The sequence below is a fragment of the Dendrobates tinctorius genome, unplaced genomic scaffold (genome assembly GCF_039654945.1).
Source record: "Dendrobates tinctorius isolate UK_male_01 unplaced genomic scaffold, ASM3965494v1 ptg000157l, whole genome shotgun sequence".
Taxonomy (NCBI): domain Eukaryota; kingdom Metazoa; phylum Chordata; class Amphibia; order Anura; family Dendrobatidae; genus Dendrobates; species Dendrobates tinctorius.
This window is the reverse complement of record NW_027361824.1, coordinates 15,158,529-15,230,617: the sequence shown is the minus strand read 5'-3', so window position 1 is coordinate 15,230,617 and position 72,089 is coordinate 15,158,529.

The following is a 72,089-nucleotide window of genomic DNA, read 5'->3' as shown; positions in this document are numbered from 1 at the left end:
GGTGCACAGACCACCGGCAGGCCGGCACAGCCCCCCGGCAGGCCGGTACCGACCCCGGGCAGTCCACACAGCCCCCCGGCAGGCCGGCAGAGACCCCCGGAAGGCCCGAAATGACGGCGCATCATGATGCGCACACACCGCGCATCATGATGACGTCAGGCGGTCAATCAACTTTGAACTTCCGATTCCGATGCCGAATTCTGATATTGAAAAAATATCGGAAGTCGGTATCGGAATTCCGATACAGCAAGTATCGGCCGATACCCGATACTTGCGGTATCGGAATGCTCAACACTACCCAAAAGGTAATTGGAGTAGACACAAACAAGATAGCCGGAGACAAGTTTCAACAGAACTATCCAAGGGAGCCATACTTCACAGGTGATGGTTCAAAACTGGGCCACCTTGTGACAGCAATTCTTTGACAAATCATGAGACACATGCAAGTCACGAGACAGTTTTAAGGCTCTGATTTTTCTGTATATAAAACCTCCACGTTGCAGTCAAGCCGAAAGCAAATGGCGATGTCACAGATGACTTGCATGGAAGGTCAATGGCAAGTGCGCTAACTGCATTATTAAATCCCACACATTTGGAGACATGCCTCTCTGTGTTGCAGGTCATATTGCGAAACTGAGGGAGAACTCTATATAGAATGTTTCAATATGTCAATGCGATTTAAGTGTCCGCCATGTAGCCCTCGGCTTAGGGTTTTGACAACAAAATCACAGCTTAATACCCCCTTTGTGCGGGGTGTTTCTGTTTTTCAGAGCATGTGTTCAACTCTTCAGAGTGTTTCAGGGTTTTTCCCTACTATCTTCTCACTTTTTTTCCTCAACCTTGGATCCCCTTTTTCAAATGTGAACATTTTTTCGAGGGTGTGCTAAAAATTTAACCTAAAGATTTATCTTTATTTCAAATGGGCTTTGAAGAAGCAAGAAAAATAGAGTGCCAAAACCCTAAATACAGTTTACTCTGGAATAATCGGGGTTAATACTTTACATTTCGAAGAAGAAAGCTATAATTTACTTCCTCACCTGTAATTACCCGCTCAGGCCATTGAATGTCACATCTGGCAGTTGTTTAACGCCAGCCCGTCTGGACCCGGATACCAATATTCCTGAATAATCCTAATAGGGACGAGGGTGAGCGGATTCTAGTGATGATTTATTTACCACAATCCATACGAACCATTTATCAACGTGTCCTGACTGTATATTCCGGGCAGCAACAGACAGCGCTACCCCCTACACAAATAAAGAAAACTGATTTGTAGAAAATCCTTGGACCCACATGTGAGGGTTTGAAAAATAAACGTAAAGTGTACACGGCAGAAAGTTACCACGGATCTTGGAACTTCTGTTAATATCAATGTGTTGTGCCTAAATGATACATTTCTTAGGAAATATAAGTTCTTATTTTAAAAAAAAATTTTAACCACCGTTTTTAGTTGCTAGTTACAGTAATTTCTGGAAAATATGGATGATGATATAGCTGCCATTATAGCACCCTCAATAATGCATCACATGAACCCGAATTAAAGAACTGGTAGAGGACCTACTTAGTTACCAAGTCTTAAAGGTTAGTACCGTAAAACCCTGCAAAAAAGTGTTGACTTTGCCAAAAGAAATCCCCAAGTAGCTGAGTTGTCTCATCTAGTAGGAGATTTGGCTTTAACCTCAGAAGTGTGACACAAAAAGGATAGGCAAGAGAGTAATTCTACAAGGTTAGTGGAGTGTAAGAAGTACAGGTAATAGGCACAGATCCCAAAAGCCAGGAACAGTCAAAATGAAGTCCAAATGGAGTCAAGAACCACCAAAGACCTCATTTGTAAGGCAAGGCTCAAGTGACAAAAATAGTTTAGAAGAATAAAAAAATTGGCACTACCCGAATATCCAACAGATATGAATCCACAGCTGTGTCGGGAAATCCTGATTCCTCCGTGAATGTCACTGCGTACTACTATTGGGTGGTGCTCTACCCCCATAGATGGGAAAAACAACTTTTGTAGAAAATCAGAGAAGAAAAAATGGATGGCACTCGCCACACGTAGGTATAATCTTTATTGGTGGAAATCCATAAACATAGCGCACACCAGGAAGCAGGGAGTAATTGAGACTGTCGAGCTCGTTACATTACGTTTCTACGGGCCTTTCATGGCGTCATCACACTATTTATAAGAACAATGAGTTACAAACGCCAAAGTAACCTCAAATTGACAACCAAACAAATAAATATAAAATGATTAAAAACAAGTTAAAAGCAACTACCGGGGCAAAATATATCTGCATAAAACAGCTAAGCCAATTTCTTTCATGAAATCCTAATGGACCCTGGGTACCTGTCCAGATAATCCATGTAGCTCTTTTTGTAGGAGTGCTTTATGTATTCATATCGGTACAGTTTTTAGCCCAGCAAATCTCATAACAGAGTTGTTGCTTTGATGGTTCTCACGTATATGGTGGATTAACTTTCACTTTGTCGCCGCTACACCTAGTTGAATGGAGCGACTCTGTTCAATGAACCCAAAGACTCGTTTACACAACCGTATTTTTGGTCCAAGTTCTCCTCCTGGAAAAAACAGGCAGCATTCGGACCAATGTTATTCAATGGGGCTGTGCAGATGAGTAAAATTTTTACGCAGATCAAATCTGCTTGTGAAAAAACAATCGCAGCCATTTCTTCCGTAAATCTGACGAGACTCACCCATTCAAGTTCATGGGTGCATAAAAAAATACAGATGCCACAGTTTAACGACTGATTTTTTCGCATACATTGCAGTTCTGTAATATAGTAAAATGTAAATGGTTTTGTAAATGACTAATAGTGAAAAAAAAACGGTTTGCACACAGATTGCACGTGGATGACAAATGAGAAAAAAATTGTCACTTTTCTGGATGAAGCTCTCAACAATTTTTTTTTTCCGCTTGTGCGAATCTACCTTTACCCAAAGTTGTATAATGGTTTTACCTACAGTATATAGAAACCAGGGCTTTGGAGTCGGTAAGCCAAACCTCAATTTCCCGCACTCCACGACTCTCCGACTCCACATGAAGTGCAGCACAGTTTCATCTCTATTAAAATCCAAGATCCTTAGATCAGGAGCAAAACAGACATTTATAGGACATTTCATAACTTACCCAAATTCTTATGAAAAAATGTAAAGCACATTCTGCGCTGAACTACCTCACCCAATTTGTTATATATTTTAGGAGTCGGAGTCGGGTCATTTCATACCGACTCTGACTTTACCAAAATGGACTCCGACTCTTAGTCCACGTGACACAGGTTTACCGCAACGAAGAGGAGCCTGAAGACCTCAGCATCTGATTTCTCCTACTCCTGCACTGATTAGAAGCAATTCACTTTCATTTTAAACGGTGCAGATTTCATTTAGTAGCGCAGGGGTTAATCTCCTCAGCTGAGAGCTCTTGGAAGTTTTCTTGCATTAAGGCTCTCAGCTGTTCACTGTTAGCCACTCCCATCTCCTATATATTCTGGGCCCTGGCTATCACTCATTGACAGAGCAAGCTCATGCTGCATCATTAATAGATGGTGTTTGGAGGTTGTTGTTTGAGAAGGCATTTGAATTTATCTGAAACTGTTGCAAGGTTTTGGGTGTGTGCTAATTTCCCTCCTTCTCCTACTTTGGTTTAACCCCATCCTTCACTCTCCAGTGTATACCTCTGTTTGTGTGAGTGTATTTGTATGGTATTTTCCTTTATCCCTGTTCGTATTACCTTATTAGTCTGGTTGGTGTATTACGGTACACTACTATGCCCCTCGTCTCTGAGTGAGGAAGGGGTACAGACTAAGGGCTGATTCAGGAACTAAGGCAAGGTATGTGGCCCTGACGTCTTCACAATCAGAAGTAATCAAGGGAAAAGGGCAAGCAAGGGAAGGAGCCCCTGGTCCAGGGAAACCTCACAACAGAGTCGTGAAACAATGATTCCGACCCCAAATATAGAAACAGACAGAACACAAAGTTAGTTTTGCATCACTCACTCGGTGTCCCTCTTCCCATATGAAGAACTTTATCACATAGGTGAAATTTGCAATAGATGCAGTGTCCACAGTTGTAATTACCTTTTGGAATAATTTTTTTAACCACATTTTAGATCTATTTTTTGCTAATATGTCTTTTAAATTTCAATTTCTCCTGTATGAGGGGTGTTCTTATCTCATGGAAGTCAGGATTTTCGGTAAATAAATTACAATTTTTTCCAACAGCATGTTTAAAACTAAAAACAAATCTATGTTATATTTTAACAAGTTGTTGTTCCTATTTCTAACTATGTACAATATAAAATAATATTGTGGTATCGTGTTAGCCAGAAAAATAGATGTAAATACTTACGTCCCCCCCAAAAATTGAGAAAAGTATTCAAGGAGTGATACCTTTATTGGCTAACCAGAGAAATTATATTTTCAAGCTTTCAGGGCTCAGAAGGCCCCTTCATCAGGCTAGATAACAAGTGAACTTGTAATCTAGCCTGATGGAGGGGTCTTCTGAGCCTTGAAAGCTTGCAAATATAATTTCTCTGGTTAGCCAATAAAGGTATCACTCCTTGAATACTTTTCTCAATTTTTTGGGGGGTCATAAGTATTTACATCTATTCCTATTTCTAAGAATGTCTTGTAGCGTAAACTTGCTTACTAGACCCAGCAATTCCTGCAGAGCATCTTTCGGATACCCTCTTCTGAGAAATCTGTTTTTTAATTCTTGTGTTTCTTTTTCAAAATAGTCACTGTTAATATTCATTGTTCACAAAGGAATAAATTAGCTAGAATAAATTGCTCTTTTTACATGATCAGGATGAGCACTATCATACTGCAATAGCATATTAGTGGAAGTACGGTAGGTTTTAAAAAAGCATCTTAATTACTCCCTGCTTACTGGTGTGCACTCTGTTTATGGTTTTCCACTAATAATGAAGGTTATACCTGCTGGTGGTGAGTCACAACTAGTTTTCTGGTCACATTTTCTACAAAATCTCAGGTGACAGGTCCTAAACCAAATTTTTTTATTCACTGACATAGGCTAGTAGAAGTTGAACAGTTGCCCAGAAACTGAAGCATGTGTGTCCTCACATAAGGCATGATGTTTTCTTCTAGGATGACCTCATACTTGAATGAATACATCTTGCTCTTCGTAAACTATAGGTTTCCAAGGAAGCAAAGCAGCCCCAGAGCATGACCGAGCCTTCGCCATGCTTCACTGTAGACATCACCGAGCCCCCTCCATTTTCATTGCAGACATCACCGAGACATTACCATGCTTCACTGTAGATATCACTGAGCCACTGCCATGCTTCACTGTAAGCATCATCCTAAAACCACCATACTTCACTGAGCTACCGCCATGTTTCATTGTAGGCATCAATGCTCCACTGCTATTCTTCACTGTAGGCATTACTGAGCCACCGTTGTATTGGGTCGCCCCCACTGGCTTCACCCAGGGCTGTGGGGTACTCGGTACCAGGCCGTTGTCAGGGGGATGATGTGTCACAGCAGCGGTAACCCGGTCCATGGCCCTGGGCCCCAATATCAATGGCGGTGGTGTTTGGTTGTAATATAAAGTTTGTGACGCCACCCATGGTATTTGGCAAGTGAGGTGTTAGCCAACGCTGCGTGTAGATCCTCTGGGGCTGATGGTGTGTCGCAGCTTAGATGGTGTAGCTCCCCACAGGTGAAGCTGTAACCCCAGGGCAGTGTATAAGTGATGGGCACAGGGATGTAGCAGTGCCGACAGGTTAGGAAGCAGACACTACACAGCGGGGTGCAATTTCTGTACCTTTACTTGGTAACTGCAGTCCAGGGTCCTGATCACAGATGGTATTGGAGCAGGCTAACCTGGAAGCAACTCAGGGATTATCTCCCTCAGACGGGCTGTGCAGTCTCCCTAATAGCGCTGTGTGTGAGAAGCACTCCAGCCCTTAGTTACTCTGAAGTTCCTCCTGTCAAATGTTCCCAGACTTCCACTTGCACGGCATACAGCTGTAGCCTCTCTCTCTGGGACTCCTCTCACTCTCCGAATCCCCGGCTCTCTATCCGTTTTGCTGTTGTGCCTCAAGTCTTCTAGGGGAGCAGGGCATCTACAGCCTCCTACTCCTCGGGTATCTGTGGCAGGGCCGTTAGTACCTGTACCACCGTGGAGACCTGACTCCAGTTCTGTGCGCTCTCAAGCTGCAGCTCAACCTCCAGCTTCGCATTCCCCGTCTGCACACTTCACCCTCCGCAGACTAACTCCACTTACTTCCTCCTGGCCCTCAGGGATCACTCCTCCCCTCAATCCTGGGTCAGAGCTCTTCCTGCTGGTCAGGAGGGGAACTGTGTTGTATGCATGGATTAACTGTGAGAGAGACTCATCATTGCCTCCAAGCCTGGCATTACCCTCCCCTGGAGGAAGGCAAAGCCAGTGTGGCGACCGTACTCCTGGGGGCGCCACAGTCTTTTTAAGCATCACCGAATCACAGCCATGCTCACTCTTAACATACCCAAGCTTCAGCCATGCTTTACTGTAGTCATCATCATGAAACCGACTTCCCACACTGAAGGCATCACCACGCCACAACCATACTTCACTGTAGGCATTACCACACCACCACTATGCTTCTCTGTGGTCACTGCCATCCTTCACTGTAGGTATTACTCTGCCACTGCTGTGCTTCACTATAGGCATCACTGAGTCGCCACCATTCACTATAGGCATTAATAATAATAATAATAATCTTTATTTATATAGCGCCAACATATTCCGCAGCGATTTACAGTTTAACAGTTTCAAAACACGTCATAAGTAACAACGTTAACAATACAATAATTAAACCAAAATAAGACGACCCTGCCCGTGAGAGCTTACAATCTACAATGAGGTGGGGGAGATACAAAGTACAGGTGTGTATTTACAATGACATTACAGGGCCATATCCGTGCTACACTGTAGGCATCATTGAGCCACTGCCTTGCTTCATTGTAGGCATCACTAAGCCACTGTCATGCTTCACTGTAGGCATCATTGAGCAACCATCATGCTGCGCTGTAGTCATCACTGAGCCACCACCATGCTTCACTGTAGGCATCACTCAGCCATCGCCATGCTTCACTAACCATCACTAAGCTACTGCTATGCTTCATTGTAGACACCACCAAGCCACTGTCATGCTTCACTGTATGCAGGGTGTTCTTTTTAGCATTAGCTTAATTTTTCCTCCTACAAGCTGATCCATAGGCTCTAATCATAGAGAAAAGAATCCTAGAAGTTTGTGGCATATTTAAATGGTTTTCTGCATATCGGGAGGACTTTTCTTGTGCCTTTTGGGTCACTAGAGAGTGAATGTGTTGGAGATCAGGGATGACCCCCTTCAGCATTTAGTTTACATTTTACCATGTAAACTGAAAATTCAGTGCTTGCAGCTATCAAATCTTGCTGCAAGTTTTTCCTGACACTCAAGGGTTTTTGACTACTTGTTTCCTCAGTAATCTAGTGGCAGCCAATGACAGTGTCCTCTTTCTGCTATATGCAGGTAGTGTAGTCAATATTTCCATCTGTATCCTTTTCCTTGTTTGCGCAAGGTAATGATCTATTCTCTTAACGTTTTGGACTTTTTGACTACCCACAAATATTAGTGAGCTGCCTGGAGGCCATTGTCCATCAAAAATGGGCTAAGATTCCTTATAGAAGCTGGTGTCTGACCATGCATCATGTTTGCAGCAGCTCATAAAAGTCAAAGGGGCCCTACTAAGTAGTAAGTATGCTTGTTATTAAAGGGTTGAATAATTTTGAGACTTCAGTAGTCATTTAAAGTGGCATTTTATGTTGGGATTGGAGAAACCACTTGTTGTATTAGTTGTGTTGATCCATTTGCATTTTTTTTGTTTTATTGGTTTATTGCAAGAAAGCAGAAAGTTTGTAAATTTTGCTCGTAAACTAAATTTGCAAAGGTGGTTGAAAAATTTTGATTGCAACAGTAATGGTCCATAGCTCCAGAGTTGTGTCACAGGTCACATACATAAAAATTGATGGCGCAAGCAGCTGAGGGTCATTAGAGTAAATGGTTTTGGACTACATAAAACAACAGGGGTTTGTCTCCACTCCAGCCACTTACCGCCTTTGTGATTGCAGACACCATGGAAAGAATGACCATTGTGTTATTTTGTCCATAGGATGACTACAGCTCCTTAGATGCAGCACATCTAGGTAGTAGTGATATTAGAGAATGATGGATGGAATAAGGGAGGGAATTCCAGAAGAGAGGGGATGCACAAGAGAAGTCTTTTATGTCGGGTGTGTGGAGATGATTAGATTGATACAGAAGAGCTTCTCATTTGCAAAACAGAGATTGTTGGGTGAAGATTTTAAATTGATTTATTTTCGTATTAAACAACCTGTAGACTGATTGACTGGGGACATGGCTTTAGAGGAATGGGAACAAAGGTAGATGAGTTGCGGGGCAGAGATAGGAATAGAGAAGGCAGGAGTGTGTGTGCTTTGATCATTCACAAGGAGAGACATTTTAGTGATACTTTCTGTGCCTGCATTATACCATGGGGAAAATAAGTATTTGATACAGTAGAAAATCAGAACTTAATATTTGGTACAGAAACCTCTGTTTCCAATTACAGAGGTCAGACTTTTTTCTAGTTCTTGCACAGGTTTGCACACACTGTAGCAGGGATTTTGGCCCACTCCTCCATACAGATCTTCTCCATATTGTTCAGGTATTGGGGCCAGGGCTGCCACCAGGAATTTCAGGGCCCCATATTGGCAAAATTTTTGGGCCCCCTTGAGACTCCGCCCAGGCTCCACCCTTGCTCCGCCTCCACCCCTCGAACCTTCCACAGTCCCACCACCCAATCTTGGAAAAACGTAATTTCTGCACCACGTCCTCACCAAGCACACATTAACAGTTCCCATCGAACACCAGATCACATACATACTGTAGCTAGCAGCTTTTGTTTTGACCAAAAGATTTTTTTAAGCCACCACCACGACAAAGTAGACTCTTTTCCTCAGGTCCTACTTTACTCTAAACTATTAAACATTTCTTGAAATATCCAATACTCTTTTTATTCAGAAAAAAATGGAACAGCACAATGCTTACTGGTGGATGCCAGGCCTCCTAGGCAATACTCTTTTTAGATATATTTTTACTTATTTTTCTTTAAGGGAATATGTCACATACATTTTTTGCACCATCACATATTACCATCACATACAGTGGGGAAAAAAAGTATTTAGTCAGTCAGCAATAGTGCAAGTTCCACCACTTAAAAAGATGAGAGGCGTCTGTAATTTACATCATAGGTAGACCTCAACTATGGGAGACAAACTGAGGAAAAAAAATCCAGAAAATCACATTGTCTGTTTTTTTTTCATTTTATTTGCATATTATGGTGGAAAATAAGTATTTGGTCAGAAACAAAATTTCATCTCAATACTTTGTGATATATCCTTTGTTGGCAATGACAGAGGTCAAACGTTTTCTGTAAGTCTTCACAAGGTTGCCACACACTGTTGTTGGTATGTTGGCCCATTCCTCCATGCAGATCTCCTCTAGAGCAGTGATGTTTTTGGCTTTTCGCTTGGCAACACGGACTTTCAACTCCCTCCAAAGGTTTTCTATAGGGTTGAGATCTGGAGACTGGCTAGGCCACTCCAGGACCTTGAAATGCTTCTTACGAAGCCACTCCTTCGTTGCCCTGGCGGTGTGCTTTGGATCATTGTCATGTTGAAAGACCCAGCCACGTTTCATCTTCAATGCCCTTGCTGATGGAAGGAGGTTTGCACTCAAAATCTCACGATACATGGCCCCATTCATTCTTTCATGTACCCGGATCAGTCGTCCTGGCCCCTTTGCAGAGAAACAGCCCCAAAGCATGATGTTTCCACCACCATGCTTTACAGTAGGTATGGTGTTTGATGGATGCAACTCAGTATTCTTTTTCCTCCAAACACGACAAGTTGTGTTTCTACCAAACAGTTCCAGTTTGGTTTCATCAGACCATAGGACATTCTCCCAAAACTCCTCTGGATCATCCAAATGCTCTCTAGCAAACTTCAGATGGGCCCGGACATGTACAGGCTTAAGCAGTGGGACACGTCTGGCACTGCAGGATCTGAGTCCATGGTGGCGTAGTGTGTTACTTATGGTAGGCCTTGTTACATTGGTCCCAGCTCTCTGCAGTTCATTCACTAGGTCCCCCCGCATGGTTCTGGGATTTTTGCTCACCGTTCTTGTGATCATTCTGACCCCACGGGGTGGGATTTTGCGTGGAGCACCAGATCGAGGGAGATTATCAGTGGTCTTGTATGTCTTCCATTTTCTAATTATTGCTCCCACAGTTGATTTCTTCACTCCAAGCTGGTTGGCTATTGCAGATTCAGTCTTCCCAGCCTGGTGAAGGGCTACAATTTTGTTTCTGGTGTCCTTTGACAGCTCTTTGGTCTTCACCATAGTGGAGTTTGGAGTCAGACTGTTTGAGGGTGTGCACAGGTGTCTTTTTATACTGATAACAAGTTTAAACAGGTGCCATTACTACAGGTAATGAGTGGAGGAAAGAGGAGACTCTTAAAGAAGAAGTTACAGGTCTGTGAGAGCCAGAAATCTTGATTGCTTGTTTCTGACCAAATACTTATTTTCCACCATAATATGCAAATAAAATGAAAAAAAAACAGACAATGTGATTTTCTGGATTTTTTTTTCTCAGTTTGTCTCCCATAGTTGAGGTCTACCTATGATGTAAATTACAGACGCCTCTCATCTTTTTAAGTGGTGGAACTTGCACTATTGCTGACTGACTAAATACTTTTTTCCCCACTGTAGTAACTGAATAATACCACATACAAGGGACAAATCCCACCACACCATGACCAGACCACATATTAACACCACATAGTGGCTGAATAATACCACATACAAAGGAACAAATACCGCCACATCATGACTAGATCACATATTACCATCACATAGTGACTGAATAATACCACATACAAGGGACAAATACTGCCACACCATGGCCGGACACATATTACCACCACATAGTGACTGAGTACTGCTACAATACTAATTATTAATTAAAAAACACTAATATTACCATAAGTGACATTATACACAGTATATAGTGTCAGTGTACGGATAATACTGGGATTACCAGGGACATTATACACAGGAGCTCTGTATATAGTATCAGTGTACAGGTAATACAGTGATCACCAGTGACATTATACACAGGAGCTATGTGTATAGTGTACAGGTAATACAGAGATCACTGGTGACATTATACACAGGAGCTCTGTATATAGTGTCAGTGTACAGGTAATACAGAGATCGCCGGTGACATTATACACAGGAGCTCTGTATATAGTATATAGTGTACAGGTAATACAGTGATCACCAGTGACATTATACACAGGAGCTATGTGTATAGTGTACAGGTAATACAGTGATCACTGGTGACATTATACACAGGATCTCTGTATATAGTGTATAGTGTACAGGTAATACAGAGATCACCGGTGACATTATACACAGGAGCTCTGTATATAGTATATAGTGTACAGGTAATACAGTGATCACCAGTGACATTATACACAGGAGCTCTGTATATAGTGTCAGAGTACAAGTAATACAGGGATCACCAGTGGCATTATACACAGGAGCTCTGTATATAGTGTCAGTGTACAGGTAATACAGTGATCACCGGTGACATTATACAAAGGAGCTCTGTAAATAGTGTCAGTACAGGTAATACAGTGATCACCAGTGATATTATACACAGGAGCTCTGTATATAGTGTCGGTGTACATGTAATACAGTGATCACCAGTGACATTATACACACAAGCTATGTATAGTGTATAGTGTACAGGTAGTACAGCGATCACCAGCGATATTATATGCAGGAGCTCTGTATATAGTGTCAGTATACAGGTAATGCCGTCATCATTGGTGACATTATACACAGGAGCTCTGTAAATCAGTGTCAGTGTACAGATAATAGTGATCAAAAGTGACATTATACACAGGAGCTCTGTATATAGTGTATAGTGTACAGGTAATACAGTGATCACCAGTGACATTATACCCGGGAGCTTTGTATATAGTGTCAGTGTACAGACAATAGTGATCACCAGTGACGTTATACACAGGAACTCTGTAAAACAGTGTCAGTGTACAAGTAATACACTGATCACTAGTGACAATATACACAAGAGCTCTGTATATAGCATACAATGTATAGTGTAAGTATATAGGTAATACACTGACTCAACAGTGACGTCTCTAGTTGAAGATACTCATCTTTGTTTTTCTTCTTCATCCAGTACAGATCGCCATCACTTCTTCCAGCCAGAACTCATCTCCGCAGAAAATAGCACAGTTATGTAGAGCACATTCCCCAATGTTTCCCCAACTTCTACACTACGCCAGATGAAGAAAAAATGTGACAGTGTCGCCCTGCAAAGTAACAGGACCTCCCCCCATTGAAAACAGTATCCTCAAAAATAAAACATATCATAGCAGTAATTATATCCTTTAATTTGAGAAGGACTTGGGAATCCTAGCTAATGATAAACTTACCAGGCAGCGGCTGCCAAGGCAAACAGGATCATGGAGTGGATTAAAAGAGGTCTGGATACACATGATGAGAGCATTATACTACCTCTGTACAAATCTCTGGTTAGACCGCACATGGAGTACTGTGTACAGTTTTGGGCACTGGTGCTCAGGAAGGATATAATGGAACTAGAGAGAGTACAAAGGAGGGCAACAAAATTAATAAAGGGGATGGGGGAACTAGAATACCTAGCGAGATTAGCAAAATTAGGATTATTTGGTCTAGAAAAAAGATGACTGAGGGGCGATCTAATAACCATGTATAAGTATATAAGGGGACAATACAAATATCTCTCCGAGGATCTGTTTATACCAAGCAAGGTCATGGTCACAAGGGGGCATTCTCTGCGTCTGGAGGAGAGAAGGTTTTTCCACCAACATACAGTCATGGCCAAAAGTTTTGAGAATGACACAAATATTAATTTTTACAAAGTCTACTGCTTCATTTTTTCTAATGGCAATTTGCATATACTCCAGAATGTTATAAAGAGTGATCAGCTTAACAGCAATTACTTGCAAAGTCAATATTTGCCTAGAAAATAAACTTTATCCCCCAAAACACATTTCAACATCATTGCAGCCCTGCCTTAAAAGGACCAGCTAACATTGTTTCAGTGATTGCTCCATTAACACAGGTGTGGGTGTTGATGAGGACAGGGCTGGAGATCAATCTGTCATGATTAAGTAAGAATGACACCACTGGACACTTTAAAAGGAGGCTGGTGCTTGGCATCATTGTTTCTCTTTTGTTAACCATGGTTATCTCTAAAGAAACACGTGCAGTCATCATTGCACTGCACAAAAATAGCCTAACAGGGAAGAGTATCGCAGCTAGAAAGATTGCACCTCAGTCAACAATCTATCGCATCATCAAGAACTTCAAGGAGAGAGGTTCCCTTGTTGCCAAAAAGGCTCCAGGGCACCCAAGAAAGACCAGCAAGTGCCAGGACCGTCTCTTAAAAGTGTTTTAGCTGCGGGATCGGGCTACCAGCAGTGCTGAGCTTGCTCAGGAATGGCAGAAGGCAGGTGTGAGTGCATCTGCACGCACTGTGAGGCGGAGACTCTTGGAGCAAGGCCTGGTCTCAAGGAGGGCAGCAAAGAAGCCACTTCTCTCCAGAAAAAACATCATGGACAGACTGATATTCTGCAAGAGGTACAGGGAGTGGACTGCTGAGGACTGGGGTAAAGTCATTTTATCTGATGAATCCCCTTTTCGATTGTTTGGGACATCTGGAAAATGGCTTATTCGGAGAAGACCAGGTGAGCGCTACCACCAGTCTTGTCTCATGCCAACTGTCAAGCATCCTGAAACCATTCATGTGTGGGGTTGCTTCTCAGCCAAGGGAATGGGCTCTCTCTCAGTCTTGCCTAAAAACACAGCCATGAATAAAGAATGGTACCAGAATGTCCTCCAAGAGCAACTTCTCCCAACCGTCCAAGAGCAGTTTGGCGATCAACAATGCCTTTTACAACATGATGGAGCACCTTGCCATAAAGCAAAGGTGATAACTAAATGGCTCAGGGAACAAAACATAGAGATTTTGGGATCATGGCCTGGAAACTCCCCAGATCTTAATCCCATTGAGAACTTGTGGTCAATCATCAAGAGACGGGTGGACAAACAAAAACCTTCAAATTCAGACAAAATAAAAGCATTGATTTTGCAAGAATGGACTGCTATCAGTCAGGATTTGATCCAGAAGTTGATTGAGAGCATGCCAGGGAGAATTGCTGAGGTCCTGAAGAAGAAGGGTCAACACTGCAAATATTGACTTGCTGCATTAACTCATTCTAACTGTCAATATAACCTTTTGTTACTCATAATATGATTGCAATTATATTTCTGTATGTGATAAAAACATCTGACAAACACACATAAAAACCAGAGGCCAGCAGATCATGTGAAAATATAATATTTGTGTCATTCTCAAAACTTTTGGCCATGACTGTAGAAGAGGATTCTTTACTGTTTGGGCAGTGAGAATCTGGAATTCCCTGCCTGAGGAGGTGATGATGGCGAACTCAGTAGAGGGGTTCAAGAGAGGCCTGGATGTCTTCCTGGAGAGTAACAATATTGTATCTAACAGTGATTATGTTAGGGACTGCGGAATGCACCAAATAATATGAAAGGAGATATGAGGTGCGTTCGCAGCTCGGGGTCCACCGTGCAGAGATGGAACCTGCTGCTGAGTAATGGCGGAACAAGATGGTGGCTAAACACTTGCTTACACGTAGTGTAGTGATCACTGTGTCCGCTAGGGGGCGCTGTGTGGGTGTCCCAGGATAGCCATGTCCAGAGTGGTAACAGGAGCAGGGTCCTAAATGACCGTTATGTATCCCAAGGTGGGTGGCCTTGGGATAAAGGCTTGATTATGTGCTGATGTTTTGTTCTAATGTGTTAGGGAGAAGCCTTCAGGCGATTGGTGAGACGGGTGGGATCAATCACCTACAAACCCACCTAGGGGCGTGTGTCTAGAACGCCATAGTAAAGTATATGTGTGTGAATGGTTGCAGGACCTGTGATGAGGTCATAGCCATGTGATCCGGTGGGAGTGGCTACAGACCATATAAGGTGACCAGGGTAGGTCACATGAGTGAATGCTTGGACCCGGCTGGTCCGTATGGAAGGTCTTGTGCAGGAAGATGTGTCTGCCTTCCTGAGTGCACGTGGAGACGCTGTATCATGGCTGCACGTGTCTGAGAGTTCCCAGGAGAGGGAATGAACATCAGGACTGAGAAGCAGCTATGTGGTAACCCGAACAGGGGATATAACTGAGGCTAGAGAGCCTGCATACTGCAAAGCCTGTGAGATCATAACGCTATGCTGATTTGATATGAAATTTCTGTTGCTGTTTGATGGTTTATGCTGCATAATAAACCGAATGGACTGAGTTTATGTTGAGAAACCTGTGCCAGACCTGATTTATCGGCTGCCTAGGGAGTATCCCCTACCTTAATAACAAGCGCTACCTTACAGTGGGTTAACTTCACCCAGTGTGAATAGAGGCGAACTCTGATACTCCACAGAGCCGCTGAAACAAACGCCGGAGCCTGTCGAACTCACAGAGCTCAGCTGAGTGACCGCTAATTAGGGTCACAGAGTCCTGTCCTAGAGACACCGTACTAGAGCTCCTCTAGACCATCAGCGCTCGGCGCCGCAGTGCCAGCAAAAGGTAATAATATATTTAATCTCACCAAATGCACACTGCCACTTCGGCGGACGCCACTAACCACCCAGGATGGGGAGGAAAGCGCTAGAGGTGCGCATGGCGTCGCACGGAGGTCACAGCTACCTGGTGCAGTACGACAGTGCCCGTAGCAGGGAGGCACAGTTGGACGCTAGTGTGCGTAGACTACTGGGAGCACAATGGCTTGAGCATAGCCACCCATTGGCGTTGACTCTCATTCTGAATCCCGAACCAACATGCGTATCAAAGGGAGGGGAGTCTTAATGAGTCAGTCACCAGATACATGTATCCATCATCATACACACAAATAAGCATAAGAGTATATACTAGCGCATGGCCGAGCGGCCATGCAACTCTTTTATAGTGGTGTCCTTCCGGGACCTTCCCTGTGGTGGACCAATCCGAGAAGGAGCGGGAGGACCTGCGCATGTGACCTCCGACCTCCTATGAGAGGTTGTCCCACGGACATGCTCAGTACCGAAAAGATAGGACTTAGTCCCAGAAGTGTCTACTTGCTGCTGACTTAGGCATGGAGTTATAGCAGAGCCAGAAGGAGCAACCAGATGCCTAGCATCAGCCTGGAGCGGCGACCCTGCTGAGCAGGAATCTCTGCGGCTGCAGAGGAATGGGAGACCGCAGAGAGCATGGCTTGAGATTCCCCCTGTGCAGTGGGGAAAACTCGACGCCTAACAGCTTAGGTTCTTTAGAAGGATGAATATCAGGGGATTTATTTTGATGGAATATTGGCTGAACTGGCTGGACACATGGCTGTTTTTGGCCTTGCTAACTACAGTATGTTACTATGTAATTATCCGTAACAGTAATAATGTCCTACATCCTGGCACCTTCCTGTAATAACGTCCCCCATCCTGGTCCCCATGTGTATCCATCCTGCTCCCATTATGGCCAGATGTGTTTGACCCCCCATCCTGCCTCCCTATATGTCCTCCCATCCTGCACCCCCCATATACAGCTCTGGCAAACATTAAGAGACCACCACATCAAAATTCTGTCATGGCCAGCCCAATCTCCAGCCCTGAACCCCATTGAAAACCTCTGGAATGTAATCAAGAGGAAGATGGATATTCACAAGCCATCAAACAAAGAAGAACTGCTTACATTTTTGTACCAGGAGTGGTATAAGGTCACCCAAAAGCCGAGTGAGAGACTGGTGGAAAGCAGCCAAGACGCATGAAAGCTGGGATTAACAATCATGGTTATTCCACAGAATATTGATTTCTGAACTCTTCCTGAGGTAAAACGTTAGTATTGTTTCTAAATGATTTTGAACTTGTTTTCTTAGCATTATTTGAGGTCTGAAAGCACTGGTTCTTTTTTTTAATTTTGACCATTTCTCATTTTTAGAAAAAAAATACAAAATTTATTGCATGGAAATTCGGAGACATGTTGTCAGTAGTTTATAGAATAAAAGAGCAATTTACATTTTACTCAAAAATATAATTGCAGTGGTCTCTTAATTTTTGCCAGAACTGTATCCCCATATGTCGTCCCATCCTGGCCCCATGTGTCTCCATAATGCCCCCTTTCAGTGACAAAAAACTTTCTCCTTACCTGGCCACGGTCCAGAGGTGTCCTCTTCCTCAACAATTTGAGGCACTGGCACATGACAGTGACACTATACGCCGACGACTTGAGCTGCTGGCCTCTAAGGGTACGTGCCCAAGATCAAGAATTGCTGTGGTTTTGATACTGCATATTTATGCAGCGTCAAGACCGCAGTGGTCAGATGTTACAGTGGATGAGATTTCTAAAACTAACAGGTCTGTGGGATCCAGAATTCTTGCTGGGTGGTCGGTGATCAATACTTATTTCATGCAATAAAATGCAAATTAATTGTGTAAAAAATTATACAATGTGATTTTCTGTTTTTTATTATTAGATTCTGTCTCTCACAGGTGAAGTGTACCTACGACAAAAATTACACACCTCTCCATTACTTGTAGGTGGGAAAACTTGCAAAGTCGGCAGTGTATAAAATAATTTTCCCACTGTATGTAGGCCTCTTTCACACATCAGTTTTTTGCCATCAGTCACAATCCTTCATTTTTTTACATAGACTTTTATTAGCGACGGATGGCCGCACGTTTCATCCATCGCACGTTAATCTATCTGAAATTCTGTGTCCGTCGGCCGGAAACGACAAAGTAAAGTTTTTCATCTACGTCAAAAAGTCGGACAGCGACGGATCCAGCGCCATCCGTCGTTGGCTATAATGGAAGCCTATGGGCGCAGGATTCGTCGCTGTCTGTCAAAAGACGAAATCCAGTGATGGATTCCGTTTTTTTAAGGGTATGTGCACACGTTGCGGATTCTGGTCTCTTTCTGTCTCTCACTCACTCCAGAAGCAAAAAGGACAAACTTTACCACAAGCTACAGCTGCTGCTGCAACGGATCCGCCAAAAAAACGGATCTGTCACATCAGTTTTTCACAATCTGCACAGGATCCGTTTTTTTCAAACTTTCGCGGATTGCAACTGATTGTAAAAAATTGATTTGTGAAAGAGGCCTATGTCTACATAATTAACAATGAGAGACAGGGAGGTAAAACTATCTTTACCTACATCACATGCAGTGAGAGAGAGGGAAGCAGTACTATCTGTGCGTACGGAATTTACAAAAGCATACAAGTAGTCCGCGCTAAATTGAAGCTGTACTTTCTGTGTCTACATAATTTGCAAGGTGGCAGTGGCTATAGTACTTACAGGGAGAGACAGAAAAGCAGGACTTTCTGCCACTACGCATTTACGGTGAGAGACAGTGAAGCAGTACTATCTGTGCTGATATAATTTATAAGGAGTCGGTACTATCAGCTTACATCTTGTAGAGGAAGGCACAAGGAGGGAGTACTATCTGTTCTGACATAGTAAATACTGTAGGGAGGCAGTACTATCTGTGCTTACATCTTATACAAGAAGATACAGGTAGGTACTACTATATGTGCTAACATAGATTATATTGCCTAAAATACGAAGGAAATGTGTCATCTGTAACTTTAGACCTTTTAGAGATCATTTCATCTTCAACTTGCTTAACTGTTCACAATAACAGTAATTTTGACCAAAGGTGTTCAAACTTTTACAAGCCACGGTAATATATAGAGAGTTGTAATGATAAGTAAGATATGACCTCTCTGGAACATTCCAGAATCTTCCATTCTCTACACTACAGATGAGACTTCTGCTTGTCACATAGCTGCGACCCCTCCTCCTTCCCTCCACAGCTCACACACACACACGCATTGCAGCTCTGTGCCTGCAGCTGGTAATACTACACCAGCTACTTCCTGCTCTTCTCCCCAGCTAAGGAATGCTAATTAGCTAAGTGAAGAGAATGTCTTTTGTTCATTGCCATGCGGCGAATTCAAGTATGGGAAATATTAAAAGAAGCCATAGCTCGGACCTTGTTCGCGACAGAAAAACGAAGCGGAGGTCTAGCCCCAACGGAATCCGAGAAATGGATTCCTCCTAAACGGTGTGACATAATTACTGCATGCTTTGTTTTGAATTATTCCCTTCGACAGGCTAAAGAAAATGATACCATGTGCGTGTTTATACGAGGTACCCTCTGCAAGATATAGGTATAATAAGTTTAGAAGTCAGAATTGCAGCTCCAAGAGCAGGGAGAGGACCATCACCCGACTACCCCTTTTATGATGTCAGGACCCAGGACTATATAGTACACTCACTCAGTTGGGAGGTGATTCTTGTTGGAGATTCCGATCTGCTAGGATCCCAGATGCAGGGAGATGTCTGGCCCCGCCTCCCCACATGGTTAGCCTAAGTCCATCTGAGCAAATGTAAGTGTTAATCTCTGTTTTGCTAATCTCGTTTATTTTATATATGCATTGTACATATCTAATTTCTCAGCTTCCTAAAATCTTTTATCTCTGTAAACACTGCCCGCCTTTTTGGGAATAAATTATAAAACTTATTAGCTCTGTCTCCATGCTCTAAAACGAATTTACGTGCCTTTAAGATAATTACGCTACTGAATTAGGTTGGCTTCGAACCCCTCTATTAAAGGGGTTGTCCGGGCTTTTCACATAATCTCAGTACATATCTGGGCTGCTGAATTATGACAATAAGTAATTTACTTTCTGCCACTAGTTTGCACGGTTTTCTAGATATTCTGAACAGAACTTCCAAGGGGGGGTGTTATGGCATTGAAATGAGAACTAGTCGTAACCTCCTACTCTACTCCAAACATGCCCTCTATAGCAACAACCCCACCCTCCATAGCTACAGGCCCTCCCCATCCACATGAAGAAGCCCTCATCACACAGTAACAAATCCTCCTCCTCTAGCAGCCTCACTGCAGAGAGCAGCTGCTCCTCCCCCAGACACACGCTGAACAGTGATCTATGGAAAGTCCTGTATTCTGGGCCACTCCATGATTACAATACATAACTCATTATCAGTAATTCTTTATTATCATTCCAGCATTGGAAAGAACACAGCAGTGATCCTGTATTTGTGAAAGCAGCACAATACATACATACATACACCCCCCAACACTTCACACTGTTACAGCTGCTGATTGGACAGGCTGCTCTGATCAGTATTTGTGTCATTAGATGCACAGTGCTCACACATACGGACGTTCTGTTCAGAATATCTAGAAAACCGTGCAAACTAGTGACAGAAAGTAAATTACTTATTGTCATAATTCTGCAGCCCAGATATGTACTGAGATTATGTGAAAAGCCCGGACAACCCCTTTAAGTTTAAATCTTAATCAGAGAAATTCGGAGCTGTGGCAGCGAAGTGTGGTCTGGGTCCCGGGTATTGCTGGCTGTGACGGAAAGGGATTTTATAAGCTAATCGGGTGGCTGCGGCCAGAGCATTTTATAATTTCCTCACTGCAGCGTGCCGGGTGGCCAGACCTCATTGAGGCAGCCGGCGACCAATTATCCTAGGTATAGTTCCTTGACAGACCTGAGGGTAAGGGGGGCGCCGGAGAGCTGCGAGTTCCAAAGTGGAACTGAAAAGTTTTGTGAAGTATTGTGGGCAGTGGTGGGACAACCAAAATAAACCCCCCTGCAGTAAATTGTTAGGGCAAGACTAGTTTGCTGTTTTTTTATCACATGGTGCCAGCAGTGGGATAACTAAGATAAGCCCCTCTGTGCATGTGATAGCCATGTGTTGGCAGTGCGTTGTGTCCCTCCGTCTGTGACATACCAGTGTCAGCAGTGGGATCGTGACAAGAGGCATAATGCATAGAGATGCAGTGATATCTGTGCCTATGTGACTTACAGGGTAAGAAAAATTAGTCACATTGCTAAGTGCCTTGCAACAGACTCCATGAAGGCTACATGCTGCATTGATCAGCTCCATATGAAAAAAAATGGAGTGTCATATAAAGCAAAATTCTGCTGGAGTCTTTCTGTAAGTGCTGTACACACTCTAATTTGTATTTCTTTGAAGCAGTAAATGACTTTAATGTCAAGTATTTTGTGTATTGATTCTAAATACTTATCTTTTGACTAGGAATGTGGAGATCCACAGCATCTGGGCCACCCACCATTGTACTGTATATATCAGGACCTATGCATTTATTGTTACTTTATGATTTATGGAACATCTCTTATTTAGTAAGGTATTTGAATTGTGGCCACCGACACGCCCGTTTCACAATGTCATTGGTCATAATAGGAAATCTTTTGATTGTGCTGTTGAAAATATTTAGACATTTGTGAAGTGTGACTTTTACCATTTTTGATCCATCTCCTCTTTCATTATTGTGAATGGCTCGTTTCCAAAAAAACATGAAGGCGATTGCCAGTTTGTAAAAGGAAAGGGGGGTGAGGAGAGTGCATCAGCCTCAGAGGATGGGGAAATTGAAAAAGGAATAGCGTCTAGTTGGAGGTTACTTAGAAGGAATTGGGTCAAGAGTATTTACGTTTTCTGTTACATGAGTTGGGGAATTGTTGAAAAGCCAAGATTGTAAATGTTCTTATCTATGATATTATGGCCTGATATACTGAACTGCCTTCTAAAATCATAACTGCAAGGATTTATAAGAGTATAACAATCTGAAATATGGAGTCACTAATGTACCAAAGAGACCTATTAAAACATTGTCCTTTAATGTATATTTTATTGTTCCAAAATTTACTTTTCTCAGGGACATGAATATAATGACTTTAATGCTGCATCCTATTCCCAAGAATATACATATGATAATACCTGCTGTGATGGTGTGATATGTTATGTGGATATCATTTTGTGTATATTTCTATTTCACTTATTTTCATAGTGTTTTTCTTGTTGCCTTGTATGTCTATAGCCTGACTGTATCTGTCTCTTGATGACCCCCTGTAGTTCCTATTTCTGCAAGGCTCTTTTGTAGAGTTGAGCGATACCGTCCGATACTTCAAAGTATCGGATCGGAATGGATCGGCCGATCTTTAAAAAAAGTATCGGTATCGCCGATTCCGATACCGGAAGTCCCATTCAAGTCTATGGGACTTCCGGTATCGGAATAAGAAAAACCCTGTTTTTGCCTTGTACAGCCTCTCTGGTGTCTGTACGGGCCTTTCGGGGGGCTGTGCCGGCCTGCCAGGGGGTCTGTGCAGGCTCCGGTGGTCTGTGCCGGCCTGCCGGGGGGCTGTGCCGGCCTGCCGGTGGTCTGTGCAGGCTCCGGTGGGCTGTGCCGGCCTGCCGGTGGTCTGTGCAGGCTCCGGTGGGCTGTGCCGGCCTGCCGGGGGGCTGTGCCGGCCTGCCGGTGGTCTGTGCAGGCTCCGGGGGGCTGTGCCGGCCTGCCGGTGGTCTGTGCAGGCTTCGGGGGTCTGTGCAGGCATCGTCCGATGGGACTACAAGTCCCATCGGGCGATGCCTGCTACCATGACAGTGATTGACACATTAGCCAATGATGGGACAGTAGTAGTCCCATCATCCGGCTAATGTGTTAAATGTAAAAAAAAAAAAAAAAATACTACATACATACTACATGCATGCTACATACATACTACATGCTACATACATACTACATGCTACATACATACTACATGCTACATACATACTACATATATACTACATGCATGCTACATACATACTACATGCTACATACATACTACATGCTACATACATACTACATATATACTACATACATACTACATACATACTGCATGCTACATACATACTACATACATACTACATGCATGCTACATGCATGCTACATACATACTGCATGCTACATACATACTACATACATACTACATACATACTACATGCATGCTACATGCATGCTAAATGCATGCTACATGCATGCTACATACATACTACATGCTACATACATACCACATACATACCACATACATACTACATGCATACTACATACATACTACATACATACTACATACATACTACATGCATGCTACATACATACTACATGCATGCTACATGCATGCTACATACATACTACATGCTACATACATACCACATACATACTACATACATACTACATACATACTACATGCTACATACATACTACATATATACTACATGCATGCTACATACATACTACATGCTACATACATACCACATACATACTACATACATGCTACATACATACTACATATATACTACATGCATGCTACATACATACTGCATGCTACATGCATGCTACATACATACTACATACATACTACATGCTACATACATACCACATATATACTACATACATACAATACATTCATACAATACATACATAGACATACAGTACATATAACATAGAGTAACATACTTACCAATACTTGTCACATTGTTCCCCGAAGCCATTGTCTTTTCCGGAATAAATATTAACATAACAAACCACAAAAATACTCACCCACGATCCGAAGCAGTCCACGAGTGTGTCCCACGACGATCTTGGGTAGAGAACTGCAGCATCAGATGATGCTGCCGTTCTCTACGGGCTGCAGGAATCCAATGACGGAAGGTAGGTATCCTTCCGCACTGTATTCCTCCGCCACTTAAAAAAAAAAAAAGTCCCTAGTCTCACTTTATGCCATTGCTGCGTGGGAAATTCCCACACAGCAATGGCATAAAGTGAGACTAGGGACTTTTTTTTTTTTAAGTGGCGGAGGAATACAGTGCGGAAGGATACCTACCTTCCGTCATTGGATTCCTGCAGCCCGTAGAGAACGGCAGCATCATCTGATGCTGCAGTTCTCTACCCAAGATCGTCGTGGGACACACTCGTGGACTGCTTCGGATCGTGGGTGAGTATTTTTGTGGTTTGTTATGTTAATATTTATTCCGGAAAAGACAATGGCTTCGGGGAACAATGTGACAAGTATTGGTAAGTATGTTACTCTATGTTATATGTACTGTATGTCTATGTATGTATTGTATGAATGTATTGTATGTATGTAGTATATATGTGGTATGTATGTAGCATGTAGTATGTATGTAGTATGTATGTAGCATGCATGTAGCATGCAGTATGTATATAGCATGCATGTAGTATATATGTAGTATGTATGTAGCATGCATGTAGTATATATGTAGTATGTATGTAGCATGTAGCATGTATGTAGTATGTATGTAGTATGTATGTGGTATGTATGTAGCATGTAGTATGTATGTAGCATGCATGTAGCATGCATCTAGTATGTATGTAGCATGCATGTAGTATGTATGTAGCATGCATGTAGTATGCATGTAGTATGTATGTAGCATGCATGTAGCATGCATGTAGTATGTATGTAGTATGTATGTAGCATGTAGCATGTATGTAGTATGTATGTGATATGTATGTAGCATGTAGTATGTATGTAGCATGCATGTAGTATATATGTAGTATGTATGTAGCATGTAGTATGTATGTAGTATGTATGTAGTATGTATGTGGTATGTATGAAGCATGTAGTATGTATGTAGCATGCATGTAGCATGCATGTAGTATGTATGTAGCATGCATGTAGTTTATATGTAGTAAGTATGTATGTAGTATGTATGTGGTATGTATGTAGCATGTAGTATGTATGTAGCATGCATGTAGTATGTATGTAGCATGCATGTAGTATGTATGTATGTAGTATGTATGTAGCATGCATGTAGTATGTATGTAGTATGTATGTAGTATGTATGTAGTATGTATGTAGCATGCAGCATGTATGTAGCATGTATGTAGTATGTATGTAGTATATATGTAGTATGTATGTAGCATGTAGTATGTATGTAGCATGCATGTAGTATATATGTAGTATGTATGTAGCATGTAGTATGTATGTAGCATGCATGTAGTATATATGTAGTATGTATGTAGCATGTAGTATGTATGTAGTATTATTATTTTTTTTTTTTCTAACATTTAACACATTAGCCGGATGATGGGACTACTACTGTCCCATCATTGGCTAATGTGTCAATCACTGTCATGGTAGCAGGCATTGCCAGATGGGACTTGTAGTCCCATCGGACGATGCTTGCACAGACCCCCGGACATCAGCACAGCCCCCCGGCAGGCCGGCACAGCCCCCCGGCAGGCCGGTACAGACCCCCACAGGGTGCACAGACCACCGGCAGGCCGGCACAGCCCCCCGGCAGGCCGGTACAGACCCCCACAGGGTGCACAGACCACCGGCAGGCCGGCACAGCCCCCCGGCAGGCCGGTACAGACCCCCACAGGGTGCACAGACCACCGGCAGGCCGGCACAGCCCCCCGGCAGGCCGGTACCGACCCCGGGCAGTCCACACAGCCCCCCGGCAGGCCGGCACAGCCCCCCGGCAGGCCGGCAGAGACCCCCGGAAGGCCCGAAATGACGGCGCATCATGATGCGCACATACCGCGCATCATGATGACGTCAGGCCGTCAATCAACTTTGAACTTCCGATTCCGATGCCGAATTCCGATATTGAAAAAATATCGGAAGTCGGTATCGGAATTCCGATACAGCAAGTATCGGCCGATACCCGATACTTGCGGTATCGGAATGCTCAACACTACTCTTTTTTTCTCCTCTGGGAGGCCTGAAAACCGCCCCAACATGTTTGACTACCTCTAGACACAAGGAAGGGGGTGGGGAGGACAGGCGCAGGACAGGTCAGCTCCTGTGTGGAGAGGATCGTGTAAAGACTGCACCTCAGAGAGAAGGACCCATTTTATCCTCTGGTGCTAGAGTTTTGGAATCTCATCTCCCTGGACATTTTATCCTGTTACTGGACTGTATTCTTGTTCTGGACTATTCTATCCTCAGTGTGGTAGATTGTTTATGGACCTTCTAATTTTGCCTGTAATAAAGGTCTTGGGATTGTTCACACTTCCCTCGCTCTGTTGATTGTGTGGTATCAGAGAAGGACCCCGTGACAACTGGTGGCAGCGATGGGATCAACAGAGTGTAACCTAATGGAGAACCACCCACAGAGTGAGTACAGAAATTGGACTGTATCCAGTTTACAGGAGAGAGCCAGGCACCTGGGCCTGAAATACCAGGGACGAACTAAAGAAGCCTTAATTGATCTGCTGGTGGGCGCTAGCCCGGCCACCTCCTCCCAGATGTCTGAAGGACAAGCACTGGAGACAGGGATCCCCATCCAGAAAAGCCAGTGGTTGGTGTGGTACGAAGAAGAGATGGCGGTTCTGTGCCCCGGCGTCTCTCAGGAGTACAAGGAGGAGGCTGCCCGCCGGGCACAGCGGAGACAAGAAGCAATGGAGCTTGAAAAAGTAACGCAATGTGGAGTGTAACCCCGACAATCCGGGAGCCTGTACGGATCACCCGAACAGAGTTTAAGCCATTTCATCAGGCTTCCGGAGATGTGGAGGGGTTCTTCAAGGACTTTGAGCAGCAGTGTGCTGTGATGGAGGTGCCCCACTCTGGCTGGATGCGTTTGTTAGTGGGGCTCCTGAACGGAAGCATGGCGCAGGCTTACCGTTCCATTGACGCACCGCGGAATCGGGATAATAACATTGTAAAGCGTACTATCCTGGATTACCATGCTATCACCCCAGACTCATATAGGGCCAAGTTCCGAGACCTCCCATGCACCACGGGGGGATCGTTTAGGATGTATGCACATAAGATGTCCCAGGCATGTCGGAGATGGCTGGAAGCAGAAAACGCCTTTACTGTGGAAGATGTTATACAGGCGTTCCTTATAGAACAATTTCTTGCCAAGTGCCCCGCAGAGGTACGGGAATGGGTCCGGAAGCGCACGCCGTGTACCGTAGAGAGAGCTGCAGCCCTGGCCGATGAAGCCCTTACTATCCGGCCGCAAATGAGGAGGCTTCTGGACAATGAACCACGGCCTGCACCCGCGCCCCATACCCCTCCAATTATATCTGCCCTTCCACCTAGTCACAAGCCGATGACAATCACATCTCACAATCCTAGGCCCCAACAGTTCCGACCACGACCTGGGGGTATCACAGAGAGGAGATGTTATGGGTGTGGGCAACCTGGACATTTGCAGTCTGGCTGTCCCTCAAGGATTCAGAGACCCACACAGCCTCACCTCATCCAGTGCATCTTGTGCACTCCACCCTGCCTGAGGAAGAGCTACCACCGCCCTCACCAGAGTGGACCACCGACCACGGCACCATAGATACTCCTCCTAGAGTGTACAGACTCTGGCCTCTGTCCTTTAGCTACTCAGAGCAACGTCAACGCCACCTGCAGGATGTCTTAATTGATGGATACAAAGTGTCAGGTTTTAGAGACATGGGGGCATTCTTGACTATCGCTGACCTCCGTGTGGTTCGACCCGAGGCAATTTACCAGGGTCTGGGAATTCCCATTGTCCTGGCGGGGGGGTGCCCGCAAATATACAAATATATACAGTGAGTTTGGATTATTGTTCTGGAGAAAAACTGTGTTGGATTGGAGTTATAGGAGGACTGCCTGCAGATATCCTCTTTGGTAACGACATTGGGGAGTTACAGTGCCAATTTGTGGGAGCAGTCACCCGACTACAGGCCCTTCAAGCACTACGTCATCCGGACCTCACCGGGGAGCAACCACCACGAACCACATCAGAGTCGCACCTTGGCCAAGCCCCTAACCGACCTGACCTGCAAGAACATGCCTAGGAATGTGATGTGGGCAACTGCATGTGAGGATGCCTTTTCAGCATTAAAGACCACCCTCATCACTGCTCCTATCTTGGCTGCCACGGATTATAAGTGCAGACAGATGCATCCACCTTTGGGATTGGGGCAGTACTTAGCCAAGTGAACGCCGCCGGAGTAGAACATCCTGTTGCTTTTGCCAGTCGGAAACTACTGGATCGGGAAGCTGCCTATGCCACTATTGAAAAGGAGTGCCGTGCCATCGAATGGGCGCTAAAAAAATTGCAGCCATACTTGTATGGCAGAGACTTTACAATTTTTACAGACCACAACCCCCTCACATGGCTGAACCGCGTATCTGGGGACAATGGAAGATTGCTGCGGTGGAGCTTGTCCTTACAACCCTACAGCTTCTCCATCCAATACAAGCGGGAAAGCCAACACTAGAACGCTGATGGTCTGTCTCGACAAGAAGAACCATAGGCTCCCCAGGCCGACCTACCCCTGCCTCTGTACAAGGAACTATAAATGATTGAGCAATGTGGACTAAAGTGAGCAGACCAGAGGTCTGTGTAGACCTCATAGCGTGCTCACTTATTATGGGGGGGGAGAGGTTGTGATGGTGTGATATGTTATGTGGGTATCATTTTGTATATATTTCTATTTCACTTATTTTCATAGTGTTTTTCTTGTTGCCTTGTATGTCTATAGCCTGACTGTATCTGTCTCTTGATGACCCCCTGTAGTTCCCTAATCCCCAAGGCTCCTTTGCTCTCCTCTGGGAGGCCTGCAAACTTCCCCAACCTGTTTGACTACCTCTGGACACAAGGAAGGGGGTGGGGAGGACAGGAGCTGGACAGGTCAGTACCTGTGTGGAGAGGATCTTGTAAAGACTGCACCTCAGAGAGAAGGACCCATTTTATCCTCTGGTGCTAGAGTTTTGGAATCTCATCTCCCTGGACATTTTTTTTCCTGTTACTGGACTGCATTGTTGTTCTGGACTATTGTATCCTCAGTGTGGTGGATTGTTTATGGACCTTCTAATTTTGCCTGTAATAAAGGTTTTGGGATTGTTCACACTTCCCTCGCTCTGTTGATTGTGTGGTATCGGAGAAGGACCCCGTGACACCTGCCTCTATGTATAAGACTATACTACAATACTGCTCCTATAAACAAGAATATAGCTACTATAATACTGCCCCCTATGTACAAGAATATAACTACTATAATACTGCTCCCTATGTACAAGAATATAACTACTATAATACTGCCCCCTATGTACAAGAATATAACTACTATAATACTGCTCCCTGTGTACAAGAATATAACTACTATAATACTGCCTCTATGTGCAAGAATATAACTACTATAATACTGCTCCCTATGTACAAGAATATAGCTACTATAATACTGCTCCCTATGTACAAGAATATAGCTACTATAATACTGCCCCCTATGTACAAGAATATAACTACTATAATACTGCCCCCTATGTACAAGAATATAGCTACTATAATACTGCCCCCTATGTACAAGAATATAACTACTATAATACTGCTCCCTATGTACAAGAATATAGCTACTATAATACTGCCCCCTATGTACAAGAATATAACTACTATAATACTGCTCCCTATGTACAAGAATATAACTACTATAATACTGCCCCCTATGTACAAGAATATAACTACTATAATACTGCTCCCTATGTACAAGAATATAACTACTATAATACTGCTCCCTATGTACAAGAATATAACTACTATAATACTGCTCCCTGTGTACAAGAATATAACTACTATAATACTGCCTCTATGTGCAAGAATATAACTACTATAATATTGCCCCTATGTACAAGAATATAACTACTATAATACTGCTCCCTATGTACAAGAATATAGCTACTATAATACTGCCCCTATGTGCAAGAATATAACTACTATAATACTGCCCTCTATGTACAAGAATATAACTACTATAATACTGCTACTATGTACAAGAATATAACTACTATAATACTGTCCCTATGTACAAGAATATAACTACTATAATACTGCTCCTATATACAAGAATATAACTACTATAATACTGCTCCCTATGTACAAGAATATAACTACTATAATATTGCTCCCTGTGTACAACACTATAACTACTATAATACTGCCTCTATGTGCAAGAATATAACTAGTATAATACTGCCCCCTATGTACAAGAATATGACTACTATAATACTGCTCCCTATGTACAAGAATATAACTACTATAATACTGCCCCTATGTACAAGAATATAACTACTATAATACTGCCCTCTATGTACAAGAATATAACTACTATAATACTGCCCCCTATGTACAAGAATATAACTACTATAATACTGCTTCCTATGTACAAGAATATAACTACTATAATACTGCCCCTAAGTACAAGAATATAACTACTATAATACTGCCCCTTATGTACAAGAATATAACTACTATAATACTGCCCCTATGTACAAGAATATAACTATTATAATACTGCCCCCTATGTACAAGAATATAACTACTATAATACTGCTCCCTATGTACAAGAATATAACTACTATAATACTGCCCCATATACAAGAATATAACTACTATAATACTGCTCCCTATGTACAAGAATATAACTACTATAATACTGCTCCCTGTGTACAAGAATATAACTACTATAATACTGCCTCTATGTGCAAGAATATAACTACTATAATATTGCCCCCTATGTACAAGAATATAACTACTATAATACTGCTCCCTATGTACAAGAATATAGCTACTATAATACTGCCCCTATGTGCAAGAATATAACTACTATAATACTGCCCTCTATGTACAAGAATATAACTACTATAATACTGCTACTATGTACAAGAATGTAACTACTATAATACTGCCCCTTTGTACAAGAATATAACTACTATAATACTGTCCCTATGTACAAGAATATAACTACTATAATACTGCTCCTATATACAAGAATATAACTACTATAATACTGCTCCCTATGTACAAGAATATAACTACTATAATATTGCTCCCTGTGTACAAGAATATAACTACTATAATACTGCCTCTATGTGCAAGAATATAACTACTATAATACTGCCCCCTATGTACAAGAATATGACTACTATAATACTGCTCCCTATGTACAAGAATATAACTACTATAATACTGCCCCTATGTACAAGAATATAACTACTATAATACTGCCCTCTATGTACAAGAATATAACTACTATAATACTGCCCCCTATGTACAAGAATATAACTACTATAATACTGCTTCCTATGTACAAGAATATAACTACTATAATACTGCCCCTAAGTACAAGAATATAACTACTATAATACTGCCCCCTATGTACAAGAATATAACTACTATAATACTGCCCCTATGTACAAGAATATAACTATTATAATACTGCCTCCTATGTACAAGAATATAACTACTATAATACTGCCCTCTATGTACAAGAATATAACTACTATAATACTGCCCCCTATGTACAAGAATATAACTACTATAATACTGCTTCCTATGTACAAGAATATAACTACTATAATACTGCCCCTAAGTACAAGAATATAACTACTATAATACTGCCCCCTATGTACAAGAATATAACTACTATAATACTGCCCCTATGTACAAGAATATAACTACTATAATACTGCCTCTATGTGCAAGAATATAACTACTATAATACTGCCCCCATGTACAAGAATATAACTACTATAATACTGCCCTCTATGTACAAGAATATAACTACTATAATACTGCCCCCTATGTACAAGAATATAACTACTATAATACTGCTTCCTATGTACAAGAATATAACTACTATAATACTGTCCCTATGTACAAGAATATAACTACTATAATACTGCTCCTATATACAAGAATATAACTACTATAATACTGCTCCCTATGTACAAGAATATAACTACTATAATACTGCTCCCTGTGTACAAGAATATAACTACTATAATACTGCCTCTATGTGCAAGAATATAACTACTATAATACTGCCCCCTATGTACAAGAATATGACTACTATAATACTGCTCCCTATGTACAAGAATATAACTACTATAATACTGCCCCTATGTACAAGAATATAACTACTATAATACTGCCCTCTATGTACAAGAATATAACTACTATAATACTGCCCCTAAGTACAAGAATATAACTACTATAATACTGCCCCCTATGTACAAGAATATAACTACTATAATACTGCCCCTATGTACAAGAATATAAATATTATAATACTGCCTCCTATGTACAAGAATATAACTACTATAATACTGCCCTCTATGTACAAGAATATAACTACTATAATACTGCCCCCTATGTACAAGAATATAACTACTATAATACTGCTTCCTATGTACAAGAATATAACTACTATAATACTGCCCCTAAGTACAAGAATATAACTACTATAATACTGCCCCCTATGTACAAGAATATAACTACTATAATACTGCCCCTATGTACAAGAATATAACTACTATAATACTGCCTCTATGTGCAAGAATATAACTACTATAATACTGCCCCCTATGTACAAGAATATAACTACTATAATACTGCTCCCTATGTACAAGAATATAACTACTATAATACTGCCCCTATGTGCAAGAATATAACTACTATAATACTGCCCTCTATGTACAAGAATATAACTACTATAATACTGCCCCCTATGTACAAGAATATAACTACTATAATACTGCTCCCTATGTACAAGAATATAACTACTATAATACTGCCCCTATGTGCAAGAATATAACTACTATAATACTGCCCTCTATGTACAAGAATATAACTACTATAATACTGCTACTATGTACAAGAATGTAACTACTATAATACTGCCCCTTTGTACAAGAATATAACTACTATAATACTGTCCCTATGTACAAGAATATAACTACTATAATACTGCTCCTATATACAAGAATATAGCTACTATAATACTGCTCCCTATGTACAAGAATATAACTACTATAATACTGCCTCTATGTGCAAGAATATAACTACTATAATACTGCTCCTATATACAAGAATATAACTACTATAATACTGCTCCCTGTGTACAAGAATATAACTACTATAATACTGCCTCTATGTGCAAGAATATAACTACTATAATACTGCCCTTATGTACAAGAATATAACTAATATAATACTGCCCTCTATGTACAAGAATATAACTACTATAATACTGCCCCTATGTACAAGAATATAACTACTATAATACTGCTCCTATGTACAACAATATAACTACTATAATACTGCCCCTATGTACAAGAATATAACTACTATAATACTGCCTCTATATACAAGAATATAATCACTTGCATTAAGGGGAACGTGTGATCTCAGAAAACGCTATTTATCTGCAGTTATGGTCTAAATATGCAGGTAAATAGGGTATCAATGTCTACCGGTTACCCTACTGGGAGAAAATTAACTTATTACCTTCCTATACCCACCGGATTTTAGTAATTGGGAAGATGCAAAGAGATGCTATAGTCACACTTTCAATAAAGCGAGCATGCAGCATTATAATGCTAGCTACCTGCAAATTAACCCTATATATGCAGTTAAATAGCATTTTTCGAGATGACAGGTCCCGCTTAAGCTTCTCTGTTGTTGTTCACGGCTGTAGCTTGCACAGCTGTAAACTGATGAAAGGGGTGAGGATCTCTTGTAGTGAGCACATGACCTCCAATGCCGCTGTTTTACTATGGGTATGTGCCCACATTGAATATTTGCAGTAGTTTTTTCTGCAGTTATAATCAGAGTGTTGGCAGGAGAAATACTGCATATGAAACACTCATTTTTAATGCCTTGTTGATGTGTTTTTACTTGTGATTTTTTTCTATTCATTTGAATGGGTAATAAATGGAGATGGGTGAACCCGAACAGTAAAGTTTGGCGTCCGTAAGTAACACCTACTATTCCTTCACCAGGAAGTCTGTGTTACTGTTCAGGTTCAGCCTCCTGAACACCGGGTGTTTGACAAACACTGCTTCTGATCGGCCGTAAAATTATCACCGCCCGTCAGACAGCCGAGGTTCCCATGCTGTGAAATGACAACGTGAGCCCGCAGTGATTGTGTACCTCTGGTCACTTAAAATATGGTAATTAGCCTCACTCTTGGGGATCATGCCATGAAATACATTTTATTTTTTATTCTTCTGCACAAAATTCACCACAGTGGTAAGTAACAATACAGTGAAGAAAAGAAATTTTTTCAAGCGATTCTTTTATAACATTTCGCCCCGAGCCCGGGTCTTTCTCAAATTCGCAAATATATCCTGAATTAAGGAAGCAACTTTTTTTGAAAAAGGGGTAAATTGGTGGTAGTGGATATCCTGATGGCATCTATGTAGACAGCGTCTTCAGGGCAATGTTGCTGTATGGGTGACGTCCACTATCCACTGTGTGCAAGCAACAAGTTACCGGTCCTTTTTCACATTTATATATCTGTGAATTTGAATTTGACTTGGGCTCAGGTCGAACCGTTATAAAAAAATCACTTGAAAAAATTTCCTTTTCTTCACAGTATTGTTACTTACCACTGTGGTGAATTTTGTGCAGAAGAATAAAAAAGAAAATGAATTTCATGGCATGATCCCCAAGAGTGCGGCTGTTTACCATATATTTTGAGTAACGGGTCTTCAACCCAGTCCAACCAGCACCCAACACCTAAAGTAGAGTGCGCATCGTATATATTTTCTACCTTCGGTCACTGACGTGGGCTGGTGGCACTACTGCTCTCATCAGCCTACGCCTGCTGCTGCTAATAACAGCAAGAGCAGGAGTGGCTGATGGGAGTATTCAACTGCCGGATCTTGCTCTCTAAATAAATAATAAAAAATAAAAAATTACATGGGTACCCCTTTCTTTTTATTAATCAGTCAGGCAAACCTGACAGCTGATGGCTGCAACCCTCAGCTGTCAGCATTAGCAAGGCTGGTATTCAAGAATAGAGGAATCCCCACTCTGTTTTTTAAATTATTTAAATAAATAACTTTAAAAAACAATGTGGGTTCCCACCTATTTTTTAACAACCAGCCTTGCTAAAGCAGTCAGCTGGGGGCTGTTATTCTCAGGCTGGTAAGGGGCCATGGATATTGACCCCCCCAGCCTAAAAACAGCAGCCCGCAGCCGCCCTTAAAAGGCGCATTTACTAGATACACCAATTCTGGCGCTTTGCTTTGTATTGTCCGGTGACATCAAGCCCATGGATTAGTAATGGAGAGGCGTCTATAAGACACTTATGTATTACTTATCTTATAGTTATATGGTAAATAAACAGAGCCGGAATATAAAGTCCTTTAATTGAAAGAATAACAAACTCCTTTTAATGATTCTAAATTAAACCATACTCACGTCATCGCCTATTCCATTGAAGCCATCGTCTCCTGTAATAAAGCAAAAATAAAAAACAACCATCTCCCTCACCTATCCGTTGTTCTGTCCCATGCAGTAATCCATTTCTGGGGATAAAGAGTTTTCAACCTGGATGATGCCAAGATGTGAGCATCCAAGCTGAGAGCTACCAGTGAATGAGCTGCTGCTTGCGCAGCATCAGTGAGCAATGGTGACATCATTGAGGTTACCGCCGGTCACTGAGGGTGCATTCCCAGCCGGGTCCTTGAACTGCGGTGACCTCGGTGAGATCCCCATTAGCACAGTGAGAAAAAGCTTTATTGTGCAGCGGTGAGTTCTCTGCAGTTCACCAAGAGAGATTTCTCATTGTGCTAGCATGGGATCTCACTAAGATCACCGCAGATCAGGGGCCAGGCTGGGAATGCAGCTTCAGAGATCTGTGGTAACCTCAATGATGTCACCACTGGTTACTGGTGCTTTGGTCGCAGCAGCTCATTCATCAGTGGTTCTCAGCCTGGATGGTTGCATTTTGTCACCATCCATGTTGAAAACTGTATATCCCCAGACATGGATTATGGCGTGGAACAGAACATCGGACAGTTGAGTGATATTGCTGTTTTTTATCCATAGGTTTGATGTCACCGATCAATACAAAGATCAGAAAAAAAGAAGAGATGTGCTCCAACGATGAAACAGTCCACTGATTTATTAAAAACAGTTTTTTATTTGCTTCTTAAAAACATGAAAAAACAATGTGGGTAACACAAGAGGCAGATATATGACCAACGCGTTTCAGCAATTAAGCCTTAATCATGGTATACACATACATGAAGTCATCTAAGTTATATACTCTACCATAGAGTGCATCAGGTGGAAGGTTAATTTCAAATCTCACATAAAGAAATTGACCCTTCCTGGGAAAGAAGGAAAATAGACAAAAAAAAACCCCATATATATAACAACCAGGAAAAATAATTAAAAACAAGACACTGAAAAAACATATATTAATAATGCAATATCAGATCTTGTCTAGAATTCATACCCAATGGGACCCTAGTATTTAGTTTAAAGACCAATAAGAATCCCTATTGAGGATTTTTCTTTTATGATCTCCTCCTCTCATAGGTCTGAACACCCTCTCTATACCTTTGAATTTAAGACACCTAGTATCTCCATTATGCATACTGTATACTTAAAATGTTTGGAAACTTCAGAAATATTTATCGCAGTCGGACTATTAGTGTCTGATATATGTCTTCTAATACGTTTTTTTTAATGGACCAGTGGTGCAACCCACGTATTGTAAGTTGCACTGAACACACTCCACCAAATAGATTACACCAGTAGTGTTGCAATTGATATAACTGCCAATCAAAAAACTTTTATTAGTAAGTGAAGAAGAAAATTTTTTTTTATTGTAGTCTGCAATACAAAGGTGACATCAACCCCACAAATATGAACCCCACTTGTCACCGCTACAGGGCAAGGGGGAAGAGCCGGGCAAAGCGCCAGAATTGGTGCACCTAATAGATGGGAATTTTTTGGGCAGCTGCGAGCTGCTATATTAGGCTGGGGGGCCAATATCCATGGCCCCTTACCAGCCTGAGAATACCAGCCCCAGCTGTCTGCTTTAGCAAGGTTGGTTGTCAAAAATGGGGGGACCCCACTTTGTTTTTTTAAATTATTTATTTAAATAGTTAAAAAAAAGTGTGGGGACCCCTCTATTCTTGATAACCAGCCTTGCTCAAGCTGACAGCTGAGGGTTGCAGCACCCAGCTGTCAGTTTTGCCTTACTGGTTATCAAAAATACAGGGGAACCCATGCCGTTTTTTTCTTTTAATTATTTATTTGGACTGCAGGCGATGGCTGATGCATACTTCCATCTGCCACTCTTGCTGTTATTAGCGGCAGCAGGCGTCGGCTGATGGGAGCAGTAGTCCCGTCAGCCCATGCTAGTGACTAGAGGTAAGCTTTATATCTCTGATCATAGCTGCGCGCTCACACTGGCATTTGACAGCGTGGGAACCGCTGCAGTCTGACCTGTGCTATTGATTTTATCGACGATTAGAAGCAGTGTTTGCTGCGCTGTCATGCACATTACTGGATATTCAGCTCCGGGCACTGTTCTGATCCCAAACTTTTTTTAACTGTACGGCCAAACCCGCCAGACCCGAACATCCAGGGGTTCGCCCATCTCTACTGATAAACACAGCAAAAACACTGAAAGAACTGACATGCTGTAGATTTGATGGTTCAAATTTACAACGAAAAAATCAGCAACGAGTGCAGGAGAGTTCAGTAATCTCATTCTTTTTGCTGGTACTGTAAAGGACTGTATATTATTTGGCCGAAAAAAAAATGCAGAATGTGAACAAGCCCTAAATGTACGTGTGCACAATGTGAACAGTCTGGATTTATATTTCCTCCATATGTTTAGTAGTATTGCTATGATTTCAATATTCCAGACTTTTATTTTTCTTCCTATCTCATCCCATTGTTGTTCCAAATACGGTAAACTTGAGCGCGCCATAACCGGATTAATGTTATCATTTATATGAAAGATGCCAACAATAAATGATCAGAGTGCAAAGACAGAGACATTTCTGATATTGAGGACATGGCACATTTTCAAAGCAGCAGCGCATGCAAAGGGGAACTTTCCCTGTAAAATATCTGTCTGCAAAAATTTACAAAAAATCATCCCATATGTCTCGCCCCTTTCATGATGGTCCCGGCAACATCAATGCCCTCTTCTCTAACGAAAATCAAGCTAACACGGATTTAGGTTAGGAATTTAGGAAGTCTTTAGTGCCCAAATAATAAGCCCATACCCAGGGGTGGATTAAGGATAGTCAGAGCCCCGGGCACTTTAGGGTGAGTGGGCTCCCCTGCACATGATGTATCATGTGTAGAGTTGAGCGATACCGTCCGATACTTCAAAGTATCGTATCGGATGGTATCGGCCGATCTTTAAAAAAAGTATCGGTATCGCCGATTCCGATACCGGAAGTCCCATTCAAGTCTATGGGACTTCCGGTATCGGAATAAGAAAAACCCTTTCCTGCCCTTGTACAGCCTCTCTGGGGTCTGTACGGGCCTTTCGGGGGGCTGTGCCGGCCTGCCAGGGGGTCTGTGCAGGCTCCGGGGGGCTGTGCCGGCCTGCCGGTGGTCTGTGCAGGCTCCGGGGGGCTGTGCCGGCCTGCCGGGGGGCTGTGCCGGCCTGCCGGGGGGCTGTGCAGGCTCCGGGGGGCTGTGCCGGCCTGCCGGGGGGCTGTGCCGGCCTGCCGGTGGTCTGTGCAGGCTCCGGGGGTCTGTGCAGGCATCGTCCGATGGGACTACAAGTCCCATCGGGCGATGCCTGCTACCATAACAGTGATTGACACATTAGCCAATGATGGGACAGTAGTAGTCCCATCATCCGGCTAATGTGTTAAATGTAAAAAAAAAAAAAAAATTACATGCTACATACATACAACATGCATACTACATAAATACTACATGCAACATACATACTACATATATACTACATACATACTACATGCTACATACATACCACATATATACTACATACATACTACATGCATGCTACATGCATGCTACATGCTACATACATAACATATATACTACATGCATGCTACATACATACTACATGCTACATACTACATATATACTACATGCATGCTACATACATACTACATGCTACATACTACATATATACTACATGCATGCTACATACATACTACATGCTACATACATACAACATGCATACTACATACATGCTACATTCATACTACATAAATACTACATGCAACATACATACTACATATATACTACATACATACTACATGCTACATACATACCACATATATACTACATACATACTACATGCATGCTACATGCATGCTACATGCTACATACATAACATATATACTACATGCATGCTACATACATACTACATGCTACATACTACATATATACTACATGCATGCTACATACATACTACATGCTACATACTACATATATACTACATGCATGCTACATACATACTACATGCTACATACATACAACATGCATACTACATACATGCTACATTCATACTACATAAATACTACATGCAACATACATACTACATATATACTACATACATACTGCATGCTACATACATACCACATATATACTACATACATACTACATGCATGCTACATGCATGCTACATGCTACATACATAACATATATACTACATGCATGCTACATACATACTACATGCTACATACTACATATATACTACATGCATGCTACATACATACTGCATGCTACATACATACCACATATATACTACATACATACTACATGCATGCTACATGCATGCTACATGCTACATACATAACATATATACTACATGCATGCTACATACATACTACATGCTACATACTACATATATACTACATGCATGCTACATACATACTACATGCTACATACTACATATATACTACATGCATGCTACATACATACTACATGCTACATACTACATATATACTACATGCATGCTACATACATACTACATGCTACATACATACCACATATTACATACATACTACATATATACTACATGCATGCTACATACATACTACATGCTACATACATACTACATATATACTACATGCTACATACATACTACATATATACTACATGCATGCTACATACATACTGCATGCTACATGCATGCTACATACATACTACATACATACTACATGCTACATACATACCACATATATACTACATACATACAATACATTCATACAATACATACATAGACATACAGTACATATAACATAGAGTAACATACTTACCAATACTTGTCACATTGTTCCCCGAAGCCATTGTCTTTTCCGGAATAAATATTAACATAACAAACCACAAAAATACTCACCCACGATCCGAAGCAGTCCACGAGTGTGTCCCACGATGATCTTGGGTAGAGAACTGCAGCATCAGCTGTTGCTGCCGTTCTCTACGGGCTGCAGGAATCCAATGACGGAAGGTAGGTATCCTTCCGCACTGTATTCCTCCGCCACTTAAAAAAAAAAAAAGTCCCTAGTCTCACTTTATGCCATTGCTGTGTGGGAATTTCACAGTCCACACAGCCCCCCGGCAGGCCGGCAGAGACCCCCGGAAGGCCCGAAATGACGGCGCATCATGATGCGCACACACCGCGCATCATGATGACGTCAGTCTGTCAATCAACTTTGAACTTCCGATTCCGATGCCGAATTCCGATATTGAAAAAATACTTGCGGTATCGGAATGCTCAACACTAATCATGTGACATTTCACATGACATGACATGTAAGGTGATTGCCAGGTATAATCAGACCATGCCCCTGTATGGCCAGACACAGCCATTACACAGTACACAGCAGGGGCACATTTATAAGATTATCTCAGCACAGGAACATTTTATTTACACACATCCAATTGTGGAAATTATTATTATTCTAAAATCTATTGATTAAATTTAACTTTTGTTGTGGGAAAACCCCTTTAAGTACCTATTACTTCAGGATGCAAGGCTCCATAAGATTAGTACATTTTCCCTGCAAGCGTGGTAGCCTCCAGGTTCAGGACAATGGCAGCGCTTGCGACCAGAGAAGCATAACACAGGATCCGTTCCATTCCCAGGTGGGAGCATGGAAACACAATTCCCAACAGTACCCCCCCTCCCTAGGAGAAACCTCCGGGCTCCCACCACCCGCCTTGTCTGGAATCCTCTAGGGAGCTCCATGATGAGACGATTGGCATGTATATTATCTCTCAAGATCCAGGACCTCTCCTCAGGAACATACCCCTTCCAATGAATCAAATACTGAATGGAGTTCTGAACTCTACGAGAGTCCACAATACTTTCTATCTCAAATTCCTCAGTATTATCTACCAGAATAGGAAACTGAGGATCTTGGGTCACAAGCGGAGTAACCACCTTCTTTGATAATGTCTTGTGAAAAACATTGGGAATCCGCATAGAAGAAGGCAAATCTACCTGAAAAGCCACCTAATTGACAACCTCGATAATGGAAAATGGTCCTGTAAACCTGGGTGCGATCTTAGGAGATGGTTGTCATGATCCAAGGTGGATCTGACAAGTAAATGGACAAAGTGAACTTTTTTTCCTTTGGTTTGTTGCCAAAGTGGGTTGATTGCCCCCGGTGGCCATTAGAATTATTACACGTGGTGTCGTTCATTCTAAGTTGCCCCGGTGGTGGTGAGCGGTAGTGCACTTTAGTTTCTTTGGTTTAATGTGCATGTAATTATAAATCAGGTGTGAGGCTCTATAAAAGAGTCAGGTGTGTTCAATCACTGTTGGTGATATTGTGAGTTAGTCATTCTCAAGGAAGCCTGAGTGAAAGAAGGAGCTGAATGAGAGTCCTGGGCAGCCCAGCCAGAGGGGTTGAGTCAGCTATGGAGTCTGCATGGAGGGCTGGCATGGCATGGCGGAGTGGCGCAGTTCATGGTGTCAGCAGGAGGTGCATGCATGGCTTGGTGGAGTGGCGACGATGGTGAGAGTTACACTCAGCATGCTGGACTTGGTTGCTGAAAACTGGACTCAAGCATGCTGGACTTTTTGGCAGAAGCTGGACTCATCTTTAGGACTCTGTTTACTGGGCAGCTGCAACTGGTGGTGGACTCTGCTCCAAGGCTGCACTATGGTGATGGATCCGGGTGGAGGAGAAGATGCACGCAGGTGGTGGGCTCCGTGGCTAGGAGCGTACGCAACAGAGCAAAGCTAAGTGGTGTTTCCCCTGTTTTGTCATCTTTCCTCATGTGTGTTTAATAATAATAATAATAATCTTTATTTTTATATAGCGCTAACATATTCCGCAGCGCTTTACAGTTTGCACACATTTTTCATCACTGTCCCCGATGGGGCTCACAATCTAAATTCCCTATCAGTATGTCTTTGGAGTGTGGGAGGAAACCGGAGTACCCGGAGGAAACCCACGCAAACACGGGGAGAACATACAAACTCCTTGCAGATGTTGTCCTTGGTGGGATTCGAACCCAGGACCCCAGCGCTGCAAGGCTGCAGCGCTAACCACTGAGCCACCGTGCTGCCCGTGTTTAGTGCAGTGGTGGGATTAGTTTCCACACCGACCAATTCCCTAGTGAGGGTTTAGGGTCAGGCGAGTCAGGGTTTTAAGGTTCCTGTGCGTCGCCCGGTGCGGAACCGGCATAGGGAACGTTAGGAGTGCAGGGACTTTGGCTCAGGGGAGTGCAGGAGGTCTCCACGTCCCTATTCCCTATCGCAGGGCCCACCATTGTTAATGTTTCCCAGGATCCCCTTTATTATTTAAATTTGCCTTACTGGAGGCGGGGTTTCCAGACTATTGTATAAATACGTGTAATACCTAAATTCGCCAGTTGGAGGCGGTGTATCCAGCTGCACATCTTATTATTTAAATTCGCCCAACTGGAGGCGGTGTGTCCAGGGTCACTTGTGTCTTATGGGTTCGCCTTGCGGTACTCGCTGCGTCCAGACACACGTGACCGTGACATTATCACCAACCATACATTTTTTTTTCTGGTGAGCCTTGGCCATGTGGAGACCGCTGAGTAATTGCTGCCGGGCCTCACTGAGGTGAGTGAGGAGCGGCATGGTGTGTTAGAGCCGCTGCAGCAGTAGTTATCAGGGTCTGGGGCCTTCCCTTTGGCTTCACCAGAAAATCAAATGGCGGCTGCGGTCTGGCAAAAAGCCCCTAGAGTCGCTGCTGGGGAGTGGAACTTGCTCATGCATGCGGAGGTACCCAGGCAGGCGGGAGGAGTTGGTGCCCCAAGGAGCTGCCTGGTATTCCCCGAGGTGAAGGGGTACATCCCTGTGGTGAGCAGACTGGTGTATAGTCCGCCGGGCTCTCGCCAAATCTTCCATACCATTGAAGAAGCCGCCCCCTCCTGGTCGTGTGGAGGCAACCAGAGAGTGTATTTTTCCTCCATATTCCTGTGGCTCTGGCAAAGTGCCCCCTAGAGTCGCTGCTGGGGAGCGGGACTTGTTCATACAGGCGGACGTACCCAGACAGGTGGGTGGAGTTGGTGATCCCCATGGTCCTGTCTGGGGTTCCCCGAGGTGAAGGGGTTCATCCCTGTAGCGAGCAGACTGGTGTTATAGTCCGCGGGGCTGACGCCAAATCTTCTATACCACCGAAGAGGCCGCCCCCTCCTGGTCGTTTGGAGGAAGGCGACCAGCGAGTGTATATTTACTCCATATTCCTGTTCCCTTCCCCTCCAGGTGAGCAGCAGGTGCGCTGCGGGGGAGTAGGGACAAATCTCACCCCTCGCCATTAACCAACCCTGGGAGGGCAGACCTCATGGTGAAAGGGTTGGAGGGTGGTGTCCCTTGGTGAATGGCGGGGGTGTGAGTGTGGTGACAGCAGGGGGACGCCTCTGTTGTCAAGTCCAGAATGAGCTCACCAAAATATGACAAACGAATGTGTGGCAATAAACGTTCAGGTCCGGACCTGTGTGTGAACGAGCATGTATGGGTGGTCACCAAAAAACATCTTGTGGAAGTGTGTTGTGGAGTCTGATCAGCTCATAGCAAACATACACATACATAAACTCGTTCCCCAGGGCGGCGCTGTGGAGATGAGTGGTGCCTCCAGAACATGCATTGCCAATACCAGCAGTGCATTTTTCATAAACCTGTAGTTTCAGGGGGTGGTGGGGTGAACCCAGGATCTGGGCGTCCCCACTGTAGGTGTTTTCCTGATGAGGAGTGGTCTTGAGGGTCCTGAGGCCCCTCATTAAGGAGTGGGTACTGTCATGATCCAAGGTGGATCTGACAAGTAAATGGACAAAGTGAACTTTTTTCCCTTTGGCTTGTTGCCAAAGTAGGTTGATTGCCCCCAGTGGCCATTAGAATTATTACACGTGGTGTCGTTCATTCAAAGTTGCCCCGGTGGTGGTGAGCGGTAGTGCACTTTAGTTTCTTTGGTTTAATGTGCACGTAATTATAAATCAGGTGTGAGGCTCTATAAAAGAGTCAGGTGTGTTCAATCACTGTTGGTGATATTGTGAGTTAGTCATTCTCAAGGAAGCCTGAGTGAAAGAAGGAGCTGAATGAGAGTCCTGGGCAGCCCAGCCAGAGGGGTTGAGTCAGCTATGGAGTCTGCATGGAGGGCTGGCATGGCGTGGTGGAGTCGCAGTTTATGGTGTCAGCAGGAGGTGCTTGCATGGCCTTGGTGGAGTGGCGATGATGGTGAGAGTTGCACTCAGCATGCTGGACTTGGTTGCTGAAAACTGGACTCAAGCATGCTGGACTTTTTGGCAGAACATGGACTCATCTTTGGGACTCTGTTTACTGGGCAGCTGCAACTGGTGGTGGACTCTGCTCCAAGGCTGCACTATGGTGATGGATCCGGTTATGGTGATGGATCCGGGTGGAGGAGAAGATGCACGCAGGTGGTGGGCTCTGTTGCTAGGAGCGTACGCAACAGAGCAAAGCTAAGTGGTGTTTCCCCTGTTTTATCATCTTTCCTCATGTGTGTTTAGTGCAGTGGTGGGATTAGTTTCCGCACCGACCAATTCCCTAGTGAGGGTTTAGGGTCAGGGCGAGTCAGGGTTTTAAGGTTCCTGTGCGTCGCCCGGTGCGGAACCGGCATAGGGAACGTTAGGAGTGCAGGAACTCTGGCTCAGGGGAGTGCAGGAGGTCTCCACATCCCTATTCCCTATCGCAGGGCCCACCATTGTCAATGTTACCCAGGTTTCCCTTTATTATTTAAATTCATCTTACTGGAGGCGGGGTTTCCATACTATTGTATAAATACGTGTAATACCTAAATTCGCCAGTTGGAGGCGGTGTATCCAGCTGCACGTCTTATTATTTAAATTCACCCAACTGGAGGCGGTGTATCCAGGGTCACGTGTGTCATATGGGTTCGCCTTCCAGTACTCGCTGCGTCCAGACACACGTGACTGTGACAATGGTACCGTAATCTTGAGATTCTTAGTAGACATTCAAACTATGTTCCCCACTCTGACTTTGCAACCTTGCTGATGACGCTTATTGGCCTGCCTCTTCATGATCTCCCCTGCTTTCTTGAGATGGATACGGGCCTCCCACCAGACTTTCCAGAGGCGGTGGATCGTTTCACAGACTGCCGGAAGTACCTTCCCTCAAAACATGGAGAACTAGGATGAGATCCCAGATTACAGAGCAAGGAAGCCATTCCCAAGCCCTTGTAGTGTCTATAGTTTAGGAAAAACTCTGCCAAGACTAAGTGTGATACCAAATAATGCTGATTATGGGAGTAAAAACATCTTAGATAGGGCTCAAGACACTGGTTGGTTCGCCCAGTTTGCAAATTAGTTTGAGGGTGGAACGCAAATGAAAATGAGAGTTCTGACCCGAGGCATTCACAGAAAGCCCTTAATCTTAGCACCTGACCAAGGAACAAATTTACAAAGTCTTGCACACTGGGCAACTGAGCCAAAGGAACCAGATGGCACTGTTTAGAAAATGTGCCCATAATATCCCACGCTATAGGTATATCCTTGGATGTACAGGAATGGGCAAAGGGAGAAGTTTCCCTGCTGGGGCGATGTGAAGCACCTTATTCCTGGGACAGATCTCGCATACTTTAACATAAGCTGAAGTTTCAACAGATGCTAATTCCCTTAGAGCAATCCTGTCAGCAGGATTTTGCTCAGTAAACTACAGACACTGTCAGGCTGGCACTATTATACTGATTAAAATGATACCAGGTGATGAAATCCGTCTTGTGGTTGTTGTTTGATCTGTATTTGTTGTTTTCAGTTAATGCGATTCTCGTGCTCCGGGGTTGCCTGTGGACATTTATTTATGTGGTGCTTTGCTTACATATTCATCTGTATTGGCTTATGACAGGTAAAAAAAAAATTCAACTTCAAAATGGCGGCGCCGGCGACGCCTGTGCTGTAGCATGATACATGCCTATTATGCCTATATGCATTTATGCTTTATTCCTATAGTATCATGGGGTTTAAAAAAATATATCTTCATCAAAATCCCCACGGGGTCTGCACAGTAGCATTTATCGCATTCCAATAGATGCTACTGGACAAGGGCCGGTGCCATTTTGCTGGTGCAAAATGTTTTTGCGCCACCATCGCCATTTTAATGGAGACAAATTTTTTTTCTCTACCAAAATGGCAGTGGCGATTGCGCAGTAGCATCTATAGAAACACGATAGATGTTTCTGCGCAGGCTCCGCCGCTGGCACCATTTTGGTGAAGATAATTTTTTTTTACCCCATGATACTATAGGACTAAAGCATAAATGCATATATGCATATTAGGCATGTATCATGCTAAACAGTGGCACCACTGCCGCTATTTTGATGAAGTTGATTTTTTTTTGTAACCCCACAATAGTATATGCAATATGTAAAATAGGGGGCAGGTCACTAAAGCATAAGCCCATAAAGATGAATATGTAATCAGAGCACCACATAAAGCCCCGCCCACAGCCCCACCCCGAAGCATGAGAATCTCATTAACTGAAAATAAAGATTAAACAACAACCCCAAGATAGATTTCATCACCCAAGGTATCATGCTAATCAGGATAACAGCGCCAACCTGACAGTGTCTGTAGTCTACTGAGCAAAATCCTGCTGACTGGTTCGCTTTAATGCCCGGGTAGCTCACTGTGACTGAGTCATGACACTCTCAGAGTAAGCCTAACCATATCTGCACCGAAACAAATAATTTAGCATGAGGTGTGCTAGATGGAGCCATCCCCTCAGCCTAAACCACCTCCCAAGCTGAAATCAAGTTCGGTAATTTCAGAATTACTAGGACAAAGACTCAGAGATAGAGCATCTGCCCAAATATTCTTGCTCCCAAGGAGGTAAGAGATTGAAAAATTTAATCTGGAAAAGAACAAAGCCCATCCGGCTTGTCTCAAGTTCAATCTCTTAGCATTCTCTATAAAAACAGATTATCAAGGTCAGTTATCACCATGAATGGGTGCTTAGCGCACTCAAGGATATGCCTCCTCTTCTCCAGAGCTAACTTGATGGCAAGAAGTTCACAATTGGCGATATCATAATTAAACTCTGGAGCAGAGAATTTTTGAGAAAATAAGGTGCAAGGCCTCAAATGTGTTAGAGTGGTGGATCCCTGAGAGAGCACCGCTCCCACTCCTACCTCAGAGACATCCACTTCCACCAAAAAATGGCTTATTAACATCAGGCTAGACCACAACTGGAGTGGAGGAAAAGGCCTTCTTAAGTGTATTAAAGGCCTTAATTGCCTGAAGTCCTCAATTAAACACGTCTGCCCCCTTATGGGTAATATCGGTGAGAGGTTTCACCACCTTAGGAAAGCTCTAAATAAACCTCCGGTAGTAACTGGCAGTGCCTTGAGGTTAACAGGTTGTGCTCAGTCTGATGTCGCCCTCACTTTCTCCGTGTCCATCCGAAAACCGGTGGGGGACAGGATGACTCCCAGGATCCCCAACTTCTGCACTTTGAATACACATTTTTCTTTTTTGCCATAAAGATAATGATCCTCTTATATTTTTTTCAGAACAGTGCGTACAAGGACCCTATGCGCAGCAAGGTCTCTGGAGAAGATGAGGATATCATCGATGTAAACTATAACCCAAATACCCAAAAGATCACTGAAAATATCATTCACAAGCATCTGAAACACAGCTGGAGTGTTACAGAACCCAAAGGGCTAACACAATACACATATTGACCCTCGTGGTTATTGAAGGCTGTTTTCCACTCATCCCCTTCCTTAATTCGAACAAGATTATAAGCCCCCTGAGATCCAGCTTGGTAAACCAACTTGCCCCCACCATTTGGTTATGGAGGTTAAGGATGAGTGGGAGAGGGTACTGATTACATACACTTAAAAGATTGAGCTCACGATAGCCAATACATGGCCTGGCAACCGGGGAACACATCGCCCCATGTTCCCCGGACAGTGAAATCCATGGGAGGCGTCCCTTATCCCCACACATCCTACTACTCCAGAACATAACGGTCCATAAGATTGGGACGTTTTCCCTATGTGAGTCGTAGCTCTGCCTGTAGGATAAGGACAAAGGCGGCGCTTGCAAATGGAGTAGTGTAGCACCAGACCTGATCCATTCCCAGGTGGGAGCATAGAACCATAATTCCATAAATTACTCACTATTACTCACTCTGGCAAACAGTAATCGGCACTGTCAATTCTCTGAAAGCCCTGGCACTGTGACCCCCGGAACCTACATTTGCAATTTTAAGATGTCCTTACTCATTACTTCGAAAATACAATTTTTATTCCCCTTTTAAAAAGTAAACGACACATTCCACCTTTCCCACAGCCCCCGCCCCAGCAGCAATCATGGTGGAGGAGTTGGTTTTCTCCTGTCAGATAACTGCTCCTTCACCCCATTCCCACTCTGTTACCCTCTCTTCCTTTGAGGGCATCTACTCCCCGTCCAGCCTCCAACTAGCTGTCATTTAGTGCCCCTCAGAGCCAGCCACCACCTTCTTTGATCACTTCACCACCTGGCTAATTCATTTCCTTTCCACTGACATCCCCACTATCATCTTGGGTGACTTCAACATCCCCATTTACACTTCCCTCTCAGCTGCCACTAAGCTTCTATCCCTCACTTCCTCCTTCGGCCTCACTCAATGGTCTTCTGCAGCCACGTAAAAGATGGCCTCACACTTGACCTCATCTTCGCCCGGGCCTCTGCTCCCTATCTAGCCTCTCTAACTCACTTTTTCCTCTTTCTGACCACAACCTACTTACATTATCTTCCCTCTCCTCTCCAGGTTCACAATCCCCACCCCACAAACTTGCACACCCTCACAGGAATCTTAAACACCTCAATCTACACTCACTGTCTGAATCCCTCCTCCCTCTTACAGACGTAAGTTCCCTACACAATGTGGATGCCGCTGCTGCTCTATATATCACCACATTAGCTGTAGCTTTGGAATTGGTTGCCCCTCTCACACATACCAAAGCTCGCAAAATCAACAGACAGCCCTGGCACACCAGTCTGACAAAAGAACTGAGGCAAGCTTCCAGGGCTGCTGAGCGGAGATGGAAAAGATCCCACTCCAATGAGGACTTCATCGCATTCAAACAGTCCCTCACTGCTTTTAAGGCCACACTCACTGCAGCTAAGCAAACCTACTTCTCATCTCTCATATCCTCCTTGTCTCACAACCCTAAACAGTTATTCAACACTTTCAATTCTCTCCTTCGCCCCCCCAGCACCTCCTCCCTCCCCACTCATCTCAGCTGAAGACTTTGCCTCATTTTTCAAGCAGATGATTGATAAAATCAGAGACAGTTTTGGTTGACAATCCCCAGAGCCCTTCCTCCTAACTCCCCAGCCCTCCTCCTCCAAAACCAACTTCTCCACCATTACAGAAGATCTACTCTCCACTCTACTCTCAAGATCACATCTCACCACCTGTGCACAAGACTCAATCCCATCCCACTTCATCCCAAACCTCACCACAGTCTTCATCCCAACCCTAACCCATCTCTTCAATCTATCACTAACAACTGGTGTTTTCCCCTCAAGCTTTAAACATGCCTCAATCACACCTATCCTCAAAATGCCTTCTCTTGACCCATCTTCTGTTTCTAGCTATCGCCCTATATCACTTCTCCCCTATGCATCAAAAATACGAGAACAACACGTACATCTTGAACTGTCCTCCCACCTCTCTTCTTGCTCCCTCTTTGACCGCTTACAATCTGGCTTCCGGCCACACCACTCCACTGAAACTTCCCTAACTAAGGTCACCAATGACCTATTAACCACTAAGGCCAAGCGACACTACTCTGTCTCCTCCTCCTGGACCTGTCCTCTGCCTTTGACACAGTGGACCATTCCCTATTACTACAGACCCTCTCATCTCTTGGTATCACAGACTTGGCCCTATCTTGGATCGCGTCATACCTAACAGACCGGATATTCAGCGTCTCCCACTTGCAAACCACCTCCTCACCGCGCCCCCTATCTGTGGGAGTTCCGCAAGGTTCAGTCCTAGGGCCCCTGCTCTTTTCCATTTACACCTTCAGCCTCAGACAGCTCATAGAATCTCATGGCTTTCAGTATCACCTCTATGCTGATGACACTCAGATCTACATTTCTGGACCAGATATCACCTCCTTACTAAACAGAATCCCTCAATGTCTGTCCACTATTTCATCCTTCTCCGCTAGATTTCTAAAACTTATTATGGGCAAAACAGAATTCATCATCTTTCCCCCATCTCACTCGACCTCCCCTACGGATCTATCCATTAAAGTAAATGGCTGCTCACTGTCTCAGTCACACAAGCTCGCTGCCTCGGGGTTATCCTTGACACTGATCTCTCTTTCAAACCACATATCCAAGCCTTTTCCACTTCCTGCTGATTTCAACTCAAAAATATTTCAGAGATCCGTACATTCCTCAACCAAGAATCTGCAAAAACCCTAGTCCATGCCCTCATCATCTCCCACCTTGACTACTGCAACCTCCTGCTCTGTGGCCTCCCCTCTAACACTCTCGCACCCCTCCAATCTATTCTAAACTCTGCTGCTCGACTAATCCACCTGTCCCCCCGCTATTGCCCGGCCTCTCTCCTCTGTCAATCCCTGTGGCTCCCCATTACCCAACGACTCCAGTTCAAAACCCTAACCATGACATACAAAGCCATCCACAACCTGAGTCCTCCATACATCTGTGACCTCGTCTCCCGGTACTTACCTGCACGCAACCTCCAATCCTCACAAGATCTCCTTCTGTACTCCCCTCTTATCTCCTCTTCCCACAATCGCATACAAGATTTTTCCAGTGCTTCCCCCCTACTCTGGAACTCTCTACCCCAACATATCAGACTCTCGCCTACCATGGAAACCTTCAAAAAGAACCTGAAGACCGACCTCTTCCGAGAACCCTACAACCTGCAGTAACCACCGATCCACCAAACCGCTGCACGACCAGCTCTACCCTCACCTACTGTATCCTCACCCATCCCCTGAAGAATGTGAGCCCTCGCCGGCAGGGTCCTCTCTCATCCTGTACCAGTCGTGACTTGTATTGTTTAAGATTACTGTACTTGTATTTATTTCCCCTCCGCACATGTAAAGCGCCGTGGAATAAAAATAAATAATAATTATAATTTCTGTAGTGGTTGGGAGTATAAAACTCCACTCAGAAGCTTTGGCCCTTGTTTTGCACTCCTTTGGCCCCCTGGCTCATCAGGTTGTTCAGCTCTTACATTAAAGTCCTACTTGTAAGACAGCAAATAAAATATTATTGTATGTATGTGACCCGAGCTGCAGAGGACAAAGAATGATTGCTGTATGAGGTGTTTCCAAAACTTTCCCGTCTCTCCCACGCTCACGCGATGATGAATGAACATTAATGTTTTTTAATTATTTTTTGTGGAATGTAAGCTTGTATCTGCTGGGAAAAAGAATGAGGCTGGAATACCGAACCCTCCTCCTGTTCTCAGATTTACATCTGTCACCGCGGGTGTCATTCTCCTGACACATGTATGGCCACCGGGATTACTTAATTACCAAACCCATTATTATTATGGAATTTAATTATTGTTTTTTTGCAAATACAGTAAATCTGGGAAAATGACCCTTACAAATTGCGACAAACATTGAGTACATGGATTGTGCCAATTTTATTACAGGCTTTTAAAAATAGTCTACAAAAGGAATATGTCTATTACGAGTCAAAGGATCAAACATGGTTTGATGTAGATTAATGGCCCTTAAGTCCTACAGCCATGATGCAGCATAAATCACAAGTCTAACTAGTATTCCTCAGATATGAAAATTTTGCAGTTTTCTTACAACACAGTTGATAAATCTCCTCCATTATAGCGTAATTCAGGAAGCTTACATCTACTTATATTTCATACAGCTACTATAATACTGAAAATAGTAAACAAAAGAAAACTTTCTATAATCAGCTCACCATTATGGAGATCCACTGCAGGGATGCTTGCGGTGTAACAAAGATTTGTAGAGAAGGAGAATGACTAAAGACAAGTATTTGCTTCTGAATTAATATGTTTTTATTTTTGGAGTGGTGATGGAGTTTTTTGGTATTCTTTTTGTATTGAATAAACCATGGCTTTTTGTGGAAGAACTTGATGCCGGAAATCCGTCCTTTTCTACTATAATACTGTCCCCTATGTACATGAATATAACTACTATAATACTGCCCCTATGTACAAGAATATAGCTACTATAATACTGCTCCTAAGTACAATAATATAACTACTATAATACTGCCCCTATGTACAAGAATATAACTACTATAATACTGCCCCTATGTACAAGAATATAACTACTATTATACTGCCCCCTATGTACAAGAATATAACTACTATAATACTGTCCCTATATACAAGAATATAACTACTATAATACTGCCCCTATGTACAAGAATATAACTACTATAATACTGCCCCTATGTACAAGAATATAACTACTATAATACTGCCCCTATGTACAAGAATATAACTGCTATAATACTGCCCCTATGTACAAGAATATAACTACTATAATACTGCTCCTAAGCACAATAATATAACTACTATAATACTGCCCCCTATGTACAAGAATATAACTACTATAATACTGCCCCTATGTACAAGAATATAACTACTATAATACTGCTCCTAAGCACAATAATATAACTACTATAATATTTCTCCCTATGTACAAGAATATAACTACTATAATACTGCTCCCTATGTACAATAATATAACTACTATAATACTGCCCCTATGTACAAGAATATAACTACTATAATACTGCTTCTAAGCACAATAATATAACTACTATAATACTGCCCCTATGTACAAGAATATAACTGCTATAATACTGCCCCCTATGTACAAGAATATAACTACTATAATACTGCTCCTAAGCACAATAATATAACTACTATAATATTTCTCCCTATGTACAAGAATATAACTACTATAATACTGCCCCTATGTACAATAATATAACTACTATAATACTTCTCCCTATGTACAAGAATATAACTACTATAATACTGCCCCTATGTACAAGAATATAACTACTATAATACTGCTCCTAAGTACAATAATATAACTACTATAATACTTCTCCCTATGTACAAGAATATAACTACTATAATACTGCTCCTAAGTACAATAATATAACTACTATAATACTTCTCCCTATGTACAAGAATATAACTACTATAATACTTCTCCCTATGTACAAGAATATAACTATACTCGAATATAAGTCGAGATTTTCAGCCCAAAAAATTGGGCTGAAAGTCCCCCTCTCGACTTATATTCGAGTCATATACAAAGGGGTCGGAGGGGACGGATGTGTCAGGTCATACTTACCCGTCCTGACGCTGTCTTGAGCCCCCAGCTTCTCCCCGTGCTCTCTCTTCCTGCCTTCAGCGGTCATGTGGTGCCGCTCATTAAAACTCATGAATATGCGCATATTGATGAGTTTTAATGAGCGGCACCACGTGACCGCTGAAGGCAGGAAGAGAGAGCACGGAGAAGCTGGGGGCTCAAGACAGCGTCAGGACGGGTAAGTACAGCGATACTCACCTGTCCTGCGTCCATGGCTGCTTGCTGCTGTCTGTCATCGGTCAGTGACTTCAGACAGCAGAGGGCGCTGTGACGTTAACGCGCCGCACCCCCTGCCGCGCCCCCTGCAGTATGAACGTCACTGACCGATGACATGCAGATAGCGGTGAGCAGCCATGGACGCAGGACAGGTGAGAATCTGACACCCAGCGACGGAGAGGTGAGTATGTCATTTTTTTTATTTTTACATGCAGCAGCAGCAGCGGCAGCATATGGGGGAATAATCTAAGGAGCTTCTTATGGGGGCAGCATATGGGGGAACAATATGGAGCTTCTTGTGGGGGCAGCATATGAGGGAACAATATATGGAGCTTCTTCTGAGGACACCATATGGGGGAATAATCTATGTAGCATTTCCCACCCTAGACTTATACTCGAGTCAATAAGTTCTCCCAGTTTTTTGTGGCAAAATTAGGGGGGTCGACTTATACTCGGATCGACTTATACTCGAGTATATACGGTACTATAATACTGCCCCCTATGTACAAGAATATAACTACTATAATACTGCTCCTAAGTACAATAATATTACTTCTATAACACTGCCCCTATATACAAGAATACTGTCCCCTATGTACAAGAGTATAACTACTATAATACTGCTCCTATGTACAAGAATATAACTACTATAGTACTGCCCATATGTACAAGAATATAACTACTATAATACTGCTCCTATGTACAAGAATATAACTACTATAATACTGCTCCTATGTGCAAGAATATAACTACTATAGTACTGCCCATATGTACAAGAATATAACTACTATAGTACTGCCCATATGTACAAGAATATAACTACTATAATACTGCCCCTATGTACAAGAATATAACTACTATAGTACTGCCCATATGTACAAGAATATAACTACTATAATACTGCCTTTATGTACAAGAATATAACTACTATAATACTGCCCTTATGTACAAGAATATAACTACTATAATACTGCTCCTATGTACAAGAATATAACTACTATAGTACTGCCCATATGTACAAGAATATAACTATAATAATAATAATAATAATCTTTATTTTTATATAGCGCTAACATATTCCGCAGCGCTTTACAGTTTGCACACATTTTCATCACTGTCCCCGATGGGGGCTCACAATCTAAATTCCCTATCAGTGTGTCTTTGAAGTGTGGGAGGAAACCGGAGTACCCGGAGGAAACCCACGCAAACACGGGGAGAACATGCAAACTCCTTGCAGATGTTGTCCTTGGTGGGATTCGAACCCAGGACCACAGCGCTGCAAGGCTGCAGCGCTAACCACTGAGCCACCGTGCTGCTATATATAATACTACCCCTATGTACAGGAATATAACTGTCACGGGGTCCTTCTCCAATACCACACAATCAACAGAGCAAGGTAAGTGTGAACAATCCCAAGACCTTTATTACAAGCAAAATTAGAAGGTCCATAAACAATCCACCACACTGAGGATACAATAGTCCAGAACAAGAATGCAGTCCAGTAACAGGATAAAATGTCTAGCACCAGAGGATAAAAATGGGTCCTTCTATCTGGGGTGCAGTCTTCACGAAGCTCTCCACACATGAACTGACTTGTCCACCTCCTCTCCTCCCCACCCCCTTCCTTGTGTACAGCTTCTGTCCTCCCCAGCCCCCTCCTTATGTCCAGGGGTAGTCAGACAGGTTGAGGAGACAAAGGAGCCTTGGGGATTAAGGAACTGCAGGAGGTCATCAAGAGACAGATACAGTCAGGCTATAGACATACAAGGCAGCAAGAAAAACACTGTGAAAATCAGTGAAATAGAAATATACACAAAATGATATCCACATTGCATATCATACCATCACAATAACTACTATAATGCTGCCCCCTATGTACAAGAATATAACTACTATAATACTGCCCCCTATGTACAAGAATATAACTACTATAATACTGCTCCTATGTACAAGAATATAACTACTATAATACTGCTCCTATGTACAAGAATATAACTACTATAATACTGCCCCCTATGTACAAGAATATAACTACTATAATACAGGAATAGAATTATAGCAATTTCACCTCAGAATGTACATTTGTACTTATTGTATGAGCCCCATGAGATCATTTAAACATAGTTTTTTGCAGCATCTGGAGGGCTTCGTTTATGTCCCTTTAGAAGCAGATTAATGTATCCAGCTAATTAAAGAGCCCCTTCACCTTGTGCGGTGCTGTCCATCCACAGCACAAAGCTGTAGGGGATTAGACGGAAAAGTATTAAGGGGAATTATTGTTGACCCAACTTTCATCTCCTTTCATTCTTTCTCCTTAGCACTTTGACCTTAATGTCCTGTGTCTGAGCGGCCATGAACCTTTCAGATTTACTTCAGCAGTTGCTAGTAGTCATTATATTGAGTTTCCATGAATCTGCAATTACTACAGGCAGCACTGCGCTTGTCCTGGAAACTCTTCTGTAATGTTTGTTCCCATCTTTGTATCTACTATTTTATCGTATTCAGTTCCTGTATAGTTATTTCTTTATGCTTTTGGCTGCTTGTCTTGTACCCTGCTCGTTCCTATTACCCTGTCCTTCTGATAGTTTCTCTGTTTTATTCTTCCTTGACGCCTCACCCCACTCTGACTTGCACTCTGCTTTTGACTTCCGGAATTCTCGTTTCTTGTTGATATTCTGGTTCTGACCTCTTGGTTCCATCTTGCTCCTCTTCAGCTGTTGGCCCTTCAAGTACCTTTACTTGGAGATCCCTTCGGGAAACTGTGTCGCACAGATCTGTGGTCAAAAACATGAGGATTCCACTTCTCCTCTGACCTGTTGTTGCCTCACAGTATTCTCAGGCCATGGAATTTACCAGCAGCACTCAATGGACTGCTCTACCACTGGATGCTTGCGATCAAGTCATCCAACTACGGTGACGTGAAGCTGGCATTATGGTTTCTTCAGAGGATTTCTCCCACCTAAACGAGCAGTACCTACATCTTTTCCTACTTCTTCTACATCTCCTGTTATTGCACCTCTTCCAAAACTTCCTGCTCATTAGCAATACGATGGGAAATCAAGACTTTTAGAACCATATTCCCGTAAATCACGAACTCTGTGCCTCACAGTTCTACTTCCACAGTGATACAATATCCTATTTTATTTCTTTGTTATCTGAGAAAAGCCCTGGCCTTGGCTTCCGGTGAAGGAGCGCCCCCGTTTCCTGTAGACAACAACCCACCAACTGTTTTTGCATCCTAGGAGCCACCACTTACTGAGGAACCCATGTACTATGCATTCGGCACTGTTCTGTCTAAATTTTGTGCAAATTTGTTCCATTATTAAAAAGTCACATCTCTTCTCTCTTGTGCAAAAAAATGACATCTCTTCTCTCTTCATGCCGTTCTTGACAAGTTTATAATGTAGGTGTTATCTGGGTGTGGTTAGCTATTCGGTTAAGGATTTAGGGTTCCTGCACGTCACTGTATTTTTGGTCCAAATGCGATCTGACAAAACATTGGATTGCACTCGGACCAGTGTTATTCCATGGTACCATTCAGATGTCTGATTTTTTCCTGGGACTAGGCCAGTCAGAGATAAAAAAAAAAAAATCACCCCATACCTGAGTTTGATCTGTTTATTGGATCGCACTCGGCTATGCAAATCAAAGAGTCCTTTTAAAATATCGGACTGCACTTGGATGACATCTGAGTGCAGTCCTATTTCCACGGACTGACTGAATGGAGAAGATGGAGAAAATTGTTTTTCCTCATCTTCTCCCTCATCTGAGAAATTTGGATCACACTCTGATCAGAGTTTGATCAGAGTCTAATTTTCATTTTAATTGACCCAATTACTTTCAGAAGAGCGAATATACTCTCAGATGAAGCAACTGTAAGACAGATTTATGAATTGAGGCGTTGTAAAAAGTTCAGGAGGGGTTGGCGTAAAAAAGTAAAAAATCTGTTGTACTCAGAAGCGTTATAAGTAAAGATGCTCCAAACTCTTCAAACGTGCAACACTCTGATACCTTTTAGAAAGTCTAAGTGTACACATTGTTTTTTCCCACCAAGTTTTTGAAAAAGCAGACTCTTCATGAAATGCTGGCATTTTTTTTTCTTATGAAGCTTATTTTTTTTTAAAGCCTTTTTTATATTTGCCAATTTCACGCTTGCTTTTTTCAATGTTTTTTGACCACATTTTTTCCAATGTTTTTGGAGTGTTTTTTTTTTTTTTTTTTACTGCCATTTTCTGGTCATTCTTTAAACTCCATTCAACGTTGAAGAAACTTTGGAATCGTGAAGTGGTTAAAACGCTCCAAAGACTGAATATATATGCCCATCAAGTCATGTTTACTTAGCGATACTCATGTTCATCCTCTCGAGTGTTAACTTAACGTTTTTTTTCCATCGGTTTATGAAGAATGGATCAATCAATCCCTTGGACAAATTTTGCCCTTTTTAGGTCTTTGCACACCGAGATAATTGGCTCGAATTTTTTTGCCGCGAGAAGAATTCTCGGATGATAATAACCAAATCTTCATAGATTTAGGTAAATTTCAATTGAAAGGAGTTCACAGACTCCAACCTTTTTTTTGTTTTGTTTTTTTTGGTCGTTTCTGTAGTTTACACGCTTTTCAAAGATGCCATGACAGGTCACAATTAGGGTTCAAAATATAGATTTGATGAAAAATGATCGTTGCCCCATTTCCCCGCAGAGACGGAGGTCAATTCCAGTTTCAGAGCCTGCTTCAGATCACAGACTGAATATGAGTCAACAGTGTGATGCAGCAGCAAAAAAGGCAAATGCAATTCTAGGATGTATTAACAGAAGCATACAGTCTAGATCACGTGAAGTCATTATTTCCCTCTACTCCTCTTTGGTCAGACCTCATCTGGAATACTGTGTCCAGTTTTGGGCACGACATTTTAAAAAAGACATCAACAAACTGGAGCAAGTTCAGAAAAGAGCGACCAGAATGGTGACCGGTCTGCAAACCCTGTCTTATGAGGAAAGGTTGCAGGACTTGGGAATGTTTAGTTTGCAAAAGAGAAGACTGAGAGGAGACTTAATAGCTGTCTACAAATATCTAAAGGGCTGTCACAGTGTAGAAGGATCAACTTTATTCTCATTTGCACAAGGAAAGACTAGAAGCAATGGGATGAAACTGAATGGGAGGAGACACAGATTAGATATTAGAAAAAACTTTTTGACAGTTAGAGTGATCAATGAGTGGAACAGGCTGCCACGAGAAGTGGTGAGTTCTCCTTCAATGGAAGTCTTCAAACAAAGGCTGGACAGACATCTGACTGGGATGATTTAGCGAATCCTGCTTTGAGCAGGGGGTTGGACCAGATGGCCCAGGAGGTCCCTTCCAACTCTACGATTCTATGATTCTATGATTCATCACGCTGCCATCTTGTTCCCGTATCTCGTTGATGTTGCTTTTGGTTGCTATTTTCCAACTTTCTTAAGACTTCTAGGCCAAATTCAGGTTCAGATTTGATGTATTTTTTTTTCAGTATCCACAAGCTACAGAGACCCCCACATTACAGGAGCACAGTAACTCAATATACAAAATATATGTATACAATACAGAGATATAATATACAGAGACGCTGGACAGATCTTCTATAAGCGCAATAGACTCCTGCTTCCTACAGTTAGATTTTTAGCTTTGAATGGTCTGGCTGTCACATTCATCCCATTAACTGGGGATAAGGCTGAGGCCCCCATTGATGTGGAATGTAGGGGTCTGGCATGTGTCACAAACTCCGATGACAAGTCCTCATCACAGGTGTAAAGCAAAAATACCATTCTCACCCTGCCAAAGTCTTGGAGAAGATAAATGCCCCAGACCTGGTTCCCATTATCACAAGTCCAGTGCCTGTAAACGAAAACCCGCATCTTAAGAAAGATGGCGCACCGTCCTTATTAAAACGGTCGTGGTGGGCTTATTGGGAACGGGTAGCTAAAAGAATCTCAGAAAGGTAACATTTTGGGGTTTTGTCTGAAGACGTGCTGCAGTTTTATTATACCGTACGATCACAACCCTCTTTTCCTGTTGAGAATTCTGAATAGAATTCCGCATCGATAGTGAATACTGACACTTGTATGGACGGATTATATGCAATATTTATTGGACTGTTTGGGGTGCAGAATCGCCACTGATGATGAGGGGGTCATAAATATTAGTTACATTGTTGCCCCATTAAAGCTATTTTCCGATCCCAGGTGAGGTCTGCCATTGCTGAAGGCTCTATGTTTTTTTTTTTTAGAACCAGCTGTGCGCTCTGGATAATAACTTGGAGGTAGTGATGAGCGAGCGTGCTCGGATATCGTGTGATCTTAGCATGCTCGGGTGTTATAGAAGCTTGCCTTGTCTTTAAGGCTATGTGCACACGTAGCGTTTTAAAACGCTCACTAAAAACCGGACTCCTTCCCAGAAATCGCGTGGTTTTTTCCCCGCGCGATTTCACCGCGATTTTACCGCGATTATGATCGCGATTTCACCGCGATTTTCGCGTGCGATATTCAAGCACTTTCCAAGCGATTTGAAGCATCGCTTGAAAAGTGATTGACAGGTTGGTCACACTCGTCAGACATAGTGTTTGACAAGTGTGACCAGGTTTTTACTATTGAGGCCGCCTATGCGGCATCAATAGTAAAAGATAGGATGTTAAAATGCTAAAAAAAAAAAAAAAAAAATCGGGGTATATTTACCTTCCGGCGTCCCGCGCTGCCATCCCGGGCCTCAGCGTTCCCAGTAATGCCTTGCGAGACCTGTGATGAGGTAGTCTCGCGTTGCTATAGTGATCTCGCGAGACCGCTAGAGTCACGCGAGACTACGTCATTACAGGACCTTGCCGCAAGGCATTACTGGGAACGCTGAGGCCGGGAATGCAGCGCGGGACGCCGGAAGGTAAATATACCCCGATTTTTTATTTTTTATTCTTTTTTTTACAGGGGTATGGTACCCAGGGCCTGGAGGACAGTCTCCTCTCCTCCACACCGTGGGTACCAACCGCACATGAGATGCTTAACTTCCCGCATGGTGGGCATAGCCACATGCGGGAAGTCAGCGATTCTCATGCATTCCTATGGGTGCGGAATCGCGGCAATTCTTTGCGATTCCGCACAAAGAATGAGCATGCTGCGATTTTTTTCCGCGATGCGATTCTGCCGCGGAAAAAAGCGCAGCATTAGCACAGCATGTGCGGAATACCATAGGAATGCATGGTGGGCGTTCTGTACACGATTTTTAAGCATTTTCGCAGCGTTTTCGCGCCGAAAATCGTGGCAAAAACGCTTAAAAATCGCTACGTGTGCACACAGCCTCAATGTAATATAGTTGACATTAAAATTCTATGATCTACTGAATCCTTAATGATCAGCTGTAATGGGTGGAAGCAAGAGTTCAGTTTTCCTGCAGTGCCTCCGCAGGTTCAATGAAGTATTACACAATAATAATAATTTTTATTGCTATAGCGCTAACATATTCCTCAGCACTTTACAATTCAGACATAAGCTGACAATATCAGACATTACAGAGTAACACATAACTCAACAGATACAGGAGGAGTGAGGGTTCTGCTGCTCGCAAGCTACAATCTATGGGGAAGTAGGGGAGACACAAAAGATGAATGGTTAAAAGTGCTTGTATTGCACCGTCCGGCCATCAATATAATAAATGGGGTATTCACATAACGCAGCAGGATCTGGTAACCAGCCGGTATCTGTATAAGTAAAGATACAATGTGCTATTAAGTGCATGGATGCTGTGTAAACAGATTATATAAGGAACGAGATTTAAAGGAAAATTTTGGAAGCGGAAAACTGAATAGTTAGATAAGTGAGGAGATAGGACAGTCTAAAGAAATGCGTTGTTAAAGTTCACTTAAAACTGTGGGGGGTATAGGAAATTAATCGAATTGTCCTGAGTAGTGCATTCCAGAGACTTGATGCAGTATGAGAGAAGTCTTGGAGATGGGATTTGGAGGTTCGGATTATTGAGGATGTTAGTATTGGGTCATTAGCGGAAAGGATGGCACATGTAGGGTGATAGACTGAGATGAAAGAGGAGGTGTAGGATGGTGCAGTACTGTGGAGAGCATTGTGAGTGAGAGTGATAAGTTTATATTGGACTCTGTAACAGATGGGCAACCAGTGCAATGACTGGCCCAGAGTGGAGGCATCGGTGTAGCGGTTGGACAGGATTCTGGCTGCTGCATTCAGGATGAATTGGAGAGGGGAGAGTTTCGTAAGAGGAAAGCCGATCATTATATAGTTGCAATAGTGCAGGCAAGCATGAATAAGAGCGAACGTACGAGTTTTGCAGAGTCAAAGGTGAGAAAATTTTGAATTTTTGAGATGGTGTTCAGATGCAGGTGACATACGCGAGTGATTGGATGTAGAGGGTGAAGGAAAGGCCCGAGTCAAATATGACCCTAAGACAGCGGGCATGTGACAGTTCTCATTGAAATACTTTGCAATTTCCCTCTGAGTATGGTGATACTATGTATAGCTAACAATTTTAACGTAGTGCAATTTAGGCTGAGTTCACACGTAGCGTTTTTTTCACGTTTTCGCGGCGGTTTTAAAGGTGCGATTTTGCTGCGAAAACGTGAAAAATAAGCATCCCATGCATTCCTATGGGATTCCGCAAGGCTGTGCTAATGCTGCGTTTTTTTCCGCAGCGGAATTGCTTCGCGGTAAAAAAAACGCAGCATGCTTATTAATTTAGCGGAATCGCGGCGATCCTGCACCCATAGGAATGCATTGTTCTACTTACTTTCCGTATGTGGCTGTGCCCACCATGCAAAAAGTAAGCAGAACATTTGTGGATGGTACCCACGGTCCGGAGGAGAGGAGACTGTCCTCTGGGTACCATATCCCTGTAAAAAAATAGAATTTAAAATAAAAAATATTGTTATTCTTACCTTCCGGCGCCCCACGCAGCCTTTCTGCCGTTCTCCACACTCCCGGTCTCAGTAATCCTTTGCGAGAATGTCCGTGATGGCGTCCGTTCTCGCGGGATCGCAACGCCGTCGAGGTCATTCTTGCAAAGGATTACTGGGACCGGGAGTGTGGAGAGAGGCGGGAAGGCTGCGCGGGACGCCGGAAGGTAGGAATAACAATATATATTTTTTTCTATTATTATTTTTTACATCCTATCTTTTACTACTGATGCCGCATAGGCGGCCTCAATAGTAAAAAGTTGGTCACGCTCATCAAAAACTATGTTTGACGAGTGTGACCAACCTGTCAATCAGTTCTCCAAGCGATGCTACAGATCACTTGGAAAACGCTAGCAATTCTGCAAGCTAATTACGCTTGCAAAATGCTAGTTTTTCCGCATGAAAATCGCGGGAATTTAAAATGCGATTTTCCCACGGAATGGAATCCGGAATTCTCGCTGTAATTTCCGCGAGAGTTCCGCTAAGTGTGAACGTAGCCTTAGGAAATATCTTAATTTGACCTTCAAGAAAAATCTGTAAGCAGAGGACTGGCCAGAGAGAAGCAATCAGAAACCTTTGTTATTTTGGGGGCTTCCGGTGTATCTCAACATTCACAAATAAAAAAATAAATATAGGAATAATCTGTATTTTAAAATATTTGATAATCTGATATCAGATTAAAGGAATGTATTCTAATGAAATAAACAATATGATAATACAAAAAAATATATTAAAAAGATACAAGTAATGTTACCAGCTGCAGCATTGTATTGTAGCAAGGGCTAGAAACGAAGGCAAGCTGTAAATCGCATTTGTTTCCATTTAATTCTTTTCTCCCCTCTCTGTTTTCCATTATGATTTGCGCAGCCCGATCGTCAGTGATTATTCATGATTTGGGCCCATTATCTTGGATGTTTCCCTGATGGAGTCCTAAGAGCATTTAATGGTGGAGCTAGTTACATCGAGAGATCTTGCTGGCTGCATTCGATATCTTTAGGAGACACTTTGTTATAAATCACATGGAAACAGTCAGCATTTGTTCTCTCCATTTTGGTTCAAAGTGTTTTTTTTGTAGAATTTGTCCAAACTCTCGGAAATATTTCATTTGAAAAGGATTTCTATGTATGTTTCATACTGTACATTTTATAACTTAGCCTTTAGGTTTATTGTACTTGACGTATAGAGGTAAAAAAAACTTCATCCTGAAGCAATCCTAAACCAGTTCATCAATATCAGATTGATAGGGGCCCAAAAGACAGAACCCCCAACGATCTGCTGTTTTAAGCATCAACGATGGCTGGAAGCTGTGAAAAGAACTGGAATAGCACAGCTCCGTTTGCTGAGTTGTCTGTTCGCAGGTGCCACAGCTCAGCTCCTATTCACTTCAATAGATATGAGTTGTAGTACATTGGGGAAAAAGTATTTAGTCAGCCACCAATTGTGTAAGTTCTCCCACTTAAAAAGATGAGAGCGGCCTGTAATTGACATGATAGGTAGACCACAACTATGAGAGTCACAATGAGAAAACAAATCCAGAAAATCACCTTGTCTGATTTGGGAAGATTTATTTTGCATATTATGGTAGAAAATAAGTATTTGGTCACCTAAAAACATGCAAGACTTCTGACTCTCACAGACCTGTAACTTCTTCTTTAAGAGGCTCCTCTGTCCTCCACTCATTACCTGTAGTAATGGCTCCTGTATGACCTTGTTATCAGTATAAAAGTCCCCTGTCCACAACCTCAAACAGTCACACTCCAAACTCCACTATGGTGAAGACCAAAGAGCTGTCGAAGGACACCAGAAACAAAACTGTAGCCCTGCACCGGGCTGGGAAGACTGAACCTGCAATGGGCAAGCAGCTCGGTGTGATGGAATCAACTGTGGGAGCAATAATAAGAAAATGGAAGACCTACAAGACCACTGCTAATCTCCCTCGATCTGGGGCTCCACACAAGATCTCACCCCGTGGGGTCAAAATGATCACAAGAACGGTGTGCAAAAATTCCAGAACCACATGGGGGACTTAGTGAATGACCAACATAGAGCTGCGACCACCGTAACAAAGGTTACCATCAGCAACACACTATGCTGCCAGGGACTCAGATCCTGCAGTGCCAGACGTGTCCCCCTGCTTAAGCCTGTAAAGCAAGCTAACGGGGGCACCACCGAAATATTAAAAGGGGATCCAACCCTGGCCTGAAAACTACATATGACAGTCAAAAGCAGAAAAGAATAGGCCACAAATCAGGGATCACCCTGAATAGGAATTAGCAAAAATAATACAATTTTTATTTTATTAAATTGAGCCCAGCAAACAACAACAACACATTAAATAAATTTAAAAATGGTCACAAAAGTGACACATTCAAAAGATATACATTTCTCATAATAGAGAACCAAACCTGATAACCACTACCACTTTTGGCGGAGAAAATGTCCTATACCCAAGGTCCATGTAAACTTATACCCAATTAGAAGGTTTTGAAAGCACTCTAATACACTGTAGCCATCACAAATGAATCATAGATATCAGTGATGCAGATATATATTAAGTGGATGTTATCACAAGCTCAAATAATGCCCTGAGACAGTGCATACAATTAGTTATATAGCTCTGGCATACTCTTATTCACAATGCGGTACATGAAAAACAAACGTTTCTGGAATGTACTGAATAAACCTCATTTGGAAATACCTCAGCCTGAAATCAGGCTCTAAGAGCAGACCAGGTTATCCAGACCAGAAATGGGCTATAAGGAGTGCAAACAACCAAAGGACATCTACATGTCCACCTTCAAATAATATACACAGATACACAGAACCCAATACATCACATAAGAAGTGAAGTGGAGTGGGGCAGGCTGGACCAATGACCCGACGCGTGTCGCCACTCTAGGTGGTTTCGTATTTAGTTGATACGTTTTTTGCATGTGGGACATGCACATAAAGAGCCGTTTTGCCCAGCGTGCCCACATCGGGCAGCGCCTTTCTGAATCCTGCTCATGTAGGTATTGTTCACATGATCAGGTTTTAAATGCATTAGATAGGACTGCTCCGAGAAGGGTATACCGATACGTTGGTGGAGTGGCTTAATTTACATTTTTTGCAAAAAATGTATCAACTAAATACCCTGTTCTTGCTATCATCTTTTACTAGCACTTGCTGCTTACTGTTACATATATTTTACAACAGAGTATTAATGCATGTTTGTCATACTGTGTTTTTTCTGTGTCTCAAAAAGAGAAATCTAAACTTCATCAATATTTGGTTACCGGCCATCGCCCTCAAAACAACATCAAAGGATCAATTCTTCTTGATACACTTGCACACAGTTTTTGCAGGGAGGTTGTTCCAAACATCTTGGAGGACTGACCCCAGATCTTCGGTGTATGAGGCTTGTGCAGATCCTTCTGTCTCCATGTAATCGAAGACAGATCAGATGATGTGAGATCAGGGCTCTGTGGGGTCACATCATCACTCCCAGGACTGCTCATTCTTGATGACATTGCCTGGATATTGGGGGTTGTTGTCCAGCTGCAGAATAAATCTGGAGCCAATTAGACCCCTACTGATGTTATTACATGATGGCGAAGTTTCTGCCTGGATTTCTCAGCATTGAGGACACCATTAAACATGACCAAATCCCAAACTTCATTTGAAGAAATGTAGCCTCAAACTTGTAGGACCCTTCACCGCTCCTACACAGCCTCATTACTGTACCACTCACCAGCCCCATTCGGAGAACATCTTGCCTTCTGTTACAGCCAAATATTTCACAATGTGATTCCTCAGTCCAGAGACCTGCTGACATTTTCTGCCCCTCTCTGCCTATGTTTTTGTACATAGTTAAGTCACTTGTCCTTGTTTCCATGTGGAATTAAAGGTTTTTGAGTGCAATTCTTCCATGAAGACCATTTCTGGCCAGACCTCTTTGAACAGTTGATGGTTGCTGTCAGTTCTGAGCTGATGGCACTGTTGAACATCTTCCGATTTCAATGTGGAGTAACGTGTGTTTCATCTGCTGTATCTTGGCCAATCACTGCATGTACAGTCCTCAATGTTGCCCATATCTTGGTATCCTCAATACCAAGAAATAAAGGCAGATACTTATGCATCATGTAATACCATCAGGGGGCGTGTGATTGGCTCTAAATTTATTCAGCTGCTGGACAATGATCCCCAACATCCAGCCAAGAAAGACTACTCCTTGAAGTGATGATCCAGCCCAACAGAGCCCTGATCTCAGATCATCCAGTCTGTCTGGGATGACATGAAGACACAGAAGGATCCGTACAAGCCTCATACACAGAAGATCTTGTTTGGAACAACCTCCTGCCGAGTTCCCTCAAAAATCACGTGGAAGTTCATCTAAAAATACTAATGAAGGCAAAAGGTGGACAGCAATTATTGATGGGATTTAGATTTCTCTTCTTTTTTCACTTGCATTTTGATGATAAATAATAACCTATTAACCCTTTTATTTTTGTTAATGGCTTCTTACTTTGCAGCATTTTTTGTGCAACCGCTTAAATCTTTTGCACAGTCCTGTAGGTACACAGTGATGTGACTGTTTATGTAGTTTTTACCAACTAAAATATTTTAATTGGTGTCTGAAGTTGAACATCTTCTATACAGAGTAAAAAAAGCTAAGAATATTTGGTCTTCTATGCTCTTGACTAGGAGGCTGGACACAATTTACGTCTTCACTTTCTTCCAGAAATCATGTAACTTATGACATTAGATTTATGTCCCTAGCTCATATTACCCAGGAGCAGGATCCAGTTTTGGAGTTGGTATAAATCTTACACATAGAGATAACTGCATGAATTTATGAAGATGACGACCCCGACAGGATGTTAACAAGCTGCACAATAGACGCTGTGCAAGGAAAACTAATGAGAACTCGTCACTTTTCCAAGATTTACAGTCATGATCCAGGCCACATGTAAGCAGACCATAAAAGCAAAGAAGACTGCTCCAGTGCCACTAAGCTCAGCCCAGTGAGTTAGCATATTGGAAAGATCTATTTTCCAGTACAGGAACTTTAAATTTAATTATAGTAAGAAATAAGATCCATATTTAGCAAAATATACGGATGCAAGACCTGGACAATATAAAATAAAGAAACAAGACAGAAGATGAATCTACACCTTCAAAATGTGGTGCTGGAGAACGATGTTGTCAATACCATAGATAGCAAGAAGAACAAACAAATTATGATGCAACCACTCAGACCAGCATCTAGGAGATACTGAGCTGAGCGTGAGAACACAACTTTAGTGCTGAGCGGTTATGTCAATAAGGTGAGCGGCGTTCATAGCCGATGAACTCCAGTAACCTTACTGATGTCAGCGCTCTGCACTGAAGCTGAGTTCTCACGCTCAGCTTAGTGTCTCCTGGATGCACGGCTGAGTGGTCACAGCATGCTCCCCAATGCATCCAGATGAAACAGAGCTGGAGCACGTCAAGGGACATATGAATTATCGTCAGACAGGTGGGGAATACTTTTACAGGTATAAATGGGTGAAAGTGGGTGGGGTGTGTTTATTTCAAATAACAGAATTTATTCTTTGTGTGTCTTTAATGTTCACTACACGGTTAGTAATGGGGGAGTTTTATAGACGCCTCTCCATTACTAATCCCTTTGCTTAATGTCAGCTGACATTACAAAGCTAACAACAACCTCACAACTATTACTCAACTTTCCACCACACAAGGGCAAGTGGGAAGAGCAGGGCAAAGTGCCAGAATTGGTGAATCTAATAGATCTTTTCTAGAGTGGCTGCAGGCTGCTATTTTTAGGCTGGAAAGGGCCAATATCCATGGCTCCTTCTCAGTCTGAGAATACTCCCTCTCAATATGTCTGCTTTAGCTTGGCTGCTTATCAAAAATGGAGGGGAACCCACGTCATTTTTTAATTTATTTAATTTCTAAAAAAAAAATGCTTGGGAACCCATTTATTTTTGATAGCCAGCCAAGATAAAGCTGACAGCTGAGGGATGCAGCCTGAAACTGTCTGCTTTAGCCTGGCTGGCTATAAAAATGGAGGTGGACCCCATGCTGTTTTTTAAATTATTTATTTAAAAACATAGAAGCTGTGCTCTGCAACACCCGGCTGCTGAGAACTTAGGTGACATCAGTAAGGTTATTTCAGTTTACAGCACCAGGTTCTCACCAGGGAAGGGAAGCTGTGAACTGAAATAACCTTACTGTAAGGTCACCTGACTTCATAGCAGCTGGTTCTCATGCTACGCAGCATCAGTGCCATACTGATGAACGACCACGAGTCCGACACTCAGAATTACAGCATTAATCAGTTTGGCACTCGAGCTACCATGAGACCCAGTAGCTGTGAACTCAAGTGACCTTAATGTTTACCAGAGTTCACAGCCACCGGGTCTCCCAGCAGCTGCGAGACCCTGAAACCCCATGGGAAACTTTTGGTGCATTTTACTGTACTTGTTAATAAGTACAAAAAAATGAAAAAAAGGGCATGGGGTCCCCCTATATATGCTAACTAACAAAGGTTATGCAGATAGATGTGGGCTGATATTAATAGATTAGGAATAGGCCATGGTTATTGGCCCCTTCCAGACAAGAACATCAGCCTGCAGCCATCCATGAAATGGTGTAACCATAACATGTGCCAATTCTGGCACTTAGCCTCACTCTTCTGACTTGCCCTGATGCTGTGGCAAGTAGGGTAATATTTGTGGGGTTGATATAAGCTGTTTTATGGCCGCTGACATCAAGCCCACGGGTGAGTAATAGAGAGGTGTCTACAAGACACCCCATTACTAACCCCATAGTCAAATGTAATAAAGACAGAGTAAAGTTATTTATTTGAAATAAACAGTCTCCTTTATTTGAAATAAAAACTCCCTGACCCTCTTTTACCCATTTATTCAACAAAAATTAAGATAAAAAAAATTATGCTCTCCTTTCCGCCGATAATCCATTAATGACCATGTCCCAGAGTGATCAGAATTGCTTGGAGAGCGGTTACAACAGTGATGTGACCTCTCAACATGCCAGCTGGCTCACACTGCGCAGAGTTTGAGAATGCGGCTGCATGTGACCGGCGGAACCTTAATGATGTCACTGCTGGCCACAGGCAGAACTTCTCACGCTCTGCTCACTGTATGCGTCATTTATGTGACTGCTCCTCAAACCATCTGGACCAAACAAAGGAATCTGTGTGTTTATTTCTTTTAAAGGACTTTACTCTTTCTCTGTCTTTATTACATTTGCCCAGGGGATTAGTAATGGGGGTGTCTTATAGACACCTCTCCAGAAATAATCCTTGGGCTTAATGTTAGCTGACATCAACCTCAATACTATTACCCCACTTACCACTGCACCAGGCCAAGGGGGAAGAGCCGGGCAAAGCACTAAAATTGGCACATCTAATAAATGTGCCTTTTCTGGGACAGCTGTGGCCTGCTCTTTTTAGACTGGGGAGGGCCAATATCCATGGCCCCTTCCCAGTCTGAAAATTCCAGCCCCCAGTTGTCTGCTTTAGCTTGGCTGGTTGTCAAAAATAGGGGCTAACCAACGCTGTTTTCTTTAAATGATTTAAATTTTAAAAATATGGTGTTAGACCCCTTTATTTTTGACAAGCAGCCAAGATAAAACTGACAGCTGAGGGTTGCAGCCTGCAGCTGTCGGTTTTGCCTGCGCTGGTTATCATGTTACCTATTGCATAGGTGCTGGCTGGTGAATACTCTCATCATCATACACCTGCTCTGTCAGCGAGACCAGACATACAATGATGAGTTGTACTCTCATCAGCCGACACCTGTGACCGTTGGTAACCTTTTCTTCCGCCGGTCACACGCTGTCATCTGTGCGACAGCGTGGAAACTGCAGCACTCTGATCGGCGGTAATGAACTTCTCTTGCGCTGTCACACAGATTACAACAAGGGAAACGCTGGCTGTTCAGGTCCCTCATTCATTTGAAAGGAGCCTGGGATCGAGTACTGATATCGTACTGGTACCTGAACCAAACCTTTTTTTTTTTTAAACGTTCGGACGGACCAGAACATCCACAGGTCTGCCTATCAATAGTAAAAAATGTAAAATAAAAATCGACATGAAGTCCACTATGGTACAAAAATAAGCAACTGTATTTTTTTTAATATCTAGATCTCCAGTGGAGTTTACTCGTAGAGGTTATATATTGGCCATGCTGTGCTGCCAAAGGTACCAGCTCTATCTCATTCACAATCATACTATCCACACGCGTTGACCACCATCTTGAGAACAAGTAGCGCTTTGGGGTGTGTCATTGCTCGGCCTGCTCAGTCTTTTTTATGAAGCCTGATTATCTTATGACCTTTCACTACAGCTTGGAAAATTAAAAAGGAGTTCAGCTGTTATGTACCCACAGTGCTAGGACAGGAGCCTAAGAGTTAGGTTACCTCCACATAATCCCCTACTGAGAACGAAGATTAACTACTGAAATTCTTCATCTAAAAATTACTAAAACTTAAAAGTGCAATAACTGTCCTATTGTCCTGTTTATTTAGTCTGTGTAGTGAGGTATAATTTCCATCCTCAACTACCCACAGATGTCCTCCTTATACAGCGAAGTAAGACTCACACTTTAAGCTACAAACAAGGATGTCAAGAGAAAATTCAGTGTACTTGTTAATAAGAACTATACGGTTAGGATTACTATGGTCTTACTGCTTACCTTATTAACACACTACCCCAATGTATAAAACTATTTTTAATATCATACTGCCTCTATGTAGAAGACTATAGCTGCTGTAATACTGCCTCCTATATACAAGAATATAAATACTATAATACTGCCCCCTATGTACAAGAATATAACTACTATAATACTGCTCCTATGTACAAGGATATAACTACTATAATACTGCCCCCTATATACAAGAATATAACTACTATAATACTGCCCCTATGTACAAGAATATAACTACTTTAATACTGTTCCCTACGTACAAGAATATACTATAATACTGCTCCTATATACAAGAATATAACTACTATAATACTGCCCCCTATGTACAAGAATATAACTACTATAATACTGCCCCTATGTACAAGAATATAACTACTATAATACTGCCCCTATGTACAAGAATATAACTTCTATAATACTGTTCCCTATGTACAAGACTATACTATAATACTGCTCCTATACACAAGAATATAACTACTATAATACTGCCCCCATGTACAAGAATATAACTACTATAATACTGCTCCTATGTACAAGAATATAACTACTA